The 63,868-nt window shown below is 46.3% G+C and overlaps 3 protein-coding genes across 4 annotated transcripts; 1 reads left to right on the top strand and 2 right to left on the bottom strand.

Moving 5' to 3' along the window:
• The first annotated feature begins 3,179 nt into the window (after nt 1-3,179).
• CD80 (CD80 molecule) lies at nt 3,180-25,516 on the top strand. 2 transcript variants are annotated; one of them, XM_017830755.1, is made up of 7 exons: nt 3,180-3,292; nt 3,436-3,515; nt 16,232-16,564; nt 18,208-18,489; nt 20,484-20,609; nt 23,450-23,573; nt 25,421-25,516. In XM_017830755.1, the coding sequence occupies exons 2-6, from the start codon at nt 3,449-3,451 to the stop codon at nt 23,554-23,556; spliced, it is 915 nt and encodes a 304-aa protein (XP_017686244.1). In that variant the 5' UTR covers nt 3,180-3,292; nt 3,436-3,448; the 3' UTR covers nt 23,557-23,573; nt 25,421-25,516. The 2 variants fall into 2 exon arrangements, with proteins under 2 accessions (XP_017686244.1, XP_017686245.1); XM_017830756.1 differs by lacking the exon at nt 25,421-25,516 and having other exon boundaries at nt 23,384-23,496.
• Nucleotides 25,517-29,617: 4,101 nt separating this feature from the next.
• On the bottom strand, nt 29,618-36,935 carry TIMMDC1 (translocase of inner mitochondrial membrane domain containing 1). The gene is made up of 7 exons (XM_017830757.1): nt 36,828-36,935; nt 36,563-36,728; nt 35,473-35,561; nt 33,640-33,707; nt 32,698-32,776; nt 31,193-31,303; nt 29,618-30,885 (listed from the first exon to the last, which is right to left on the bottom strand). The coding sequence occupies exons 1-7, from the start codon at nt 36,920-36,922 to the stop codon at nt 30,810-30,812; spliced, it is 684 nt and encodes a 227-aa protein (XP_017686246.1). The 5' UTR covers nt 36,923-36,935; the 3' UTR covers nt 29,618-30,809.
• A 381-nt stretch (nt 36,936-37,316) lies between these two features.
• On the bottom strand, nt 37,317-50,868 carry POGLUT1 (protein O-glucosyltransferase 1). The gene is made up of 11 exons (XM_017830754.1): nt 50,791-50,868; nt 50,527-50,617; nt 47,977-48,120; nt 47,381-47,516; nt 46,123-46,244; nt 44,509-44,568; nt 43,407-43,506; nt 42,559-42,617; nt 40,307-40,474; nt 39,746-39,802; nt 37,317-39,113 (listed from the first exon to the last, which is right to left on the bottom strand). Exons 1-11 carry the CDS (start codon nt 50,831-50,833, stop codon nt 38,957-38,959), a joined length of 1,137 nt encoding a protein of 378 aa, XP_017686243.1. The 5' UTR covers nt 50,834-50,868; the 3' UTR covers nt 37,317-38,956.
• Nucleotides 50,869-63,868: the final 13,000 nt, after the last annotated feature.

The raw sequence follows: 63,868 nt of genomic DNA, 5'->3' as shown, positions 1-63,868 counted from the left end.
AATTGGAAGTGCTGAGTTAGTGGTTGGACTCAATGACCTTAAAGGAATTTTCCAACATAACTGTGATTCTAAAAAAAAAAAAAAAAAAAATCCCTGAAAATGTTACTCTGTTTTGCAATGGGATAATTTCTTTGACAAAGATGTTTGCACAGCCATTTTTTGGTGATGTGCATCTCTGGGAACATATCTTGGGCACTTCCCATTCAACCTGGGCATCCTTGTATTAAAAGCATGTGGATGTGCTTTTAGTTCAGATTAGCACAGATTGGAATATCTGTCCACCTTGAAAACAGTAAAAGGTATCCCAGTTCTGTAGGAAGGTATATGGTTATGAATCCTCAACAGAGAGTAGGTGCTGTGTTTTGGTTTTCAGTATTTATCCAGTTCTGACCTTTCTGATGTTTTTCTGAGATGTCAATTCGGAAAGAGGGGGAGGTTGTGGTTTTTTGTGTGCTCCTACCCAACAATAAATGTTCAAAATAATGATGTCTGGCTGCGCTGAAAGCACATTTCTGCAGCGGCGGCTTTGCCACACAAAAAGTTGGTGGTGTCAGTGGGTCTACAGGAGAAATGTAGCAGCCATGTATTTGAACAGATTTCCCTTTGAGTGCAAAGGATTTCTACCACAAGTGCTGATTAGTGAACTTAATTTTCCCTACACAGCACATATGCTGCAAGATTTCACTTGTCTTTTCTGCTTTTTCCCTAACAGTTTCTGTGAAAGCGAAGGAAAAATGTAATGTGTGTGATGCTCTCACATCTTCCTTTTTCCACAGGAAATGTTTTTAGCAGAATTTAAAGGCCCTTTCTTATTATATCCAAGCTTCCCTTTTCAAGCTGCAATACTTCTTCTACCTGTTTAAACCTGTTTCTGGAGCACAGATAGATGAAATGCTGAAGGCTTATTCAAGTGCATGAGAAAGCTTATTTCTATGGGGATTTTGCTTTAAAATGGAGGGCTTATATTACCTGCTGCAGTGCTCATAGAAAGCAGTGTCTTCTGAACTGTGAGTTCAATATGAACGAGTCCTGCAACTCCGTTAGCGTCCTAAAGATGCGTAATACCTCTTCCCTGGAACCCACGGATTCCAAGAATCAAGGGTATGTGCTTAGGGAAACTTTAAGTGATGGAAAAATTATGACTTCTGCCTCCGATCAAAGCAGAACAAAGCACTTGATTGCTACCCTCTCTCTGTCATTGCAGTCTCCTTGCAATCAGGGAGCTCTCCGAAGGAGAACACACCAAGAACTGCAATACCCAGAAAAAGAGAAGGAGCTTTAACTGAGAATAACATCCATGAGTTCAGCTGCCCATCTAAAATTTAGGCAGCCTTAATGAAGTGACTAGCTGGTCCAGGCTCCTCTGTGTGTAAGAAGGGGTTGTGATGCCTCCTTACTGCAGACTGGCAGTTGATGACCTCAATTACTTTCCCCAGGACTGCTCATCTGAAAGCAGGGTTGAGTCCTGAGGAAGAAGTGCAGACTCAGATGTAACAGGCTGGAGTTTCCTTCTGGGTGTAATATGCTAATGGCAGAAATATATATTTTATGAAAAGCTTGAATTTAAAATGAAGGTGAGGTGATAAACCATACAGCTGTAACAGGGCTGCCAGTAACTCTGTAATGATAAGGATGCATGATTAGAGTAGCAGTAGAAAGTTCATGGACCCATCTGACTTGCAAAGAGGCAGTCCCTGCCTGAGAGCAAGGGTTGTGACTTCGGAAAACAAGGTAGGAACGCCTATGTTAATGATAGTTTTTTCTTCTCTGAGTACCGTGAAAATGCTTGTATGTAAACACATGGTGCCACTGTCATCTGCATTTGCAAACCATCGCAGGCGGTGCTGTTAGAAAATGCATGAATAGAGTACAAATGTACAGGATGGAAATCAGAGCCCGAATCACAAAACACATGTACTGGAAACTGTGGAGAGACGATAGAGAGACACAGAGTCCCAGACTGACTCAACAGCAAACTCCTCTCTGCCATTTAACATAGAATGATTTTTTTCTCTACAGAATTGTTATAACCCGTTTTTATTCTGGTATTTGATTTCTCTATGGAACACCATCCTTTTAATTATGTTCAAATAAAATTCTGATTTGTATTACAACCCAGTCCATCTAATCTATCTATTTCAAGGAATCTATACCGAAGAAAAACAGGAGAATCGTAGTGGCAAATCACTCCCGATAAAAAGGATACGTTTGATTTAAATCAAAGTAATTTAAACCAACAAACCAGAAATCTGCATTTAAATAAATTATTTTAATCTTGATTTGTATTTGCACTTTATTATTTTTTTCCTTGAAGAATACCAGGTTTTCATTGGTGTGCAGCCTTCTCACTGTGATTATTATGGCTAAATATTACCCCTTACACTATATGGGTGTTTCTTTTATTTTGCAGGAGGGTGTGCAGTATATGTACAGATCTGCATCACTCAGCATGCATTTACTCCCTCGGGCTCTTGTTTACTCTCAATCAGTTTATTTTTCTGCTCAGGATTTGCTTCAGACTGGCTTTGTCTGGCCACTTGGGTTCGTGAGGTCTGTCCTTCCAGGCTTTAAAGCAGGGATAGTCCATGTCTTTCCCCTTCCCCATCCAGAGCTGGGGCCTTGGGTGAGCACTGAGTGCCTTCTGGAGGAGGGGGGAGCATTTGGGAAGGCAAATACTCCCTCCACCTCTCCCTCCAGGGCCGGCGGATGCTCTCCAGAGCCTGTTTGGTCCTGGTGGCACATCCGACAGCTGCTCCCTGCCTGGGTGCTTGGCCATAGCAGCCATCATGTGCAGCTTAAGCAGTCCTTCCTACATTTTCTTTATGGAACTGTACTTGATGGATTACATCCAGCTGGGCCTGAAATGGTGGTGGAAATTCTTTTAAATTTCAGGCCTAATTTTACAGGATTACTCCCGAAGTTATCACCGGGGTTTATCTTAGCTGCGTTTCTAAACTCCAAAGCCCCACCAAGTGCCGGCGCTGCCCGACACTTGCAGGTCAACAAGCAGGGCCCTTCAGCCTGAAATTGTCCCGGGTGGAGGCACACCCGAAGCACCCCGGGGCGGCGGGGGCGGCGGGCACTGCAGCCTTACGCATGCCCTGCGAGGAAGCCGTGGGCGGACGAGGTGACTTAGGAGGATGGGCACCCGCCCGCCGCACAGACTTCCCCCTGCACCCCGGCGGGGAGAGAGCCTTTCGGCAGCCCGTGGCAGCAGCCAGGCACCCATGGCCCGGCGCTGATCCCCTTCCCTGCCCCGGGGGGGGTGGCCGCTCACCCGAGGAACTGAGAGGTACCCTGGGGCACCGGCGAGGGAAGCGGGGCAGGCTGGGCTGGCGCTCGTGGTTTTTCGGGGAGGCAGCAGGCGGGAAAGGAGAGGGATGCAGTGGCGGGTGCTGTGGTTCCTAACCGTGTCCCCCTCTCCCCGTGTCCCAGGAGCTCCAGGAGGATGGTGTGCCTGGCGTTGAGGACGTGGCTGGGGCTCGGGCTCTTGGCGCTGCTCTGCCTTGGTTTGGGTAAGCAGGAGCGGCCGGTGCGGGGGCACGGGAGGGGATCGGGTCCCAGCAGGCAGCAGCACCCGTGTGCCAGTCAGCAGGGCACGGCAGCCCCCAGGACACTGTGTCCGGTGTCTTCTGCCAGGGCTGAGCCTGGGCCAGGGTTTGGGTGACCGGCGCTACTCACCACGGCAGTGAGCGCTGAGCATCCCTGAGCTCTCGGCTCCCCAGGCCAGTTGCACCAGCCTGACAGCTCCCAGAGGGGCGAGTTGGTCTCCAATCCCAGCCAGGGTGAGAGAAACGAGGGTGTTTTTGGGGCAGCTGATGTCTGTGGGGAGCACACGGTGCGGCCACTTGGGCTTCGGTTTCCGTGGTGGGGTGGTTTCTGCAGTTTTTTGGATGGTTAACAGTGGGTGTGTGGTGGCAAAGATAAGGAAAGGCAGCAGGTCAGAGCTCTCTGAACCTCTCGGTCAGCTCAGCGCAGTGCAGAGCGAGTTCTTTCTCCAACAACACAAATTCCCGTTGAAGTCCTGCCTGGGCTGTCCCCCCATCCTTTTTCGAGGACCTGCCGCAAAGCTGACTGGAGCCCACAGATCCCTCCTGACCTCAAGAGGCTTGGGATGAGTCTTCTCAGCTGTGTGAAATGTTAACCTTGAAACCACACAAAAACTCACTTCGGAGCTGGGGTTCATTGTGGATGCAAAACAGATTGTGCTTATTGGCAATTTTAGTGTTTCACTGCAGCTAACGATACTCTAGAGCAAACCTGGGCAGAACCGAGGCTTCGATTAAAAATCAAGTGAGGCAAAATTAGGAGTTTTTCGTGCTGATATTGTGAAACTGGGGGATACTTGGTGCCCGGTTTCATTTTAAGTTTCAATCTCTCTTAAAACAGAGAATTTAACAGGGAGTGAATCGCAGAGCTCACTTGAAAAGAAAGCAACTACCTCAAATGCCGCTCTGAGATCTTGGCTCTCCTGTCTTACCCTCACTCTTTCCCCTACCTCTGTCCTTGCAAAGCATGTGTCAAGCACAGACTATTCTGCCCATATTGCAATGATCTATCATGAGCAGAACTGCTTCTCTCCCTGTATTTTAAGAGCTTGTAGTAAGTTATTAATGTAATTACAAGCACGTGGTAATTCGCCTGTCACGTATCTTCTCTAAAAAGGATGCTTGTTCCTCAGCCAAAGATGGGCAGTGCTTGAATATACAGTCTGATGCCTGCAAATGTCCACTACTAGAAACAGGAGTTCGATAACAGAATAACAGATAATAGGTGCTCCTCTAGTTGTACTTTTTTTTAATATGGTTTACTAAGTGCTTTTTTTTAATATGGCTTACTAAGTGAATGATAGTTTATCCTGCTTTCCATCTCTCCCTCTTTGTATTCATCCTCTGCTTGTAACTTTCAAATCCCCTGACCAATTTCACCCAAACTTGACAGGAAGGCAGAGGTGGCAGAAATGCAGAGGTCCTTGGCTGCTACTTGGAAGCCACTGGCTAGCCATGAGCAGCACCCAAATAGCCAAAGCCTAGGGTAACCCTCCCCATGTCCAGACAACAGAAAGAGCAGGAGGCAGCTGCAAGGGAGCTGTAAGGAGCATCGTGGCACCAAGAGCTTGGGAGCAGGCTGGGAGGCATGGGAAGATGTGCCTGGGCTGGGAAACACAAGGCACAAACCCACAGGCCAGCAGGATTTGGTCATCCCGTTGATGAGAAAACTAACTTCTCCAAATCTGATTGATTACAAAATTCTGGGGTTAAATTCTGCAGGAGACGGAGAGGAAAACCAAGCTATTCTAAAAACATTATCTCAGGTTTTGGAGCACAGTTGTTAGATGCATCTCATACAAGGAGGTTGTGGAAGTCCTGGTGCTCCAGGGGCAGATGCTCGGCAGACTGATAAGAACAGAACAACTGATGCACCTCCTTTCTCTCTCTGTACGCACACATACACACCCTGAAACTTTTCTCTCTGAAAATCAGTGTTCCTACATTAGCGACACTTGAAAATACTTGGTGCAGTACCCACAAATGAATGGGTTTCAAAGGTTTTACTGATGCTTGTAGGTGATGCCTTCTCTAGGTCAACCACGGGGAGTTCTGACTTGGTTGTGGCAAAATAGTGAAGCCCTGGGCATCTGCCATCATCCTGCAAGTGACTTCCCACACGATGTTAAGCGAGTCACCAAGGCCAACATTTACAGAACTGCCACCATGTGGGACTGCTTGTGACCACATCAAGGCATGGTCAGGGCTGGTTCCCAAAGCCTGTGTCCTTGGCTTGGCCCAGCTGCCCTGATGCTGGCACAGCTCCATGATGTAACACTCGGAAAGGTCAGGGAGCACGCTAGGATGGAAACAACTGCTCTCTGTAAACCCTGTGTGAGCAAAGTAGTAATACAGGGAATGCCAGGCTGAATTTTCACATCATAGGAGTAGAAGGCATTAATGGGGGGCTTTATTAAAAAGGATGATTTGAAGTTTGTATTTCATAGATGAATTTCATGTATGTCCGAGCTATGCAGACCCATTTGTTTCCCCTTGAATTGAATTTTGCTACTCTGGCATTCACCTGAGATGCCCCACTGAAATACCAGTGTAATTTAAAGCTGCTTCTGAGATACCATCTGCTGCTGGAGACACAGATGTCTTGCTGTCTCAGCACAGTGGAAAAGTGGCAGAACAGCCTTGATTGCAGCACAGACTTTTTGATTTATGATCTGAATGCACTGCTGGTATCCCCATGGGCTTGTTTTTCTCCTGCCATTGCACCTTCACACCTACCTACAAATTGTAGGATGTTCTCAGTCACAGCTGTTAGATAGGACAACGTGGCTGGAAGTCACTCAGTATGACCTTTCCCTGCCCTGTGTGCAGACATGGTGTAGGCACTGACTGCAGGGACCCAGCAAGCCCGGCTTTGTGTCCATGAAGTATTTTTAAGCTTCCCTGGAGCTTTTTCTTCCAGCTAGGGACCACTTAACTGTTGGTTTCTTCCCAGAGGTGAAATTTTTTGAGAAGTTTTGAGGAAAATTCCCTACAGCTTTGGAGAGTTGGGAAGTGGGGGGGAATATCCACTTCCCTCTGCATTGTGAGCACTGGCTCACAAGTAACTCACTCTGGGAATCCCCTCCCACATGTTACTGCCAATAAAGAGCTTGGAGTGGAGCTGGGTTTCAGAAAGGGACAAATAGGGTTGAGAAAGATTCCCTGTTTCATGGCCACCCCCAAATACTGAAGTGTCTAACAGTGAGCTTTGGGTGTTTGGTGTCTAATTTCCATTCCAGCTCCAGTAGCTGTTGTGCTGGGGCAGATTTCGTGGTGGAGGTGGCAGAAATTTTTCTTTACATACCAAGTTTGCCCACTTGATCACATGGTGCAAATTGAGTTTCTACCTTATTCCTCTTAGTGTCTTCAGCTGTTGTTTAAATTTCTTTTTTCGGATGAGTTTCTGTCTCGCCCTGTTCCAGATATGCAGAAAAAAGTCTTTACTTCAAAAACAAGGGCAGTGAAACTAAGGAACTCCTCTTCCTGTCTGTCAGTCTATCCAGAGTGAAACCTGCTGTAAGAGCTTACCTGGAGAAACAGAAACCCAGCTAAAGGCTCCTGCTTTTGCTTATAGACTCTGTTTTACTTCTTCTGTTGTGTGTTTTTTAAATGAAAGAATTCTTTAGGGAAAAAAAAAAGAACAGAAAATTAAACTTAGACAAGCCACATTCTTACACAGCCAAAATGCAGTTACATGCCTAAATACCAAGCTTGTAAAGCTACAGGTCAAACGTTCCTTTCTCCCACATCATTTCCTTTTTCCGGTTAGATCGGAATGAACCCCGATAGCTCCAGTGACCTCATGTTGCACTGAGGGCAACCACTTTTTTGCATTTTTTGGATCACTGAGACATGTGTGTCCTTTTTGCACTGTTAATGTTGGACATTCCTGCATTTAAACATGCAAAGTTTGGGGTGGAAGTTTTCGCTAACCGTGGTAGGTTACCAGCAGGAGTTGCCACCCTGTGCACCCTCACACCTTTCCCGCTCATCGCTGCCTCAACTCTGAGTTTCAAATGCAGTTTAATGGGTGTTACTAATCTGACATAAATGAAGGATGTCGCTGATGGAATTATCCCCCTGCCTTGCTTGTGGTGAGTTAGTTTTCTGTTTGGGCCAGCCCTCTGTCTTTGGTGCCAGTTTGGTTTTACACCGGTGCTCTGTAACCCGGAGGGGAGTGGATACAGACAGGATGCACAGCTGAGGGGACAAAGAAGGTCATTGCCATCAAAAAGCACAGTCCTGCTCCTCTCTGGCTACATTGATCCTCCTCTCCTTTGTACTAGTTCTAGCACATATCTGATCCTTGGGTGATCTACTTCACCTTCCAGCTCAGCAGAAAGTCTCTTTTCCCCCCTTTTTTTATACCAGTGTGGTGTATTGAACCAGGCTCTGGAGAGCCCTGCAAGAGTGAGCACATGGGATTGGAAGGGGAGAGGGAGACATATCTCCTGTACTTGTGTTGGGAAGACATGAGATCAGTGCCAGTTTGTTGTCTGGCTGCATCCCAAGGTTGTGCCAGGCTGGGGGAGAATTTCCACATTCACAGAAATTCTCATAGGATTTCTTCCCACTTCCCACTCGTAGAATCATACTGTGGTTTGGGTTGGAAGGGACCTTAAAACTCATCTTGTTCCAACCTCCCTGCCATGGGCATGGACACCTTCTGCTGAACCAGGTTGCTCAGAGTCCTATCCAGCCAGGCCTCGAATACTTCAAGGGATGAGGTATCCACAGCTTCTCTGGGCAACCTATTCCAGTGCCTCACCACCCTTATAGTAAAGAATTTCATCCTAATATCTGTCCTTACCTTCCCTCCAGCTTGTCCTATCACTACCTGCCCCTCTCCAGCCTTCTTGCAGGCCCCCTTTAGGTACTGGAAGGCTGCTCTAAGGTCTTCCCAGAGCCTTCTCTCCTCCAGGCTGAAGGCTTCTCTTTCCTTTTAAACATGTGCTTCCTTGTATAAATACCATGCACATGTAGATGTGTTATTTTTTATAAGTTGTCAAAATAGGTGTGCTGGATGCAGCAAAGTCTGTTCACTTGGCAAAAGGAGGTCGGTTTTGTTGTTAAATGGGTTGACTTTATGTTTAATTGTAGCTGTTCTGCCTCCTTGGAGGGACATCACCATTGGGAGTCTCGGGAGTTCATTCGAGAATACGTGAATCTCTCCCAACACGGAAATACCACGGGCTTTGCTTCTGCTTTTTCACTGTTATGCTTTTAAAATATCATTGGTCCCAGGGGACTCCCTGACTGAAAAGAAAGTGCTGACTGATGGCTAATGGTGGCACCTACACCTACACCTATCCCGAGGTGTTCACCTTTTGGTGAGCCCAGATTGCTACCCTGTCATATAAAAACTTGGTAGAAAAGAGCATTGAAGCAAGTCTCTCTGCACAGCGCTGCTGTTACCATAGCAGGTACCCTTGTGCAATTTTAAATGCCCAACAGGCAAGGATTTCATCCCTGTTCTGGGGGAAGTGCCAAGAGAACCCCTTCCATGCACCGCGATGCTCCCCGGACGGTGCCTCCAGCAGCACATGCCCAGCTCTCTCATTTCACTCTTACAGACACCTCTGGACTGCTCTTGGTCATCCTCCAGTTAATTCCTGTTCCCTGTCCTCCAGTTAATTCCCATTCCCCGTGCTGTGCTCTTATCTAGGGCTGTGTAATCTCTCCTCCAGGCAGTCCTCCAGCTGCGGGGTTACTGTCAAGGCTGTCGTCTGCAGAGCATCCTGTGAGTCAGTGCCTGAGCAGAGACCGGTTTTTCTAACAGGATAATGGCTGGCAGGCCTGCAGCATCATCAGCTGCACTGCTGAATGTCACTATGGCTGTGGGCAAATACTTTAGCTACAACAACAACAAAAAAATAAAATAAAAAAAAAATTGTAATTTTTCTAATTCAGTGTGGGCTTATGTGAGAGGTATCATATTTGATTTTCTTGGTTACTGAGCAATTTCACCTTCTATTAGTTTCAAGAGGGGGCTGGCTACTTGGGGAGCATGCAAGACAGTGAGATGTAGCAAGCACTGAAGAAAACTACGGCCTCAAGCAGTGGGGAGGACCTCAACTTCAGAAACTGCTACGAGGACAGCAGCATGCGTGGCAGTGGCACTGGAGGAATTAGGAAAATTATCTGAGAACATCTTCAGCTGGGAGATAAATATAGAGGAAGTACAAAGTGATCCAGTCAGCAAGAGACAGAGTCTGCAGGGGAAAAAATTAACAAATTTATTTTTGTCTTTGAGTGTGACAAACCTCCCCCAAAGGCCCGTCTTACACAACTGCCTCATCTAGTTTCTGCCCCCAAACGGGGAAATCATAATATAAGAGTGCTGAGCCAGTTGCAGGAATATGATCTCTAAAGGAACTAAAATATGCAAATCTTCTGAGGACATCCAGATTTAGTGTCTCTTCCCGGCCTTTCTAATTCTAGCAGTGTCACATTCCACGTGCTGGGAATGGAGAAAGGGGGAAGGTTAAAAGTCCTTCTGTCCCTGCGGTGTCCCTTCTGATATGCAGCGTGGGAGATAAGCAAGCCCTCCGTCCCCTCCTCCCTGAGCAGCGCCAATGTGGAGTGCTCTGCGGCAAAGGGGAAGATCTTCAGACACGATAAAGTCCCCATCCCGTCCCCAAGTAGTTCTGTGTCTCACATCCAGCTCCTTGCTTGGATCTGATCTCCTGGCTAGTGCCAGAATTAGAAAACTGCCGAGTGACTTGCGATCTTACTCATGTTTATAAACAAAGCAGGCTGGACATACCCGGGCAGCGGGCTTGTCCCAGCAGTGACTCAGAAAGAAGTAGATCTTTATCTCAACCAGATACCGAAACTTGAGCCGGAGCAAGAGGGAGAGGGAGGGGTGCCGGCTGGCTGGAGCTGCCCCAGCGCTGCAGCGAGCCCCTTTACCGAAGTATTTCAGATTCCCTTTGGTTTTCTCAGATGCGAGTTGCAGACTGTGAAACATTTCTTTTTTCTTGGTGATCGATGGAGTTTCCTTCCCTTTCAAGTCAGCTTTTCGACCAAGCCATGACTTAGTGACAGCGCTTCCTTTCGTTTCCTGCCTGGCTGGGTTGCCTTGCTGGCTTTCATGGCAAAAAGGCAGTCAGGGTGGAGTGAAATCAGCTTTCTGGTGAGCCAGGGATTAAGACTGGAGAAAGCAGAGAGTTGGTCTGCAACCTGCAAAGGAAACTGCAGTCAGATAGAGGGCTTCAGCGGGAGCACAGCATGCCCAAGGAATTGGGCCCATACTGGATGCTGGCATGTGTTTGAGAGCACCCTGTGAACCACTCTAAAATGAGTGTTACCTACGGTACTAATCACTGCTTATCAATTATGCTCAGGGAGACAAGTAATGTTGATAGTTTCATTACTTGCTGGAAAAAAGTGTGATCAGTGTGCACCCCAAAAGACAGGCTGACCTTCTGTCTATAAGACACGGGAAGATGTCCTCTGGTTTTCACAGCAGCTTCATGGCTTTAAGGATTTCTTCACTAAACACGTGCAAACAGCATTAAAACAAAGAGCAAAGGCTGCTGAGGACACCAAAACACCAGGGGGATATTATAATAATTGCCAAATCACCAGTATAGAGCTGGGCAAGGCGAGGTTGCTGTTTTGTTCAGGAGGAATGTGGCAAGGTGAAGATGGGAAGTGCAAGAGGAAGGGGCCACTCCTCCTTTCTCTCTGCCTGCCGGGGCCTCCCTTTGCATGCCTGAACTTGCCAGAGTGGAGTCTGTGTGGAAGGAGCACAGAGGTTATCTGGGCAGCTGTGATCACTGTATTCACAAGAGTCCATCATAGCACTGACTTAAATACAAAGCATTTCTTCACGTATTGCAGTGTAGCACAGGACTCCATGGAAAAGCTTTGAGAGAATCTCATTCCTCCTTGGTAGAATCACCTGGGATGAAAAAAAAAAGAGACCAAGGGGGAGTGTCTAGTCTTTTAAAGGCTCAGCTTTTAAAAATGTCTTATTTTTTCCCCAGATTATCTGTCTTGCTTGGAAATCCCTGTAAAATACTGCGTTGCCCTCAAGGGATAAATCATGCAAGTTTGGGGCGAATGTGCAATTCACAGAAAATGAGGTGCCTGATCTGCACAGTTACCTGAGGACTGCTAAGTGTGGTTCTTGTGCGGTCCCAGGGGATGGCCACCAGGAGAAAAGCGAAGCTCCACAGGATGGGTTTTGCTCAGCCAGCCCAGCCCCAGTTACCAGAAGTGCCCTTACCTCACCACCACATGCTGTGCACCTCCTCCCAGAGCTTCCCCAAGTCCCTGTTTCAACCCACACACAGATGGAGTGGGAGGAAGGTGTCAGTGCCCAGGCAGAGTGGGAGTGCATGGTCTTAGGCAAAGTCAGTGATGCCATTAATTTATGAGTAGAGATAGCAGCTGCTGTTGCAAAGACAAATAGGGAACTTGAAGGGGGAAAAAAAAAAAAAGAAAGCAAGGCTGGTTTTACCCTCTCGGTTTTGGAGCTCCGCTGACAATTTGCCTTAGAATTTTTTGCAGGACTGATTGCCAAAAAGATGTGCAGATCCACTGTCTTACCTGCTGGCAAGGGACTCCAGGCCCACTTTTCCTTTCATGTGTGCTGCTTTGTGCACTGTGTGCAAAGCGAGGCAACACAAGGTGAGAGCAAATAAAGGCGAAGCAGCTGAGAAGGGCAGAGAAATGGGGAACGCAGGGGAGAGAAAATGGCTTTGGAGCTTCTGTTCACCAGGACCTATCTGAAGGTTTCCAACAGTTTGGCACTGCTTCTCTAGAGCTTTGCTAGGTCTTTAGCTGCCCTTTACTGTCAAATGTCTCTGCAGGACTTCTGTCCCAGAGGCGACCCTCTCTCCTGTACTGTGCGGCTGCATGTGCCACAAACATCCCAAGCTCTCTGTGGCTGGGGAAATTCTGAGTCAAGGCCTGGGGCAAAGAATGAAGGAAACAGGGACACGAGAGACTGTAGAGCTCTCCTGCTTGCTGACTCTCGGAGCAAACAAGAACCCATGATTTTCCTCTTCACTCACCTCTCTGTTCTGATGAGCCCTGCTGTGTGGGGCATCTGCAGCACAGGCACAGTTTGAATGAAACATGTTTTTCTGCACAGGGAACAGAAAGTCATCCCTTTCATCAGCTCAGTGTTGGCACACGCCACGGGCTTGCAGTGACAGAGAGACGTGTGTGCACAGTAAGGGAGTGGGTGGGCTTCAGAGGGGTGGGAAGAGAAGGGATCTTTTTTTTCCTAGAAAATTCATTAAAAATTATTTCCACGGTGAATACCTTCCCCACAGACTGGTTGCAGAGAGCCTTCAGCACAGAAATGGGGGAGAACTGAATTTTCATTTTTGCTTTGCAGTTCACCTTTAAAACGAAAGGGGACTTTTGTGAGGCTGAATGACTCTCCGTAGACTTTGGTTCCTTCAGGCTTGCAACATTCAGGTTGCAGTTTCAAGGGCTGCAGAGCCTTTTAAGGGTAGACGTGACATCAGCAGGAGTTTCCAGCCCCTGCACATGTACTGCTGAAAAGGTTTTTGTTCTCCTTTTGGTTGCAAAGGAGACTCTTAGGGGCAAGGTACGAAGAACCTCATGCAACCCATGATGCGATGTCACCCTGACATTTACTGTACGCCCACTCTTCCCCTGTTGCCACAAAAGAAAATAGAAAATGGTCTTTATCAGGCTCCACAATCCCAAAGTTTGACTGGCTGTTTGACTGGCTGCTCTTTTGAGTCTCTCCAACAGTAATAGGAGCTGAGCTGATGTGGTCGAGGGAAGAAGCACACACACAAATGCACACAGACAAAGAGGAGAAGGAACTTCAAGAGTCACAGCCTGAAGCTGGTTGCTTTTAAGGTGAACAGGAGGAAATGCTTTTTCACACACCATGTAATCAAACTATGCAATTCCTCACCACAAGATGTTTTGAAAGCCAAAAATATATATACATTCCTGAAGGGGCAAGAACTCTTCCTGAAGGAGTAGCAGTTGAACTGCTGATGTCAAGAAATCCCTAAATTTCAGGCTGCCAGAGGTTGGCAAGACATGGCAGTTCTTATCCCAGGTGGTGTGGAAGAACTAGTTTTTCTACCTTTTTGCTGCCAATTTGTGGCTGACAGAGGGCAGAGTGGGCTTGGTTGCTCAGAATCTGCAACACATTATAAGGGGAAGTGCAGGTAGTGTGTGCGTGTGGGGAAATTGAATCTTTCCTTTTGCAAGATCAACGGAGCGGCTGAGTGGAGGGAAACCAGTCAAATAAGAAGTTGCTAATTTAATTGCATTCTATTTAATTTAATTAAATATTAATTAATATTAAAACATGCCATAGTGTTGCCAGGACCTCCACAGCATTTTTTCAGTGTGTTTCCTACAGATTTAATGTAAGCTGTGCGAAGCGGGACAGGGGTAGTTGTGCTGCAGGGGAGAGGCTTATTTCATAGAATCTTAGAGACTATGAAGTGTGAGCCAGCACCAGCTAGACTTTGTTGGGAGGGTGGCAGTTATTAGGCTCAGCTTTGTCAAGCTTTCAGTTCATGCATCAGGCAGAGACTTTGCACGTGGGCTCTCACCTCCGCCAGTGGTGATGCTGCACTGTCCCCATCAGTGACACTCCGCCTGTCAGGACTTTCCTGCTTCCCCTCTCCAGCATGTTTACTGAGATGTGTTCTGCAGGGAAGGAAGAAGGAATCTGAATCTTTTCTGTCCTGAAGCCAGTTTTCCCTTGTTTTCTTGCTCTCATCAGTGGATGAGAGCAGGAATGGATTGATATCCCACCACTGGAGATGAGCGCTAAGGTAGCGAGGCTGAGGCAACCAGGGAAAGTGTGAAGTGACTCGACCTTCTGGACTAACACAGCAGGGTACACATCATCCCCAGGGTTGCACCAACTCAGGCGAAAGCTCAGCCATCTGCCTTGTTGCAGCACAGGACCTTGCATTAATGCTGGGTCACCTTTCAGCAGCAGCAGGAGCTCTTTGGTAGGCTGCTCCCTCCAGGTCCTGGCCCCTGTGAGCACTTACCCACTGGAAAGAGGAGGGAATGGGAAAGCAAGGCTGCTCATGGGAATGGAGTGCGTGATAGTAACAGTGCTAAGTAGGGGGATTACTGCTAATGTGGTCAAAGTGCACAGAATGTTCTGAGTTGGAAGGGACCCACAAGTGTCTGAAGCGAATGGCCCATACAGGGATCAGATCCACAACCTTGGTGTCGTTAGCACCATGCTCTAACCAACTGAGCTAATCTCAGGGTCAGTTGTACCTTATTTCACCCTTGCAAGGGTCTCAGCTTGTTGTTGTAGGCACATGCCTGTAGTCTAGGTGTGGCAGTGGCACGGTCACTGTGCAGGACTTGGGGAACATCTGTGCTGGTCTCCGAGTCATCCCAAGGGAGGCCCATGGGCCTTCAAAAATATAAACTTGTTTTAGTTAGACTAGGCAAAATTGTTTGTTTGCTAATACTAGAAGGCTGATGACATTGTGGCTGTAACCTTTGTTTATCATTGTGGGGTTACTTCCAGTTTCTGGGATCTTGAAAATTTGGGCTTTTCGTCTCTTACCAAAAAAAAAAAAAATCCCAAACCAAAAAACTTCCAATAAAGCCCTAATCCCCCAAAGCTAATAGTCCATTGTGGCCCTGTTGGGCATGCAGGGAACCCACCAGAGAGTGACAGAGATTTTCTGGACACCGAGCTCTGCAAAGGGAGAGCAGAGGAGACAGAAGTTTGTGCATGTACGTTTCTATCCCTTTACAGGAATAATGGCAATTCTTGACAGTGAGGTGTGGTTTTTTTAAGGGGGTCAGCAAAATTCCTGTTCAGGCAGGTAACACTCCTCCTGCCTTTGCCTTCAGCAGTCCATGCAGCAATTCTTGTGTGCCCACCAGCTCAGGATCCTAAGCAGGCGTGCTGGTTTAAAGGTAAACCGGCAGGGCAAATGAACCCAACTCAAAAGAGAGATTATAAGTCAGAATAACAATTTAATAAAATAATACAATAAATACGATTATACAGACGAACAATTGGTTTTAACCCACAAAACTCAAATGTGTAACCCAGCACTCTGGAGCATGAACAGAATGGTGTTCTTTGGGCCCCCTGAGTCCAAAGTAAAGGGAGAGGGAAAAACCTGTTGGTGAGAGTGCTGTTGCAGTCTGGTCAAGAGTGGTGGTTGCAGTCTGGTTGAGAGTGGTGGTCTGCAGTCTTCCTCTGGATCCCACCAGTGGTTAAAAAAGTCCCAAGACTCCAAGATTATATATATCCTCCAGTTCAAGCAGGAATGCCCAGTACCTCCCTCAGGGTGGGGTGTGAGGACAGGAACACCCTCCTATCTCGAGGGCCTCTTAACACCCAGTTTATAGCCTGAGGAGTCAGGCTGCTCTGGGCAGAGGGTGTAAATGGTCTATTGTTACCAGTTTCTGGGAAATGGCATGGAAGGCTATAGAATACACAGTTTGGGTTACACCCATACAGTGATGAACTGGTCCCAGCTGTTCTAACTAGGACAGCAGGACTGGAGCATGATGGAAAAGGCAGTGCCAAGGGAGGCCTTCCCTCAGGGCAGAGCTGAAGCTGTAAATCGAGCTGTAAACTCAGTGGGTGCAGACAGAGCCAAAAGAGGTGAGCTCTGGGCAGCAGGTCCCGCCACGAGGCCATACCACTGTCTCACTGACTTTTGTTTGCCCCTCACCTGCAGGCCAAGCACTGGAGAAGAGAGTAGTCAGAAGCAAACTGGGGGAAAAGGTCAGCCTGCCTTGCTGCCGTGAAATCCCGCGCTCAGAAAGCCTGCAGAATTACCGGGCCTACTGGCAGAAGAAGTTTCCAGAAGTGACGGTGGTGGTGCTGGCCTACTCTGATGGGAAGATGATCGAGGTTGACGAGCAGTACAGGAACCGCACAGAGATGGACCCCTGGGACCTCATCCTGTGGATCTCCCCCATGGAAATCCTGGACAATGGCACTTACCAGTGTGTGGTTCAGCACAACTCCGTTGTTGTGTGTGACGAGAGCCTCACCCTCTTTGTTACAGGTAGGTGGGTTGTCTCCTGACATCCCCCAGTGCCAACTGTTGGGGGTAAAGGACACCCCTCCAAGCTTTATCGTAGTGGAGCAGACAGGCTTCCATCAGGCAGCCTAAAAGAGTGATGGAAGATGTGTTAAGTATTTCCATTCTAGCAGTCTCCCTGCTTACTTTCCAAAGCTACCCCAGGTACAGAGAGTTTGGCTTTAACACCACCAGCCCAACCTCCTCCCCCTGATGCCTCCCTGTTGTGAAAGGACCCCTCCCAGGACCCCTCCCCAGGTACCACTGCTGGTGAGTCCCCTAGGCAGCCCCTGATGTCTTTTGGGCAAAGTCAGACCAAGCCCTTGGTGCATGGCAAGCATCCAAGCTGAAAGAGGAAGGAGGTGGCCACAGCAGCATTCCAGGCTTGCATCCAAACCCCTGGGAAGCCCAGGCTCTCTGGGGGCTGGCCAGTTCACTGGCTGCACCGCAGCTCCGCAGCCTAAGGTTGAACTCAGTTGGAGATCTGAGTATTTTTACCTTAAATAAACCAAGTTCCTTTGCTCAAAATGAACTTGAACCACAAAAAGTTCCACTGACATTATTTTCCATTTCCACCCCTGTTTTTGTGGTGGTTGGTCTCAGCTGAAGATAGAGATATTGGTGGCATATATAAATATATATATACATATATATATATATTTATATGTATATAAATATATACATACCTTTGAATACCTTTAACAGCAGAGAGTTGCAGGAATCTCCCAGACAAGTCAGTGAAGGAGCATTCCCCATCTGGAAGGGAGATCAACAAAACTGAAAAACAAACCAGCTCCTGAGGTTTGGCCACTGCCTGCTTGTTTGAGGGCATGGTGGGCATACGTGCAAGGAGACAAAATTAGTGTTCTTTCTGGGAACTGATATGAAAAAAGGGAAGTGCACTGCCAGCACCTTCTCTAACCATGAGGGCTGAGGACTTAACTGCATGAAAAATATGAAACTACGGATCTCTTTTCCTGGCCACAAATACTGCAGTTTCTTTCCTTCCAGAAATTCCCTTGCTGTCTTAGCAGGCCAGCTGTAACAATTGTGGTAGACTTCTGCTCCTTTTGGTAAAGTGGGATCGGTTATTCTGGGGACCAGGAAAGGGAAATTTTCCCTCATCCCTGCTGGAAGCAGGCTGGGATGTCTGAAGGGACTTTCTGGACTGGATGGCAGTGTCATATTGCTCAACAGACAGCGGGCTTGGAGGGAAATCTGTGTCTCTCCTTGCTCGCCACTGGTCAGCCACACAGTGTTGAGCAAGTTTCTTTCACTAGTTAAAAGTTACTTGGTATCCCAGAGCTTTATGGGCAGCAGAAGCCATGGAGGACACACCAAGGACCAGAATCTGCCCTGTGCAGATCCCAGCAGTCACGTGGTCACACGATGAGTCAGGCAGGGAGCAAACACACACTGAAACCGTAGCTGCTCCAAAAAGGACCATTGTGCAGTGAGTTGAGCAACCTGCTGCAGCTCTCTGACTGGCAATATGGCACAAGAGGCCAATTAAATTATGGCAGGGGGAGAATGCCCTGTGGGGGAGCCTTTGCTCTGACTGTGGGTGATGGGGACTGCAACCCTCGCTGTGATCTGACGGAATGGTAACCGAGTCTCTTTTGCTTCAGCCGACTTCAGCCAGCCCAGCGTAACAGCAGAGGTGACCGCTAGCTCCTGCGAATCAGCCGAGATGGTGGTAGTGTGCTCTTCTCACGGAGGTTTCCCCAAACCCAGAATCTCTGGAGCCCTCAACAACGTGTCTGTGGAGTGGAATGCCAGCTGGGTGTCCGAGTCCAGCCTCAGCCCATACAACGTCACCGGCACGCTGGTGCTCAACGTGACCAGCGACGCCAACGTCACTTGCTCCGTTGAATACGACGGCTTGGCCAAGTCCACCAGTTTCCTTCTGGGTATGTGCTATTAATGTTTTTTTTTGTTACAAAACCGTTTTGTGTAACTGTTCACACAAGGATGGCACAACGACCCCACCTGTGAGCTGTGCGCCAAAATGTTTCAAAGGCTGTAAGACAGCAGGGGTGGGAAGGGAGAGTTGCAACAGTGACTGACGAGCGGTGATGGCTTTGTCTTCCTGCTGCTCTTCTGTCACAGCTGGGCTGAGAAGGCAATTGAATCCTGTTGTGATCTGGTGATATCAGGCTCAGTTGCTCCCACAGGTCGGGGTTGCCACCATCCAGTGCCTCTCTGCACCAGCACAGTCCTGCTGCCACTTGCATGACACAGACCTGGTATTTGAATGGTATTTGTGCTTTAAAAGCCACGGGATGCACTTGAAAAGAATTTCCTCATTTAACAAGCATGTTTGTCCCTGCTTCAGTGAAAGAAACTGTTCAGCTGGGGTCTAGACAAAATTCTGCTTTTAAATGTAATATAGGGTTAACTCATACGAAAAGAATTCCATCACTGAGCCTGGCTTAGAAGTGATAGCATAATAGATAACTCTGTGCTTTGAAAAGCTTGAGGCACAAGTCGAAACAGCATGAGGGAAGGCAGCATACTACGGTCCAGATGTTTTGCAGTAGAAGGGGATTTGCCAGAAAATTCTTAAAGCCAAAAGGATTTTTTTTTTAACGTTGCTACCGAAAAAAAGTGTTCTGAAATGTCTGTGGGTCTGATGTTTTTACTGTAGAGATAAGGGCACCTTCAGGGGAAGATAGAGAAGTGCTATTTTTCCTAGGGAATTGTACTTTATTCATCAAGGCAGCTTATTCATCTACCTTACTAAAATCAAAGGGGCTTGTGGGGAGAGGTGCCATTCAGCTTCAGAACAAATGCCAGGAACCAGTGCTTTATGAATATTGGTTATTGCTGCATGTAGTGCATAATGTCCCTAGAGATGCTAATGGAAGAAGGTTATGAATATCATGCTACATAGAAAAGGAGAGCAACAAAAAAAAAAAGCAATAATAGTAATACACTGTTGTCACACAGATTCTCAGAGGAGGGTGCAATCAACAGCGACACAGTCACAGCAGTCACAAACCCCCTGCTTTTTGATTTTTAAGATATAGAACCGCTCCCATTATGGGATGATGTAATTGATCCTTTAGACAAGTCTTTCATGAACAGACTTCCAGGCAGAATACAGCCTCTGGTAAACACAGGAGGCAAACCCTACAGTGGGGGGGAAAGATTGTACAGCAGATCAGGCCAGTGTCTTAGACGTGGAATGATGCTCAACTCTGCCAGATGCAGATGATGAAAAACTGAAGATCTGTTCACACAGCTCTGGGGACCTACAGACATGCAGCAAGTCTGTCCCTCCTGTTGAATTAGGGTTGTCCTGTAGTGTACAGGAATGGCCTGGTATCTGCTCTTATATCCCAGCAGTGGAATGTCATCTCCTGTGGTGAAAAGCCAAAGGCTCTGGATCCACTGAAGCTGAACTCTGCCACAACACTGTTTTCCTGCCACACAGAAAAAACAAGTCTGTTCTAGCCCGTTTAATGCATCATTCTCCTTCACCTCTGAATCCAAAGGGAAGAGAATTAGGCATAAATCTGATGAAAACAGTATGGAAAACTGCAGGGTAGCTTTGAAAATGGAAATTTTCTAGCTGCGGACTCAGACTCTTCCACCAAGCCCAAATACTTCCTTTAAAACAGCTTATGTGTTTTCAAATATTGCCTGTCTCAGTTCTGTTCTGGACAAAACCCCAGCATTTCACACTCTGTGGATATCTTAAAAATTTCAGCACAGAGCAAATGCGGCAAAGTGGAAGAAATTAAGGCACCAGCTTTTCTCGTTTGTTTATTGAACAGGTCCATTTTCAGGCTGAATCCCTGAGTTAGAACTTAGCCAGAGCCACCAAAATTCACGTACCTGCTCTCACGTGAAAATGACAATAAGTCGTTGTGTCCTTTATGTTTTATTTCTCCTGCCTCAGAAAAAACAAATGACTGTGTTGTTCCTCCTGTGCCTCCACCTTATAATGTCATTACTGCTTCAAGCATTGTTGTTATCACCTTCATTTTGGCAATCATCCTGGCAGCAAGATACCTCCCAAGGCGTGGTAAGTGTACCTCCTTTTTCAAGAAACTGTCTCTTACTGCTTATGTTTCTATTAAGATACACATTTATAGAAACTATACTGCCACATTAGGTATTTCTCTACCTTCTTCTCATTTCCTTTTTTTTTTTTTTTTATTTCAGCATCCACTGTCACAAAATCTAAGTCTAGCTCATGACTTTGCTACATTTTGTGTGCAGGCAGCACAAGGGTTCAGGTTTGGGAGTGAAAGGGTGATGGGGAGTTTTGCCAGCAGATCAGAATATTTCCAAAACCAGGGGTATACAGAAATGAAGATATTCACAGAGGTTCAGTTTCGTGTATTAGGATGTGACCTAAGATGCCTTCAGATGCCAAGAATTTTGGTGATCGTGATAGATATGGCTGAGCACTGAGAGTTTTAAAATTGGATCTCTCTCCACACCCTACTTAGACAATCCCTCAGATAGTCTCTGAACCGAAGTAACAAAAATACATAGTGTTAGGGCCACAGAAAACACTTCAGCATAGCAGTGCCCCACTTTTAGGAGAACACCAATCAGGAGAATTGGATTTGTATTCTTTGTGTGGCCCAAAATGGCACAGGTGAGGTGCCTGGTCCCACCCTACGAAGTCTTCAGTAACTCCAGACGTGTCTCCAGGAGCTTTCCAAGGGGATCTCAAACACCTCAGGGTTAGCTGGCAACTAAGTAGATTTTTTTTTCCCCCTCAAAAAATCTCATCTGTTAGCTGTTGCTCCTAATCATGTCTAAGCTGACCTCACCAGAAAGCCCCTGAAGATGTGGGTAGACATCTAATGGGTTTATAAAGGCAGCTAGGATTGAAAGTCAACAGCAGGAGATGTCTTATCCACACCCTGTTAGCAGCTTTGCAGAGCAGTCACGGAGAATGACAGCAGGCCTTGCAACATATTATAAATACCACCACACCGAGTTCTGTCAGGGCACTGGGGAAGCCGTGTGTGGGGACAAGAATCCCACACTGAGAGGGCTCTGTGCTCAGGCCACTCAAACCGGGAGCCCCCAGTTCTGAGCACCCCAGCCCATCGTGGTCACCGCGGTACCCCCCTTTGGAAAAGGCTGTTTGCTGGACAGCGAGGACTCAGTTTGCTTACAGACACTTGTAAGTTTGTCATGCTTGTGTGTTCTGATACCTCTACTCAGACAAGTTCACTCCCAAGTCAGAGGTGTGGAGGTTGCATTACTATTTTTCTTTTCCCCTCCTCGTCGACCACATCCCCTCAAAAACCAGCATGACCACTGAGTCAGGCTGGGCTGATGATTTCCTTTTAGTGCTTTATCACAAAGAAAGGAAGCTTCTGGAAGGCAGTGACTCTTGGTTACACCTGTGCACCTCCTCATTTTCCACTCCTGTGCCCCTGTGACACCAGTGCTGGCTGTCCCCTGCTGTTCCCTGGGGCTGTGTCAACGGGAAAGCAATGAGCAGGCTGAAACCTAGAAAATCACATTTGATCACAGCCTGTGCTGTTAGCTGCATGTATAATGCTCTTCTAATTATAGGAGAAAATGAACTGGAATTGGAAGATTTGGCTCTAAACAAATATTGGCTGGAAATTAAAAGGTTCCTCACCATTAAATTAGCACGATTCCGGAGCATTCTGAGATAGTCTTTTATATAGGGACCAAATTGCTTTTAAAGCAGATGTAAAAAGCATACCCATGTGGTAGGATGCAATCACCTGCAACAGCATGGCACAGGGCTGCACAAACTGGAATTTCCCTTTCAGTCCCATTTGCATAATATGCACAGGGAGTGGATTTGCCAAGTCAGGTGGTGCTATTCGGTACAGCCACTTTCCAGCCCAAGTGTACACTGTAAGTAACTGAAGCCAGAGTTTCCATCCAACTTCCCAGTTTGTATAGTTGTCCCATTTCAGTGCTGCTGGGCGTTGCCACCTGTCTGGGAAGGGAAATACCTGTCCTAAGAGTGTATCCTGCTGGTGCTGCTGCAGGTCACCTTTCAAGGGCTCTTGCGGGAGCTCAAGAGTAGGTCTGAGAGTACCTCTGTTGCTCTGGCCCATGGAAAGCTGAGTCAGGAGTTGCCTTGATGCTGAGTGGTTTCTGAGCTCAAAAGGCCATGCTTCAAAGAGCTGAAGTGTGGGAGGGAAGAATAGAAAGACAGAGCGAAACGGAAGTAAGAGTTCTCAGATGCGTGATTGTTGTGGTGACCAAAACAAGGTGCAGATGCTTTGTTGAGGTTCACAGCCTGTCTTTAGAGTAATTAAGGAATGCAAACACAGAGCACCAAGATTAGAGGTCACTTAAAGAATGGCTTATGATTCATGTTGCATGATTTGTGCAAGTACAGTTTGCTGTGGTAGTAGAGATTCAACCTGAACAGTTAAAACAAAAGTCATTCATGAGATGCTGAGATACGTAGTGGACTTGTTTATTCTGAGGTCCTTTTAAAGCACTGAAAGAGTTTGTTGGTTTTAACACCGGCATTCTTTCATTTGATAGGAAAACTGCATTTAGTGATGTGTAACTTTTATTTCCCTTCTAACTTATCTTAGCATGTAGCAACCTGTCTTTGTGCCAGGCTGAGGTTCCATGCCTCTGCTAATGAGAACTGTTTTATCCATATGACACTATATTGATAATATTTATATATAACAGAGCTTTCTATCAGATCAGCCTATGGCTATGGGCCAAGCATATTAGGATGTACTGCAGGGGTGAGTCCTGCCAAATTAAAATAGAAGTAATTAGACCTAAAGGATCTCTTTAATTTCTTCTCTCCTTTCTTCCCACTCTCAGTTACACTTTGTTGAAGAAGACATTTGGAGTCATCACTTTTATGTCTTCTCTGATTCCAAATTTCAGTTTGTCCTCACTGTTGTAAGCCCCAGGATCGGGTGGAAGAGGGTATGAAGGAAGGTACGAAGCCACCTGTGAGCCTCAAAGTGACATCTGAAACATCATCTGTATGACCAGATTGCATTTGCAGGTAGTTTTCTTCACCACTCTTCTCTTGGCAAAATAGCTTCTCAAATACCACTGGATTCTCATGCCATGTTAGCTCACAACACCACGTGTGCCTTTTAATATGAGCGTGGGCTGTCTTTTAGGGTAAGTAACAACAGTAGGGCCCTATTCCCAACCTGGACACGTTGTGTTTTCCAGTCAAGTAACCAGAGGAATGATGCTCACATTCCTTGTGGGGCATTGCTTTTTCGGGTTATTTCAAATTTCTAGTGAAAATCTAGTGAAAAACGTTAGAGGACTGAATTTGTTGGGCTGCTAAGCTGCTTTTTCCATAGAATGGGCCCTGTGTGGATGGTGTGTAAGTTTCTTTGGCATTCATTTCATTAATGAACATAAAATTTCTGGGACTAAATAGGGATGAAGAGAGACAGAGAGATGAAAGAAAAAGAACATTTGACAGCTTCGACTGTCAGTGTCTGCTCTGAACCTGTGCAAGGAAGCTGATTAATATCTGAGAGGTGGGCTTGCAGCACAGTCCTCCAGCTATCAGGATCTGCAGGGACATCCCCTGCTGCTGCCCTGCTCGTTTTATGGACTTCCCAACTAAGAACTGGGCAGTCTTTTAGTCCCTGTCCTTTTGGACTCATTTGTAAGTAGCTCATCACTACTACAGGTCCCACATGTGGCTTCGCCCCCTAGAAGTTACTTCTGGCTGATTCCCTGTGAGCCTGATCTGATACATAAACGTGGGAAACATCACTGGTAATAGAAATGAAGGGTTGAGTAAATGGTGGTGAGGGAGGGGTGAACAAGAGAACAACTCCAGCTTTCCCAGTAATACCAGCTATGCCAGTCCACTTCTGAGATATCTCCATTCCCTTCAGCAGCTGGAGGAATGGAAAAGCTTCCTCCCTAAGACTTGCCTAGGAAACACTCATATTTTAAAAGGAGTTACCTTCAATAACGAGGTGTTGCAAAAGATGGGCTGGGGAAGGCTCTGGCTTGCCAAAGTTTTATGATTACAAAGCATTATATTGTCTTTGGCTTGAAAGAAAGATTAGCAGGTAACTGTTCTTATTCGCATCGTTATCCAGGTGATGGCATTTCCTGCTCTCACCCTAGCCCACGGAATTGCCAGGGTAATGCCTCAGAGCAGCAGCTGTGGAGTCCTGCAAGTCACGAATTTGTCACGCTGTGTGCTGCAGTGATCTAAAAGCTTAATAGTTCTGAGGTGGAAAGGAGGGGAAACTCTCATTCAGGCCACTCGTCTCATTTCCAAACCTGAACAGCCACTCATGTTTTCCTCCGGGGAAGGCCCTACCTGGGACAGATACTAGAGCCTTGGTTAGCCTGAATTTTGGGGAGTTTTGTGATGGCAGTGGCAGGAGTTCACCTGCTGAACAAACCCGTTCTTCCACATTCCTCTATTTTGTTACAAAAGTTTGTCAGGCTTTTCCGTAGGTGGTGTTTCCCAGCTCCAGTGCCTGGGACAGCTGCTGCCTGTGGACAGGGATGGAAGCTTGTGCTTCCTTGGTGGCCGACTGCCATCTCGGAACTGCAGGGTGTACTGAGCCACGTCCCGCTGCTGTTTAAACTGGGCAGCGCATTCATCAGCCATCCTCGCTCCGCAGAGGGGTAGCATCCCTGCACACTCCAAAGGTTTTGCAGGAAGCGCCGAGCCGGACCGTCGCTCGCAGTCCTGCCGCTCCGAGCAGCTCCGATTTTATGGAATAGGAGCCCTCTTGTGGAGGGCTGTCGCAGGTGTATACCCGTTTGTCGGCTCTGCAACATTTCCGCTCGACGTTTAAGATTAAGAAGGAGCGGGGAAAAAAAAAAAATCAGTAAATATTTTTTCTTTGAATCCCTCAGGTTTCTTACCCCGTGCATTCCGCACTGCAGACTCCGCCGTTCGTTGTACAGCAATGCTTGTGGCATTGACCCTTTGGCTCTCTGCAAGGGGATGGCAGCAGCAGGAAAAACTCTGCTGCCACGACTGAAAACACGACTGACAACAAAATCTCATGTGAATGAAGTCAAACAGAAGCTTTGGGGTGCTCTCGTTACAACGGGGTCACTGGAACCCCGGCCTGGGAGGACCCTCTGTGCTCCTGCAATGGGGCAGAAGAAGAACGTCGTCGGCATCGACACACCAGTTCAAGGCTTTGGGAACCTCTGGCTTTGACGCTGCTTCTGTGGGAACCAGGGGCCTGCCTACCCCTTTAGCAACGCAGAGCTGCCCCTTGGGACCCCCCAGACCCCTACACACAAGCTCAAGTCAGGCTGTGCCTCCATGTTGTGACTCAGAGAAGCTAAAACTTCTTTTATATTCAGCCTCACACGAGTTCTTCATGCTGGAGGACTTTGGATTTGAACCTGACCATTACGGATGTATGTCACTTCCCCCCTAAAGAGGCAATAACGCTCACGTTTTTCATGAAAAAAACTTCACCTTGGAAGTGAGTCTCTGCCTCATGCTTATTTGCAGTGCTATGAGACTTTTTAGGGAACGATACACACTGACAGCACAGCTAACAGCCAGCTAATATTGCTTACCCACAGCAGTGGCACAAGTTCTCACAGCCTTTCTCTCCTGACAGGATGACCTTGCCAACCCAGCCAACACAGCCACTCCATTAAATTGCTGTGTGAGGGCACACGTGTGCATACAAATGTACGAGCTTTTATGTGCATTCCTTCCTACCCACACCTGTAAAGCCCCACTGAAATTTGTGTTAAAGTCAGTGGTTATCTCGCATATCTACTGTAATGAAATGTAACTCAGGGCCTTGCTTCATAAACATAGGTCTGCTTGTGTTGGTACCTCTGCCTAGGGACACTTGTTAGGGGAGGCTCTGCAGATTCTTGGGAGTCTCTCACAGTAACCTAAGGACTTACTTTGCACTGAATGTTGCTGCTTTCTGCCAGTGTTCTCTCTACCCAGCCAGGACTTGAAGGATTTTCCCTACAGAATGCTAATACTGGATAGGACTCATCTGATCTGGCTGACATTCTTGCCTACCGTGTAGGAAAAATTGATTTCTCATTTTAAGGGGAAAGGAGGAAAAAAAAAAGCCCCAACAAGCTTCCTAAGCAACTCTGCATACTAACCTAACTGAACCCTGCCCTGAGTTTTACAGGTATGTTTTTCCCTTCTGCTCTGCAAGCTGTACCCATTCCCTTAGTGCTCTACGCATGTTATCAGGGCAGACCAAAGCCTGAAAGCACCTCCGTGGGATGTATTGTTGCCTGAGCTGTTTATCTTCCTAGGACACAGCAAGGACATATTCCATCCATTTCACTTTTTTTTCTAGAGGGTACATATTGTGAGAGAAACTGCTGGAGAAAATAGGAAGATTAAAGTGGTTTATGGAATATTGAGTTATGAGATCAAGTCACTAGTAAAAAATAAGGCACTGCTCCCCTTCTACTCCTGCAGAGTTGTTTTGTCCCATCTTTTTTTTTTTACTGCTTTCCCATTGTACAAAGTGTAATGGGAATTCCAGAACATTCTTACAGAGGAGTTTTTGACAGAGAAAAGGAGATAAGCTGGGTTATAAGGAAACAATACTCTGCACTTGTGTGTTCTGGTTGCAAACAGAACATAAATGACAGAAATCAGAGTGTTTCCAAGAGGCAGCCTGACCCTACTGCAGGACTTGGTGTATGGGCAATGGTGTCTCACACTTTCCAAGTTTCCTCTTCTTTCAGCCTATTCTTGTTCCTTCCAGCACAAACTACCAGCTTCTTGCAGGCTGACCACCTCTTTTGGCATTCACTTCCACCTCTGCTCATTTCCAGCACCATCCTTCCCTCGAATCACAATGCAATTCCACCCTGCCAGCCACACCACAGCTCTGACAGGTTGTACCAGCACGTTTTCCCTCTGACTATCCCATTCTCCACTTCTGCTCCTGACTGATGATTGCGCAGCCTCCTGGAGAAAGGTTTGTCTTTTGCACTGTGCCAAACCTTTCTACATCACCACAGACTCCAGTGACACTTTTGGTAACTCCTAAAGGAAACCAAGTTTCAGTGACAAACGTGTCCACCACCAGGTTATTTTTACAGTCCTGATGGGCAGGTTGTTTGGTTTGTTTTTCCTTAAGCACTAATACCCTGAGTCCTGTTTTCTATTGCCTTATGCTGTATTCAGTGAATTGCACACAAATGGTTTCTGTGAGACCTTCTCAGCTTAATATCTGGGTCATTGTAGCAGGTGAGCTGCTCTGTTTATCATGGGGTTTTTGTACATAACATTTTTTTTAACGAATTAAAAAATTAATTGTAAACTCAGTTTCCTTTCCTCAGTAACAAGAGATGTCTGTCCATGTGCTGAGAAGTGGTAGAGCCTTTCAGTTCTTCACGTGAGCCTCTGTCCCTGTTTCACAGCTGCTAAAAACACACTGTGTAGCATCAAGGCAGGTGATGCAGGGGTTGACAAAGCTGTACCGGGTACAGCTGGCACCAAGCCACAGCTCTGTTTGGTGTGCTGGCAGCAGTGACAAAATGGCACTCAGGTCCCCAGCTCGTGACCTCACGTCTGTCAGTTTGCCAGGGATTAACTGAGCAGTGCAGCTACAGGCTGTCCTTCTCCCTCCAAGCAGGAGGTTCTCTGCAAAAGTAAAATCCAGGGGTAAGAGGTTCTCACCGTACCCCTGTCACTTGTGTCACCTACTCTGAAAGTGGAGGGACCATAACTTCAGTGCTGTGCTCTTCCTGGGGGTGGAGGGAGTGGGGCTGAGAATCCCTTACATCCCTTACATGTGTATTTAAAAAATAAGCTCTGAACCAACTCCTCACTCCCCATTCAGACAGTGACTTTGAGGGTAAGAAATGAAGAAGTGCAAGGAACTAAATTCAGGAAACTAAAGGAAACTGAGAAACAAATGGCTGCTAATCCTGAGTGCAGCTGGAAGTCTCTGCCTCCCCATGCTGAGGTGCAGCATAAGGACATGTAGCAGCCCTCCCTTCCTCCCTTGGAGAAAATCCACACAACTGCTACACCTTGGCTCTGCCTGCCCTCCCACAGGAGAACGTCCCTGCATCAATGGTCAGGCACAGGAAAATTAGTATTCTTTAGACATCACATCAAATACCACCAAATAGGAACAGAGACAGCAATGACACAGCTAATGTCACCAGAGCTGCTGCACAGATAAGAGTGAGGGATATTGGGTGGGGATGTAACAGCAAAAAAAAGAAAAAAAAAGAGAAAAGAGAAAAAGATAAGACATCACTGTGTAAGCACAATGGCAAAAAGGTGATTCAGAAAGGCCTGCTATTTCCTTTTTTGAGGGGGCAAAGGACAACAACACTACTGTCACCAGTGTATGCAGAGGCTAAAACAGGAAGAGGGAGAGACATATCCACACCTCTGCTTATTCAGATCCTTCACTTACACATAGAAAAGACCAGAGCTCGTTGATGACAACCCTGAAACAGAGGTATTTCTTCAATGGAAAAATGAACAACACTGGGATGTTTAAAAAATTAAATGCTCATTTCAGAAGTCAGAAAACACAACACCTTCTTGAAAGCAAACAGTGCCAAAAATCTGCTTTGGGTGGGTGGAATAAGCTCTCCGGGATCGACTGTTCATATTTCAATCAACACTAATTATCTGTAAAAGCATTCAACCAGAACAGACTTGACTACTCTTTTCCTGTGGGAAGTAGACCCAAACCCCCTGCCTGGATGTAATTCCCTTCAGTAGCAGAAAAATCTCCAACAAAAAAAGGGAACCAGAATCCTGGCGTTCTGCTTTGAGGGAACAGTGATGGCCCTCCTGAGTAGAGACCATTTTACATTAACTACAGCCCTACCCACAGATAACAACTAACAGCTGATCTCTGGATCAAAATAACAGACAGACCTGGCACTCTCCTGGCTATTGCCTTTATTACTGGATAGAGGGAACATCTGATACTGCCACCAGACTCTATTGCTCACTGGTGGGATCTCAGCTAGAGCTCTTCTCATGGGATATCACTCAAGGATGCTTCTCTATACTTCTCTGTACTAACATGAAGTACATACTGTACTGACATAAAGAGCTTATGGACACAATCACCACTGCTATATGGCTTTATTGAGTGTCTTGAACCACATTTCCCCAAGAGGTCATCCCCCAATTTCCAACTTTCAAATGAAATTAGAGGCCTTTTTATTGTTAAAACTGTCCACAGTGCCAAGTTTTCCACCATCACCACCAGAAATAAGTCATCTTTCCTGTGGCCCGCTCAGACTTATATTGAGGAACCCAAAACTTGCCTTTTTCAGGGGATTTCCATATCATTCCCAGCTCCTCCACCCTTCCTCAACATTGACTGAAAAATACCCCAAGTACTGTAGGAACCAAGGCCTGAAGAAACCACAGTCAGTAAGTTCTTCAGGTGCTGCCTGAAGACAGCTTGCACCAGAGCACGGTTAACTTTTGGAATCGGGGTACCTTTAGCACATAAACTATTCACAGGCCCCTTTACCTTGAATATTTCTACATTGCTGGTGGTTTGGACACTTTGAGCAGTGAAATGGGTCCTTAGACGAGGCTCTGGAGCTGCCCTCACTCCCTGCCAAACCCAGATGACACTTCCCAGTGTGCAAAGTCGCATTTCCACCTTCTCAGGTGGAACAGGCTTGGCCCTTCTGAGCTCCCGTGCAGTGATGTGCATCCATGAGCAATGTTCTCAGCAAAAGGCTTTTCCACCTTGAGTGTGTTCACAGAAGAGTTCCACCATCCCTTGACTGAAGACTTTCATGAGCAGAATCAAAATGCTTTGTATCTGTAAGACCCCAGCCCCGAAGCCACGAGCTTAACTGGGAGTATTGCTTTTAAAAAATATACAGGAGTCCAAAGAGCTTGCCTAACCAAATTTTTCAGAGTCTTCACTTCTTAATACCTTGAGACAGCCTAAAGAGAGAATGCAGCACACATTTTCTCAGGAGATCCTTTTAATAAGGGAGGAAATAAAGATCTTGGCAAAAGTTTAAAAGGGCTTAAACACTTGCCAAGTTCCCTTATTTTCTCCCCTAAACTATCAGTAAAAGCACCTCTCAAGGAAAAGTGTGTGGCTTCTTCTCTTTACACTATCTCGAGGTATTAACTCTGCAAAAGTTCATTGGGCGAAACTTTTGGAGTCTTGTATATTTTTTAAAAGTAATAATCCCAGTTAAGGTTGTGGCTTTGGGACTGGGGTCTTACAATAGCTTCTTACAACAGAGATCTGGGGAAGACTCAGTAGCTCCTAAAGTCTCTTGCTCAGTCCATCTTCAGCCCTCCCTGGGCGTTGTTTTCCGTTTGGCCCAAGACTTCAGTCACATTGAGCCTGGATTGCCTAAGGAGAGAAGAGAGAGTGCAAAGCAATTTTATGCCTGTATCCTCCTGACAAAGGCATGACTGCAGAATTCCAGCTCCTGAAAAGTTTATTCTAGAACTGACACTGTCGGTGAGTAAGTCACACAACCAGTGTCATGGTCTTTTTTCCTCCAAAGCCTCCAGCTATCCCTCTTTCCTCTCTTTAACAGGGATGGAAAGAAGTTCTCAGACTGGTATGTGAAACACGCTGACAACCAAGAGCAGGAGAACCGAGGAGCGTTGTGGAGCCTTTAAATGTTTGAACCACCCTTGGAGCTGCTCCTTACCACTCTGCCAGCTTCTGCTCATACAGCTCCCTGCGCTCGCGAGTCCTCTTCTCCTGCAAGGTCTCGCCAGCCAAGCCATGCAATGCTATTACCAGGCCTCCTGCAGGGATCCTACAGGAGGAAGCAGAGAAGTCACAAGTCACCCAGGAGACACACAACAGCAACAACTCACTGGCATCGACAAAAGGAGCACAGGGGAGCCAGACATCACATCAGGGGAGCATTGCATTCCCCAAGACTCACGCTGCACCACAGACTAAGCTACTCCTACTCCAGTGTGACCCACCAAGCACAGCCTCTCTTCAGCTGTGACTCACCAGAGCCCCTGTGATAACATATTTTGAATTTACTCATTGACAGGGCAAAGGGGTGGAAGAATTTAAGGTGCCCAAACAACTCCTGTAGAGCACTGCACCCATAATTCAGACAGTGACACCCTTCCATCCAGCTCTGGAGGTACCTGTGTTTTCATTGGTAAAGCTCCCTAGGCTGCTTCCAGGCATGGCCACAGCTGACACCATCCTGACAGAGACAAGTAGCACATATAAAGCTCATTCTCTTGTTCAGGCGGGTCCCCAGATTCCTTTCTGAGCATATTTACAAATCGGCACTTCGAGAAGAAATCCCAGCTCTGCTTGAACAGTCAGACTTCTCCTCAGTTAAAGATCATTGTCCTGATGGACAGAGCCCCTGAGAGAGAACCACAGATTTCCTCCATGCCCCAGGGAGCTTTAGGAGACTCATGACTGCAAGATGTACATGAAGAAGTGCTGCCTTACAGCCTTGGGTTGTGCAGCCCGGCCACGCAGCTTCTCCCTCAGTGTTTCCCAATGGCTGCTGCTCCATATTTTGGCTTTGATGGAGCACATTTTGTAAAAAAGTTATTTTTACACAGACTCTTTACCTCGCAGTCCCTGGGTAAAGTCCTCTTCAAAAGGTGTCATCATGACATCTGACTCCCCTTGTCTGGATTCAGAGCTGCTACAGGAGCAGTTGCTGATGAAGCTGAGAAGGGAGCCCAGAAGCTACATCTTGCACTCCTGCCTTTACCCACAGACTACAGAGTTCCTTAAAACAGATATCCAGTGGTTCTACACGCAAGCATTGGGCTCATCAGTGACCATGCCAAGGAAGGGGGACATGAGACATGTCTGTAACCCATCCACACAACTACTGTTAACTATTTAACAACAGTTAGTGTCTCCTCTAATAAACAAATAACAGCAAGTGAGATGCTCTACTGAGAGCACTGAGTTCTTACTACTGAGAAAGCAGCAAAACACAAATCAAGAAACAAAGAAGAAAAAAGCCCAACAGTTTAAAGGTTGGAAGAAAAGTGACCATCATGAGGTCCCAAGGGAGACACAGAAAATCCCTCAAGGCAAGAGAGGAAGGGAAGCTTCAGTAGCCCTACCTATGATTCAAGGCTTGGTATGTGGAGCCACAAACACTCTTAAAGAGCAGGTTTAAGTCTCCATCACCCAGCAGCAGCAGCCACAACTCACCCAAACGCTGTTCCGAACACGAGGCCGCCTGCCAGTCCCTGCAGGCCCAAGTGCATTCTGAAAAGGGCTCCTGTGAAGCCTAAAAAAAGAACAAACCCACTGAAACCAGAAGCCTCCCCTCCCCAGCCATCACGTAGGGAGCTGCTTTGCTGCATTTCTCTTCTCCATGAGCTGACATCTACTTTTAACAGAGCAGAAACCAAGTGCCATGGCCACTGGGAGGGACCCTCACCACACAGTCACCCTGAGCTCCGCACTGAAACATTTACAAAGCTCCTCCTGCTTCAGAAAGTCTGCCCAAGAAATGCTAAGAAGTATCTATGAAAGTAAAACTAAGCTCTCTCTAGGCTGGAGCATGATCCCTCCCCCCTTTTTTCTGTTCAACAGCAGCTAATAATAGTAGCTGCCATGTAAGGCAGAAAAGATTAGTAGAACACATATCCAACTGTAAAGGCAATAAAACCTGTAAAACTGAACAAGCAGATCACTTACCCAGAGCCCTGTTGGCAAAAGCAGGCATGCAAAACTTAGCATGAAAAGGGCAGCTCATAAACAGGGCACTGAACTGCTATCAAGAGTGGAAATAAAAAACGCTTTCCCTAATAAATAGGTGGTGATGAGAGCACAGTATGCACCAAGTGTTACCTTTACCTCACACGAGCATTTTTCACCCAAAATACTCCAGCAAGTATTCTGAAGATGAACTAATAACCACAAATTAGTCTCAGCAGTGCATCAGTATCTCTGTTAAAAATGAAGTCACACAGCAGGTAAACAATGGAGCAGAGTAACAATGGGAAGGCAGTGGAACAAGAAGCAAAACCCAGGAGCACAGAAGGCAGAGATCCACTCAAACCCAAGAAATGTGGATACCTGCTTACTCCTTTCTGCTAAGACCCTTGCTCACAAGGAGGAAAGCACACAAGGTTACAGCTCTCTTACCTCCTGCTGCAGCAAAATTACTGACGGTGGTTTTATCACGGTACACAGACAGCCCGGTGCTCACCATGCTGCAAAGGAAAGGCACAGAAGAAGTCAGCAGCTGCACACGGAAAAAGAGAGGCAGCAAAATGCAGCCTGAAATAAAGCTGGATTTCATTAAGCCAACCCTCAGGTTGCCTCCAACCTCCTGGCTGCCTGTCCATTCAGAGCACACTTGCGCCAGCCACCAGCGCCCGTGACTTCTGTGACTTTACTGAAGCAGCTGCACAGACACAGGCCAGGGAATACCAGAGTTCCCAGCCTGGATCTGGGATATTATTTCTTTTTTTTTTTTTTTATCAAAGATTTTTTTCCATTGTACAGAACCATAGAATGGTTTGGGTTGGAAGGGACCCTAGAGATCATTTAGTTCCATTCCCCCTGCCATGGGCAGGGACACCTTCCAATAGACCAGGTGCCCTGAACACCTCCAGGGATGGGACATCCACAGCCTCACTGTTCCAGTGCCTCACTGGAAAACATAATACAGTCAAGGATAAAAGAAACCAAGCAATGACAAAGCCCTGTCAGTCAGCCAGTCCTGGTGTAGGACCTTTACCCGCAGGAGCTGACCCGTGTGTCAGTAAGACCTCGCCTGATTTTCTTGGGTTTTAACTGTGAAACTTAAAATTTGCACGACTGCAGGACAAAACCTTCAACTGGGGCTCTACAGAAACAATTAACGTCGAGCAGCTCCTTTCAGAGCCTTTTCCAAAGGGGTGGTGGTGAAAAGGGGGCTGATCTGACTGCAGGGGAGACACCTGGTGGAGGACGTGGAGGTTACGTGTCAAATCCAAAGAAATCCAGGAAAATCCACAGAAACCAAAAGCTCCTGGAGAGAAGGCAAACTGTAGGCTAACTAAACCTAAAACCAGATACCAAACAAAAAGAAAAGATCGAGGAAGAAATTCAGAAAGGAATAAAAAATTAGGGAGACAAAAATATCAAATAACGACAGTCAACACTGCTGGTGTCTCAAAAGCAGAAGGGGACAGAACATACTTGCATATAGAGACAAAGCAGGCTTAGGACCACACACAAATTTACCATTTTGAACGTCAGGGAAAGAGATATTCCTAGTTTAAAAGGGCTCTACTTGGAAGAGCATTCTTAATTTGATGCTCTGTTGTCAGAAACGCACTGAAACATCCAAGGGAGAAACTCGGGGAAGTGGAACACTCTCTCTGCATGGGTTTTGTGTGTGCAGGGAAAATTTGAAGGCCTGAAAAGGTACATAGAACTGGAAGGTCTGATGTTCAGCGACTGCTTAAGAGCATGACAACCATCTGCAAGAGTTTGAGGACAAAAACAAAGAATTGTGAGTAGCGTTAGTGCACGCAAACTAGGAGTGATGACAGAGATTGTGAGTAACATTGGTGTATACAAACTAGAAGTAACCAGGAATAGCAACAAGGAGAAAAATTAATGTGGGATAGAAAGCTCTTCCAGAAACTGCCAACACACTATCACACTCTCCCAGAGAAAAACACAGAAAAAGAGGTGAAACAAAAGCAGAAAGAAGCTGTCAAGGAAGGGAAGAACAGTATTCCAGCCAGCAACAGCACGGATTAGATGCAAGAACAGGGCTTTTAGGGTTTGGGTTGGTTCATGAGACTATCTGAATTCTGGGATCATTCTAAAAGGTTAAACCCTCTTCATGTTCACGCCTGATCAATCAGACTCACGTTAGCACAACACTTGGAGCCTCAACCAGTCACCAGAGCTGTGAGTGCTGCCTCCTGATGCAGGAGCACAAAGCCAGCTCTCCTCCCACTGCCACCGGGAAACACTTACTTGAATATTGTCGCGAAAGTTGCGACTCTCCAGCTCCAGCGCCAGCCGTAGCGGATGAAACTGCGGAGGCCAGCACGATGTGCAGATTGCTAAGGTCAGAGAGAGGACAGGTTACACAAAAAACTAGAAACTAGTTCATTATTATGAGCTCAGAGAGTATTAATAATTAATAACCATCGATAAACAATAGTAAGTAAATAACAACCACCTGCATTAAATGTTAACAGACCCTCCAAGCTCTGCAGTTTAATGCTGGCGCTTAAAAGTTTGAAAATGAGAGGGTTTTTTAAAGATGTGATAAACAGAAGCTTCACGAAAATTAAAAATGTTGCAGTTAATACCGCAAAAGTAAATAAATTCTCAGTTGTGGTGTAAGACCTTAGCTCAGGTGCAGAGGGAAGCCAGGCACTGTTACTTTACAGGCTGCTATGTCAGGGGCAAACGCTAATTGAGAGTGATGAAAAATCAGATTTTACACCAGGCAGATTTTTAAAGGGGTTTTCTCCCTCTTGATCCAGGTAACCAACACTTTTAAAATCCAGATACATCACACCTATAAAATGTCACACATGTTCTTTGTTGTGCTGTTGTAAAAGAATTTTACATGGTCTTAAAATGACTCCCATTATTAAGACAAAAGGGCTGTGAAGTCTCTTGCCAGCACACTAAAATTAAGCAAAAAGGTCCTTCAAGACATACTAATCAGTCATTTAACAGAACAGGAAACTTTGTTATCAACTCTTTCTGTAACTTAAGGACACTTTCTTCTAAGTTAACTGTGCAGAATTTGGGTATCGGGGAAGACCTAACTTACAGCAGCTGATCAGGCAGGCTGCACACACTCAGACACAGCAAACACCTCGCTGTTTTTGCCGCAAAGTACCAAAATCGGACACACACACACACACACACACACACGCGTCCTACAAACACGAGGCCACACGGCCTCCAGCGGGCTGTGGTGTCACCGCGAGCCGCGGGCTCCAAGGGCAACCTCCACACCCGGGGCCCTCCAGGGCCGCGGCTCCCCGCGGTCCCGGAGCGGCGGGCGATGCCCAGCGCTCCCCCCGCGGCTCCCCCGGGGCCGTACCACGGCATCGGCGCGGTTCTGGAACAGCTCCCCGTGGCTGCGCTCGATGAAGGCCTTGCGGGCGCTGACGAAGGCGGGCAGCCCGCCGTACAGCCAGCCCACCAGGCCCGCCGTGAACGCCGCCTTGAAGAGGTTCACCGTCTCCTCCGGGAACTGCTGCAGCTCGCTGCAAGGGAAGGGCCGGGATGGGGCGGGAGGCACGGCGGGAGCGCCGCGGCCCCGGCCCGGCCCGGCCCAGCCCATCCCGCCCCATCCCGGCGCTCACTCCCGCTGCCAGAGCTCGCGGAGCCGCTCCCAGCCGGTCTGCGGCGGCGGGACGGGGCGGCCGAAGCCGGGCTGAGCGCCCGGACCCTCCGCCATGGCCGCACCGCCGGCACCGCGCGGCAGCGGCAGCGCCCCCTGCGCCCCGGCGGGGAACGGCACGGGCCGAGGCGGCTCGGCTGGGCTCGGCCCGGCTGGGCTCGGCCCGGCTGGGCTCGGCTCCTCCCGTTTGGGAACAGCACAGAGCCACGCCGCCCCTCTGGAAGAACCCGCGGGGGGAGGCTCCCGGCTTCCCCGCAGGTACAGCCGAGGGTCAGAGCTAGTTTGGCAAAAGTCCCCGGCTCGGACCTGCGGGTGGCCAAGGGGAAGTTTCCAGCCACCGCAAGCCGAGGCTGGAGGCAGAGGTGCCCTAAATGTGACAGAGGAAGGACGGAGACACGCTTCACTGTCTCTGGGGGTACAGATAGGGGCTCTCCAGAGCATCCAACAAAACTTCGTTTTCATTCGTTTTATTCCAAAACGCGCTTCATTACAAATGGTTTAAAAATATCATACAGAGCTGTTTCAGTTTCCCCGAGTGCTGTCTCTCTGTTGACTAAAAATAGAAAACCAGAAAAACCCTTTCCACTCTCACAGTTCTTTTCCTCAGAAACCAGGCTATTTTAATGGCCCAATCTGTTTTCTTAGCGGGCTGGGTTAATCCAGGCATTGGTCCTGTAACCAAGATGCTGCTGCAGCAACAGGCACTTGGCCAATAGGTCCAGGAAGTTATGTCCCTGTACCAGGGCTTGGCAGTGTTGTGAGCGTACATGTGCACAGGTCCACTCACTGTTATCGTTCCATGTATTTTCCTTCCTCCCTGATCCTGACTGCAGAGGAGACTGAGCTGTTGCTATCCCTCTTCTCCATTATACTGTGCTGCTCCCTCAGCCTTGAGGCCGCTTTACAATCAAGGGTGCTCCCCGGGGAGGCTGTGTCCCTCCTGCCACCCCACAGAGCCCGTGTTCTCCTGTCTGAGTGCCAGAGAAGATGCTGCTCCCTGCCAGGCCTCTCCCCTCAGGGCACACAGAGCATTTCACTCCCTCTGGGCTGAGCAGCCTGTTGTGGGCACAAACACAGGGAGCACAAGCAACCTGTGACTGAACTCAAACTGAGCAGTGTGAGGAGTAGCTGCCACTGTGTGACTGAATACATTCCCTCAACCAGGCTGAAGGAGATGAGAAAAGCAGTGGAACAGCTGTGGGGAAGAAAAATGAGTATGGAAGTGAGCACATGTGTTACCAACCTCAAAAAACAAACAAACAAACAAACAAAGTTAAAAAAAAAAGCCCAATATAAGCCTAGAAAAATTACAGAAGGGGATCAGAGCAGACTCTGAACTTCTGGAAGAAAGAAGCACTGAATCTACCTCTGCCAGTACTTTCTCTGGGTTCCTAAGGGTCCCAGGATGTCTGGCCAGCCAGCGGGTGAGAGCTAATTAACAGAGGTTCAGTTCTGCAGGGCCCTCCAGGCACCCAGCTCAGCTGTCAGAGCACCAACCATCCCTATCTCAGCTGCCAACCACGTCACTGTCTGCTAATCATCCTGAGTGCTGGGGCCACATCACCATCACCTGCTGCTCCCCTATAAGGTACATAGTTTAACTCTGCAAGGATCATTTGTCCTTTCAGTGGCATGGCAAAGCCTTACCATCAACCTCTAAAACCCAACATACACGTAAGGTCTAAACTATCCAAAAAGGTTACCTGCAAATCCCAGTACCTGCTTCTGTCAGAGGACTTGGTAAAAAGTGCAGTAAAAGAGCAGCGAGGCTTCTCATCGACTGAATGAGATTTAGGCTCATTCTAAGACAGGTAGTAACTAAGTCCTAAATGCTAACAACCCCTCCTACCCCTCCTCCAGCCATGACTGACCACCCCATCCAAAAGCCATAACCCAACATTCTACTTAACATGCTTATGGTGACAGTATAACCAGGTCCCACTGCCTGGGAGCAATGTCAGAGTCATCCTACCGCTCTTCTCTGTAGTTCTAGTGTAAAAGAGAAGTCCGAGAGGGCAAGAAAGAAGTTAAAACTGATCTTCAGATTTCCACAGCAATCAGTTTGAGCTGAAGAGAAAAACAGAGAAGTCTCTATAGTTCTGTTTTCAGCCATTCAGGAGTGATCTGGCTGTAGTTCTTCCTCCTTTTCACTTTGTAAGTCAAGGCCTGGGAATATTCAGACAGCAGATGCTCCCAGTAGCAAGAGACGTCCTCCATCTGCAAGTGCTCTGTGATGAACTGGCGTCCCCTAGAGACACACAAGGCACAGTCAGGACTGTTTTCCAGTTCCTACAAGAGTCATTGGTTTTGGTTTGGATGTATATCAACTTTCACTCTTCTGTGTTTCAAATGAGAAACAACATGAACTGCTCTGTACCGTCTATTTTAATTCCATGATTTTCATTCTCGCTCACAGCTCTGACGGTTGCAGTGCTTTTGTTATCCTCAAGATGGTATTTGTTGTCTGGGATAATAAATATCAGATTTCACTTATCAGATGCAGCCTGAGCAGCGCTGATTCATGCTGCTTCAGAAGCCAGTCCCTGCCAGCCTGGGTAGATAATGCTTACAGTGCAGACACAGCTCCAAGGAGTCAGCTCACCTCATACTGAGGCAAAAGCTCCCAACTTCTGACAGCTTTTCATGAGATTCCTGACACGGGTCACATCTGAACCAAAGACCCTAAGCATGGAATTTTGTTCTTTGGTTCCACCTGCTTGTTACAAGTGCTCCAGCCCTCCTGCTGTTATTGCAGAGGATCAGTTATGCTGCACCCTACTAACACTAACGTTGTCTTTGATAGGCAACCCCTTCAAAAGCTGTGTAAGAAAACGCTTTGGAAGAAGACTGCCTGATAGCCAGGAAGGACATACAACTTACCTCTCTGAAATTTCTTGTGCTACGGCATCATTTTCCTTTACAAACTGCAACAGCTCTCTAAAACGAAGACAAAGAAAAAGCTATGAAACAACTGGCTCTGTGGAGAACATTGTCCTGTAGCTTAACTGTTGGAGAGGATGAGGTTAAGACTCTACAACTGAGTGAGGGTTGTAGAGGTTCTCTTCTCTTCTCACCTCAGAGAAGAGACTTGCCCTGCTTGACTGTTCGACATCAGTTCTGGACAGCATGCTGAAATTTGGGAGCTAACTTATTTTTGGCCCACTGATAAGTTCCTCTTCCCCCTCACCTCTGCTGCAGGGCCCACCTGCGTGGCTGCTGATTTCAGTGAGAGTGACAGACTTACACACTCCCGTGAAACTGCACCCCCCAAGTAACATGAGCAAAGGATTCTCTGGGGGCAGTGATGAAGAGATAAGAGCGTGACCTCCAAGAGCAGGCTGCCTGACGCCTCGGGGTGGAGGCACTTCTTAGCGTACCACAAACAGAACCACCGTTCCAAACGCCTTCCTGTGGCAGGAAATGCCCTCTGATCTGTCACACCTGACGTCAGAGAGGTCTGGTCGCACCGGGATGTAGTGGACCCAAGGCTTCAGCTGGGGATAGAAGAACTCCAACCACTCTTCCCCAACGTGAAAGACGAGTGAACCACACAAGAAAAGGTGTTTCAAGCGGAAACTGGCCGCCACTCCCCGGAAGTTGAACAGGTACCTTTAAAAAGACAAGCAAAGAGAGGGACCTGATTACACCTGGAATTTTGTGAGGAAATGCACAAAGACAGCGGTCTGTGAGTAGCAGTGAACCTTCCCTCACAGGCAGCAGCTGGGGCGCCTCCCTCACACTGGTTGCTGAAGCAAAGGGAAGGCATTTATTTGAAGCTCCTCACAGGAAAGGTGAGCTGAAATGAAGGATGTGCTGTGTGAGTTTCTGCTGTCTGTCAAAACTGAGGGAGAAAATCAAGGAGTGAGGCTTCACCTCTGATAAAGGCAGCTGCCTGCAACAAACCGAAGGAGGCCTCATGGAGAGCTGCCAACAAGGCACAGAAGGTCACAAGGTGGATGCTGATCCCATGGCTCTACGCTCCAGAGACTCTGTTACCACAAGGAAATTTTTCCCAATTCTCTCTTGCCTTGCAGTGAGCTTTTCTGTTCATTGTTCTGCTTTGCCACATCTATCTCAGGTTATTTTTTCCTCTGGGATTCTGCTTTAATCTGAGTGTAATTGTTCCATATTAACTTGGGAATGCAACCCTAGGAGGTTAAATAGGCTAGCACACAACAGATGGACTTTGCAGATAATAAAGAATCCACAATTTTGTTTTCAGTATTTTCTGCCAAGTTAGTAAAGTGGGCTTGACTGTGGCAGAGGGGTATTTCTCTCAGCAAACTGTATCTCAGAGGGATGTTTGTTTGCTTACTTGTTTTCTTTTTCAAACCCACATTTCTCCAATTATATAGAAAGCTGTTTTTCCTACGGGTAAAACTGCTCAGTGCATATAACTAATCTTTGAAGTCAAACATTTTGGGCTGGGGGAAGAGAGCTCTTCCTTTAATGAAGCTATTTTGGGTGAGATGGAGATTATATATTATATATATTTTGGGCAAGATGGGAATTACAGCTAAACTCAGTTCGGCAGTAAATGACAAGCAGTAAATCTGAAATTACTCTGCATCCTTTGTATTACCTAGGAGCTCCAGGCAGGGACAAGGAGCTTGTAGTACTAGGAACTCGACAAATACATGTAGATATATAACAAGAGCAGTGGTCTGGAAGGGTGGAAATGCCTCTGTCCAATTCCAGACACAGCTCCTGTGACGGGAACCTGTGACCTCGGCCAAGCCCCTGAGTGCTGCTCTCAGCCAGCCTGCTATGGCACCTACACTGAAGGAAGCAGACAGAAGTTCATGCTGACCCTACCAGACTCTGGTCTACAACAAAAGAGTGTGAGAATGTCTCAGCCTGAGGAGCATCAGAGTTGGGCAGTGCATGTGTAACAGAAGGGAGAAATCTGGGCAACGGTATAGTGAAATACAAAATGAGACAAGTCAATCACATTTGCACAAAAACACAGATCCAGCCAAGTGACTGAGCTCTTGTATCAGCAGATTCTAGCTGGCAGAATCACAACTAGCAAAAGAAAAAGCAAAACATCAGACACACAAGTGCATACACACTAAGGGTTTATATTTTACATAGAAACCTGCAAGGACATTACACCAAAAACCCCTCACTAAAGTAGTTAAAGAATAAAAACCTTTGTAAATCAAAACCATATTCTCACAAACACCATACAAAGTATGAATCAATACTGTATCTGCTCAATCAGATTTTAGGTTCTCTCTCTTATTATATACATGCAGTGGCAGCACTAGCCCCAGTATGCATATGAAGACATAATTCCATAGTTCCTTACGTCTTTGAAGACAGTAATGCTGTCACTGTAGCACTGAGAAATAATTTTGAATACATCACTTGGTACAGGCATATTAAGAAAAATTGATAGAAAGCCTTTTCAACTAGGAAAAAAAAATATCTATATGTTTGTTATTGACCTTAGACCTTTACTTTCTCAAAACACTTTATTTCTCCTGACCTGATGGAAGAAAGTTGACACTGAAAGAGGCCATGCTAAGCTCACGAATTTTCAACTGTCTTGTATCTGTTCACAAGCTTTTGTATCTGCATGGAGCTGGTTGCTGGAATTAGACCCTGAAATAAAATGAGACCCTACACCATGCAAGGAAAGAAATAACCCAACAGCCCTTAAAGAGCTGGACTAATCAAAAAACTCTTACTTGTATTTGCAGTGATCAACCAGCGGAATTTCCTTTGCAGGAGGCCTTCCTAAGGTGTCCTTGAAATAAAGAGAATTAAAACAAAATCAGTAAGCTTCCAATGGTGATTTCATTTGTTTTCCTTCTCAGTTAGAAACAAAGGTGACGTGTCAAAACCCTCCATTCCCACTTCTGAGAAAACCTTCTCTGGTGGGCTTTTAGAAGGATTATAAAGAATTCCCAGCCCTTCAAACAAGAAAAAAAAAAGTTCAGTAAATTACACATTGCCTGTATGCGAATGCCAGCACAAACACATTAAATGATAATGTTTTGTTGGCAGCTACAGAGTGGAAAACAGCTTGGGACAATGGACTGTGTGAAGCCAAGTGTAACCGGATTAGCCAAGACTGTCTGGAGAGAGCTGGACTGTAGGCTAAGTATGAAACTAAAAAGTTATCAGCAACAGTTATCAGAAAGTTATCCACAACAGAATCAAGAAATGGAGAAGACAGAAAAAGGTTTAAAAAGACTGACGACACCACAGAGGCAGCTCAGAGATAGAAGGGGATGAGTTGGCCAATTTTGTTGTTGTGGGAGAGGAGGGGATTGGCAGAGATTCATTTTCTTATGTGTGCTGGTTTCCTTGAACAAAAAGCGTAGAAGGAAGAAAAGTGTTTGGCCTGCCAGGCTCTGGAGACTCCTTCCTTTCATCTGTCAGAGAGGTGCAGCCATCAAGGGAACTACAAGCCTCCCCCGCTCTAGAGGATCACCCACAGCTCTCCAACAAGATGTTTCTGAATCATCAAAGCCATCTTGCAATACGACCCCTCCTGGTCTTCACACTCAGAAGACAGACAACACCCACACACCTTTTCAGATTTCCAAGCCTGGTTTTTAGTGTATTCAGCGTCAACAAGTTCAGGGTTTTCTCGGGACAGCAGGATGAGGGGATCTCTCTCAGGACTCGTTCTGAAAAAGAAATGCCATCAGTAATTGCCAATCCACATGACTCAACACAGCTAACAAACTACAGGGCTCAAGGCCCTGCTTCTTTATGAGGCTGACCTTCCCATGAGCCCCCCAAATATCATTAAGTGCCTACTGTACAGTGTATTTCTGTCCAAGGGTATAACAGCAGAAGAGAATGAGTTACGGGTATATATTTCTTTATTTCACTTACTAAATATTTAATAGTATTATTTAAACAATTCCCAGGACAAAGCAGCAGAGATGCTGCTTCCTTCAGGCTTTAATCTGATGGGTGCCAAATGCTTTAACTTAGCCAGAGAGAGCTAAGGGATGCTCAGCATCTTCAGCACTGACCCCTCTGACACGACTTCAAAACACTGCTGACAAACAAGGTTATGACATCCCTGAGACACTCTCCTCATCATCTCCTGAGCCTACCTGGCAAGGTATCAAATCCTTCCCTATTGGGGATGGCGAAGAAACAAAGTATGGGGTTTAACACTTTCAAACTGTCACTGGAGGGAGGGCAAAAGTAATCTACTCTTATCCCCCACCAGTCAGGTAACTTAAGGCCAGAAAACTTTTCATTCGCTGTCCAGCACTTGCAGAGCAAACAAAGTATTCACACTGGCAGGAAGCATGAACATCAATATCAAGCCTTTAAATTTGTATCAAGCACCTGCAGTTCTCTTCAGAGAACAAAACAAGCGGGTTCCTGGGGTGATAGTTTTACTCATTAAGAAATAATGTAGCAAATCCATCACAACTTCTGTTCCCGATATTAGGTGATTATAATAAACTAGTTGCAAATGGCAATTCTTACGGAGAATCACTAATGGCGTAATCCTGCTGTACAATATGTCTCACTTTCCTTACTTCTGAAAAACACAGTCTGAGTTACACTTAATTAGGGATTAGGTCTTGGAGACAGAAATTTCTGCATACAGAGAGCTGTCACAGCCTATATTGGTAGAGTCATCTGTTGCAGGAAAATACACTCACCTGGATCCTCGGAAATATCCTTTAGAGATTTTTTTCTTCCATGGCCATTTCTCTGCAGATCTGAAAACATTTTTTATACACGGCAATAAATGATTTAATATAACCATGAAAGAGCACTCTCATCAGCTTTCACAGCACGAGGTCTTTTTCTATTCTTCATTTTTGATGGAAATCACTTTCTTCATTATAGCAGAAAAAAACCTCTCAGCCAGGTCCAATGAAACATGTTTTCCTGTGAATATTGTGTTTAAGGCAACATGATATAGGCTACTTTTCAGAACACCTTTCAGTCAAAACAATGAATTACACACAACCCCCCTCACCAAACCCTGAAGGGTATTAAAATTTACCTAAGATTTTAATCCACTTTTTGTACTGTGTTTTATTACACTTTATTTTACTGTGTTTCACTGAATACAGATAGTGAAAAATGACTAGAGAGCTCCCAATCTGTCATTTCCCATTAAAAACCAAAACTACCGATCAACAAACAAAAAGCCCACCTAGTGTGTCACACTTAAAACACAGGAGTTCATTGTTTTTCCAAATCACTTTCATTCCAAACCTAAGCAAGTCCTTCAAAATAGCTGTTCACATGTTTTATTTCTGTCACTGCAGTCACCTGCCTGCCTCAGGGGAACTGTCTGCCATACTTTTCTGCTGCACCTGGCGGGACATGTAGGTCCTGATCCCCAAACTGATTTATCTGCACAGGTCAAGCTTTGCATCTCCTTATAACACAACTGAAAACACAGAGATGAGCAAATGCTTTGGACCTCCATTATATCACATCACATTAAGCTTCAGACATGATTAGTCCCATAGATCTTCAGACTTTGAAGAGTGACGTATTCATCCTTGCATTCTGATGGCAAGTGATTTATACTGAAGTGTTTTTTCTTATTGTGTTTCTATGTTCACTCACTGTTGCACCCTTAGTTTGTCACTCTCCATGGGAAACAGCCCCTAACTCTGCTAATGGCCAAAGATCCTACCAAAAGGAAGACTCCCAGTCAGAAACGTTTTCTGTCTTACTCTCAGCCCAGTAGTGACTCTTGATTTTTGGGAATGATTCCAGGTTTCTCGACTGCACAATAACACTCGAGTAAAAGCAGATCTAAAGAAGGCTTTCTTTTACCCTTCCAGAAGCTTATACAAGCATCCTGGATCACCCCTGCAGTGAAAAACCCACAACTCCTAGAGAAGTAGTTGAAAAGAAAGGAAAATATTCCTGTATGTCAGGGGAAATTTCTGCAGGCAAAAGATAACTGCTGCTTTATTGACAAACCCTCTCTCACCACACCCGATAGTAATCTGGCCCTGACAGCATGAGGGATGTGCAGAGTTTGTCCTCTGCATTCCTTACTAAAGGGTTGCAAACAGAGCAGCTAATTATAGCTTCCAGTTACATCATCCAAGGTTTCCATGGAGAATTCTCATAGAGCAGTTAGGCTGTAGGTAGTTAATGTGAGGCAGCAGGGCAGATCACAGGCCAACAGACCTGTGGTCTTAGATGTCAACACTGGCTCGATGCTGCCCAGTGCTAGGTGGCTTTTACTGCGAGTTTGTCTTCTGTGAAACATCCCCCCACATGTAACCATTTCCAAAACATACCTTCTAAGGTCCTCTCTCATGAGGTCCCAGCGCCCTAAACCTGTTGGGTAAATTGGCCAAACAGCTGGTCCTCCTTCCCAAAATGTCCAGGCAGGATACATGATATCATTGTATTCAGATGTCTTAAGAAAAAGCAGAATAATGCAAGAATGAGAGCAATATCTACTTGGGTTTACTGACTGAGCCCACCAGTAACAAAGGTTCCTTCTGGGAGCTCCGCTGGCTTTCTCCCTGTTCCACTTCCACAAGCAGCCACGAGAGCTCTGCAGTTACCAGAGTGTTGCTGGGGTTACAGAATCACCTGAGCTCCACTCACCTTTCCAAAGACTTTGTGTAGCTACAAATGTTTTCCTACTGATGGTAAGTCAAGAGGCATCATTATCTCCTCAGAGATCAAGGCTCTTATAGACACTTTTGACATTTAGGTTTCCAACACTTCATTCCAGCCTTCCTAGAGATCACTTAACAGTTCACTGTAACAAATATCCAGGTCATGTAAGAATTTCAGTTCCTCGCTCCTGTTTGGTTGCTTAAATCCCCATATATTATCAGAGGGAAGACCAGCACTTAAGTAAGACTAAACTCTTCCATGAAACCAGACTACAGGCAACTTCCTTGCACTAGTAATAAACTTCCTACACAATTATCCATCTATCTGCCACCTGGAGACACTGTAGAGAGTCTAAGGCTGCCAAGGTAGTTAGGAGGTTAGTGCACATGACAAAGGCCATGGGAGGGTTTGTCCATGCACAGGAAGAAGAGGCTTGGGGGAATATAAACGAAAAGGGTTCCCAGGAGATGGCAATATTACAGAAAAGAAAGTAAGAAACACTTATCTGTGGTACCAAAGCAGAGGACTAAAATAGTCACATTAAATGAGATTGCCTGTATGAGAGCAGACATGATCAAAAATCCTTAATAATGCTTATAAACTATGGCTATGATTTTAACACAAGTATTGTAGCAAATGACAGCAATGCTGGCACAAATCCCATCCAGCTGTGCATCATTCCAGTGCAGCAGAGGTACTCTTTCTGACCTGGAGAGGAGCTAGTGAGGGGAAACACTGATCTATTGAATTGATCTGCCAAGTTTGTTTGCCAGAAAACTAGAAGTGAAAGGAAACAAAGGGCAAAAAAGAGCAAGCAATTTTCACACACACAGAAAACCTGTGGGGAACCATCTTCAAAAACACATTCCCAAGAGAAAGGAGGACATGCATGTCTCAGAAATGCTCAGCTTTTAAAGGTGTGAGCACCTTACTGAAGGAGAAGACTGGGATAATGGGTTTCATCCACTTGGGAGCCTGGGGGTAGTCTCGCACATTGATCACCATTTCCATGTCAGGGAGGCGGTTGATGATCCCCAGGATGAAGTGCTCAACTCCACTGCATCTGTGGAGAAATGACACGTGGCAAAGAACTGTAAGAAGGTGGCAGAATCCTGCAGTCTCTTGCAGGGCCTTTCTCTCTGCACAGGAGCAGAAAAGAAGATGAGCCTAAGCCATTCCACGATGCAGGCTGGGAACTGCCTACAGCAGCCTCTAAGTCCCAGTGCAGTATCGACACCAACGAGGCAACCCATCCTGTTACACTTGGCCTGATCTGCAGCTTTCTCTGGGATCCCACAGCCAACCAACCCTTTGTACACTGAAGTGCAACAGTGACACTTTCCTACTGCTACATTTAAGGTTATTTATATTAATTTAAATTATAGGTTATTTTCTAGGACCCTGCTCTGATGAGGAATTCAGACCTCTGAAATACCATTGTGCTCAATGACTGTCAGCTTGGGAGAGTTGGAAATACTCCTCTGCCCCAGCCAGAGAGATGAGACCTTCTGCACAGCTCTTACCTTGCAGGGAACATGCAGTCCTGCTCACGGTACAGTTTGTTTTTAATGATCTGGTAGTGCGTCCCGAGCTTCCGGCTCACCACATCTGACATTGTCTCCTTAGAAATGCCACCTCGAAAAGGAGCCAGGTCCTGCTTCCAGACACTGAAACAAAACCATCAGCCATTATTACGTGCTACAGGGAGGATGCTGTGCATTAAATTATTGGGGTATGCAGAACAGACTTCTAGCTAGAACAAGCTCCATGTAGCTTCCAGGAGCTTTGCTACCTGTGGCATAACAGAATTTAATTTACGTCACTTGGAAGTTCCTTAGATACTCAAGGGCCCAAGCTTCACACTTTGACTACTTATGTGCTGTTTGCCTGAACAGGAAGCCCAGCACAGGTGAACTCTAGTTACTCTCCCACAGAAGGATCTGACATACCCTGGCAAGTTTTGGGTAAAAGCCTTCAGCTCATTTCACCTTTGAGCTGCAAACCTCGTGCTCTGGCCTTCCACAAATGATAAGGCCACACCAAGACCAAAATCCTCAAACAATGTCATGCTACGTAGACATTAAAAAAAGAAGGTAACAGTCTAGTTGCAAGAAACACCATCACCCAGTAACACAGGGTGCAGTGAAAGCTGGCCCAGGAGGACAGCCCTATGCAGCACATATTTTGCACATCACCAGTGAGCTCCAGCAACACAGGATGGAAACAAAACCTAATGAATGTAAGAAAACACAGAAGGAGGATGCAATTTATATAAATTGGGTCTAAAGGTCCTCAGGTCTAACTGCTTGGAGCGTGTAATGAACGCTGTCAGATTGTAACAGCCATGGATACATCCTCCCTGCTTTTCTGTAGACAATGCATCAATGTTTCAGTTTAAGACAACACTGTCAGGGTGATCCCATTGTGAAGGTGGTCAAACATTCGTACAGGTTGCCCAAAGAGGCTGTGGAGGTTCTTTGAGATATTGATACTGAGATATTCAAAACCTGACTGGGCACAGTCTTGGCAACCTTGCCTGAGCAGTGGGGTTGGACTTGATGATCTCAAGGGGTCCCCTCTGACCTCCAGAATTCAGTTACTCCATAACTGGGTAAAGAACAGCAAAACCACATCAGGAACTGCCATTGTGCAGATGGTCTGACCACAGCATGAGCAGTGTGGCAGGGATGCAAATGGAATGAGCTTGAGAACAGGAAGAGAGTTGCAGTGTCACGGCACATCCGTGTCAATGTAACCTAAAAGTGACAACCAAAAGGTAGCAATGAACAAGTTTGGACTTTCCTTGGCCACTGAGAGACAGAAGACTGGACGTAAGTAAAATATGCTACATGGGTAAAAGTACTGGTTTTCAGCATTCTGCTGCATATTTACACACCTCTCCAAATCAGCTATTAAATTAGCTATCAAAGTGAGTTTAGTTTCTTAAGTGTCCCAGAGCTGTATTATCTTCCTGGATTCCTCTGTAATACCTATCACTAGCAGTGCTCCTGAACAAGCCCTAAATGAATTACTGCTTTAGTGAAAACTATGTTTCAAGACCCACAGTAATCCTAACTTCATGTTACTATTGACTATCATGCTCAGAAGCAGATTTGGAGGTTGAAACCACTTGGGAAGGTGTTTTGCCCAAAGGTGGGCAGGGGAGGGTGGAGTGTATGTTTAAAGATTAGGAGATGTCTTTAGGCTGTGAATGAATTGGAACCTAGGGAAAAGACTGGAGGGCTAGAGAGACTGGAAGACTAGAAGAGACTTTCCTTCATCAATATTTCAAGAGCAATGAAGATCAAAAACTCCAAACACAGTGTACAAACAGTTGCTCAGTATTACTCATCTGACTTTAAAAGCCAAGATAGCACTCAATCTCACCCCCAAAATCAGTGAGCACATCTGATACCTTTAAATAGGAGGCTTGAAGTTGGGTATCTGGGCTTCTGAAACCCTAATCCTAAAGGCAGAAGAATACGGTGGCTCTTTCTTAAATTCCCTTTCCTCCTTTAAACAAAAATGCTGCTTAAAGTTATCAAAACCCCTCAGTCCTACAATCTCTGCCCATATGACAGTGATGACCAAACAGGGTTTGCATGTTCTTGAACGAGCTCCTCTTGGATCACACTTTGGTCATGTGAGAGTCACGTAGATAAGTATCCTCCAATAATCACAAGCAGTGACCTAAACTCCATAGAAAGAGCTAAAAAGTACAGCACACCATCGCAGCACATCAATCTGTGCGCTGTAACAACCTCTGCTAATCGAGCTACTTAGAATATTTTGCACACACTTGATTTCTTCAACTTTTGAAAAGCCCCGTGAGAAAGATTTGTTAGCAACATGTGGGAGAAGGCAGAAGTGGATTGTTAAGACAAATATGTACGGTTTATTGCGTGGTCGTATATGAAATGCCAACACAGTGTATGCTGAGTTGTAGAGGATAACGAGGACCGGCTTGCAGGTGGTTCCATAAGCTGCAGAAGACACCTCTCAAAGCTCAGATACTCCCTCGCTAGTCTGCTACGTCCAGAGCCCTGCGCATCAAAAGCAAACCGGTCTCTCACCTTTGGTGGCAGCTGCAATTCTCCTTTACACACGGCTCATAGGCTTCCACAGCTCTCTTAATTTGGCCAGTTATCGCTCTCCACTTGGCATCTAAAACACGCAGGGAAGAAAAGCCAAAGGATTCGATCCAGAATAAGGGAGATTGCGGGGGGGGGGGATTGGGGAGGAGGCGCAGTGGGTCGGGCATCCCTTTCGGCCCGGGGTCCAGCCCGGAGGTGCCGCCCGCCCGTCGCCCATGCCCGGTGCCCACTCACGCCGCTCACCTGCCGCCCAGGCGGGTCCCGGCCGGCACAGGGCGGCCGCCATCGCCCACAGCGCCAGCGCCGCCCGCCCCGCTCCCATGGCCGCCGCCGCCGCCGCCGCCCTGCGCAGGCGGGGCCGCCCGGCCCAACATGGCGGCGGCGCCCTCCGCCCCGCGCCGCCATGGGAGATGTAGTTCCCGCTCAGGGGAACTGAGGGGGCGGGCGGGGACGAGCCCCGCGTCGCGACACAGACGCGATAGATGGGGACTACGCTGCACAGACGGCCGCAAATACGCTGCACAAATAGGCTCAGTGTGCACCTGTGATAGGCCTTCCCCCTCCTCAAACAACCTCCTGCCTCCGCCCTCAGGAACCCCACCGGCCTCACGCAGATCCAGGCGGCCCCCGCTCCCTCTGGGGGTTTTGGGGGAGAACTTCCCTGAGCGCCTGAATTCATCAAGCAGCCTGTAAGAGGCTCTTTCTCCCGGCCAATCTCTGGCTGTTGCCAAAGCCTGATTCAATTCGATCATTTAGGATAAAGTCACGAGTCTCCTCATTACAGTTCGGGTTGATTTGTATAAATTTCCCTGCAGCTTCAGGGCTGTGGACTGCAAAGGAATCATATAATCATTGAATGGTTTGGGTTGGAAGGGACCTTAAAGATCATCCAGTTCCAACCTCCCTGCCATGGGCAGGGACACCTTCCACTAGACCAGGATGCTCCAAGCCCTGTCCAACCTGGCCTTGAACACTGCCAGGGATGGGGCATCCACAACTGCTTTGGGTAACCTGTACCAGGACCTCACCAGCATCACAGTAAAGATTTTTTTCTTAACATCTGATCTGAACCTACCTATTTTTAGTTTGAATCCATTCCCCCTTATCCTGTCAGTACACGTTCCTGTAAAAAGTCCCTCTCCATATTTCTTGTAGACTCCCTTCAGGTACTGGAAGGCCACGATTAGGTCAGCCCTAAGAGATCTCCTTTCCAGGCTGAACAAAGCCAATTCTCTCAGCCGTTCCTCATAGGAGAGGTGCTCCATCCCTCTAATCATCTTGGTGGTCCTCCTTTGGACTCATTCAAACAGGTCGATTTCCTTCAAGGGCTGGATGGTCTTTAAAGATCCCTTCCAACTCAAACTATTCTATGACTCTGTGAAAGAAGAGGAACAGCAGGATTGAGAATTGGTGACTGAATGGCATCAATGTAAAGAGTAGAACCTTCTCTGTGCAAAATGTTTCTAAGAATACAGTCTTTAAAGCTGCCCTCCACTTAGTGTTTGGGTCATCTCAGTCAGATTAGTCCAGTCTTCAGGGGACAGGCTCATTAGTGTGGTGCTGCATGCAAGACTCATGCTTATAAGCAAACAAATGTAGGTCAGAGGGGCTGAGGATAAGCAAATATTATCCAAACATGAGTCCAGACCAGTCATTCAATGTTTCTTCCCTAGGTTGAGTGCAGGAAGGCCTGACACATCTTCATAGGGTCTGTATTTTCAAATGTCAACACTAAACATTCATCCTTCCTAGCCCAGGTCCAGCTTAGTGGCTTTGGATTCCAGGAAGAGGTGCTGTGGCTGCTCAGAGTGAACTCTGATTAGCCCAACAAGCAAGCCACCAACTCCACTTGTCATAAAGGCCTCATTTGTGTGAAACCAACTTGGTCCTGCAGGTATTTGTAGGTTTGAGTGGAGAAATGACTACCAGAAAACAGACCAAAGAGGAAACGCATGTGCTGAGGAGGAGCATGAGGGTTTCCCAAGGACTGCTAAATTCCAGAGACCAGTGGTTCCGCTGAATCTGCAAGAGCTGATAAAATCCAGGCGCCGAGTGTCTGCTCAATCTGTGCAAAGCCACAAGTGAATGCTGGGATCAACCACAGCCTGTGTGACTGAGGGGCAGTGGCTCCTACATGCAGGCACAATCTGCAGGAATATGTGTGTATCCACTGAAATAAGTGACTTTGAGGGACTTTCTAAACACCTGTTTGGAAGATGCTGGTGCCAGCACAACCCTCTACCGGTGTTGTCCTCCAGCTGTTTCTCCAACTGGGTAACTGAGTAATTGCATGAGTGAACTATGAGGGAATAAGTGAATGTTTGTGTATTGTCTGCTATTAAAAGTAACAGCTTCCTAGAGTGAAAACCTTGAGTGTCTTCTGCCTGTCTCATCCTAAACTCTTGTTGCACAGCCAAAGAATTTTTAAGCAATCAGGGAAATTAATCTCTTATTTCCATTTTCTCCGAGAGTCCCTCTGTCTTCCTTTGATTTCTGCATAGGGTCTGCTGTCTTCCTTTCCTCTACAGTCTCTCTCACAGCTGCAGTAGTCATAGATCCAAAACTGGAGGCCGGTCTGAAGACTACCCCAAAGGTGTGACCCTTAGTAAGGTAAAAGCCAAAAAATGCCAGTACTCTTAGATATCTGTATTTGCCTCCAATGGCCTCAGTTTTAGCCATCTCTACATGGTTAATCCACTATTTCTAGCAAAGTTTTCTGTCTTCCCCCTCGGGTTCCAGACCAGATTTTCCTGCTTCTTTCCTGGCTGACTGAATAGAGACATCAGTACACTCTTCCAACACCACTTCTGTTTGTTTCTCACAGCTCTCTGCTAGTCTCCTACACAGCCGGTAGAGCTGTAGTAGTTCACTCGGTAGCAAAGGTTATTTCGGGTACTTTCTCTGAAGCAAATAGTAGGAGTGGTAGTCAGCATAAATGTTTAATAGGCCCTGAGAGCTAAGACTTTTAGATGAAGCTCCTTTTGAAGCTACATTTACAGCCTCTGCTCTCCCAGGCTTTGTATAATGAAAGCACCCCGGGCCACTGTGGTGTGGTTTTGGCATGCGCTGAAGTTCCCCCCAAGCACCTTGGATGGTTGTAAGCCTCAGAACCCCTTGACTCTCACTTCAAACACAGCCTTTGCCTCACCTTCTCTACCTTCTTAATTTCCTGTAAATCCAGAGCTTCATGCAGGAGCATCTGGCTCTGATCTTTGATACCCTCCCTCAAACACGGCCCCTCCCTCATTTTTTTTCTCTGCCAAATCAAGCCTAAACACCCACAAATTTACTTTCATCATGTTCCATGTGCCCGGAGTGGAAAATCACTTGGCTATAAATCTGGTGTCCTTGCTTTACATATTCAACATAGGTTAGAAGAAGGGTGCTTGGGAAAGAGTTTGGTTCTCCAAGCTGGTTGTAAGACCGAATTAAAGAAAACATGCTTCCTACATCTTGAGTTTTCTCTCAGAGTTGTGGTCTGGCTTTTCTAATTGCTACTATCTGCTTGTGCAGCGGTGCCAGTGGGGGCCGTGCTCCTTTAATTCATCCTTTTGTGCTAAAAGGAAGCCCTAGGTTTTCTGAACTCCTCAAATAACGGTGAATATTTCGTATGAAGGATGGCCATCTCAGTGGAGAGAGGAAGGACGATGCACAGGCTCCTGAGGTTCAAAACCTGTGGTTGACTTTACCAGGGCTTCTGGGGCTGGGTCCAGTCTTTCCCATAAGAAGCCACATAGCTTCTGGAGAGTCAAGACTGCTTCCTGATGGTGAGATCCTCATGGAGCTTCTTCTCCCTTTGGCTCTGAGCTGTATCCCGTAATGTGCGCCCTGTGGAGGTGTTGGACTGCGGCTTTCAGGATTCAGGAAAGATGGCATCATCTGCAGTACGTGGCTTGGGGATGTTTGGTATTGAATATTCAATTATTTCATGCAAAGGAGGGGAATTATGAAACTGTTACAGCAACTGGAGCACCGCAGGGAAGTACAGTGCCAGAATATGACACCCAGTAAGGGCTGGGGTCATGAATGGAGGCTCAGACTAAGACCCTGCAGGGTCTGCAGAACTGCCAGGTTGGACCGGGCAACACAAGTGCAGGAGATCCCAGAACTGGGTCTTGATGAAACTCCGTTTGAGTCTGCCAGTGAAGTCAGTAACCCAGCCCTCAACCCAGCCTGAGGATTTGTGAAGGCAATGGAAACAACGGAGGTTCCAAGAAACAGCAGGACAGGCATCTGTAGCTCAAATCCAAGGTCAAAGTTTAAGTAGTTGTGCATGCTGCGTGAGCAAAACAAACCAACTACATCTGGTGCTTCAGAGAAGATGCAAGAACTGCAGCAGTTTCATCCCTTGAGGGATTTGTATGTTCCAGAGGATTCCTGTGCTCATGACAGCGATGACAGTATTATAAAGAATTTTTCATACTGGCAACAGAGTGTAGCAGCCCCAAAGGGGAAGAAGGATATCCATTTACTGTGAACTGTATGTGTAAGTACATGTATAAACATGGGACCAGGAACATATTTAATTTTTATTTGTGCCCCTTAAAAGGGGAACAGGCAAATCCACCTTTCTTGGAGGAGTTAAGAAAATGCAGGACTCTCGCACAGAAGGACAAACTGTGGGACTAAAATTCATCAACACCCCTGCTACCAATAAGAAATCTGTAACGGTGGAGCATGGGGGGATCTTCAGAAAGTAAAAAGCCCTTTGTCTCATCAAGAGGATATATCCAATTTTTGTACCCATTTGCCTTTGCATTTGAGTCACAGGGCACCACCACAAGCTGAAATTGAGCACATTCCTATAGAAAAAGCCTTGGCGTTAGGCCACGGCTGTAACGACTTTTAAAAATCTGTTTGAGAGGCCATGTTAACTAAAACTGATCATAAATCACTCTTTGCCATTGCCAGTGGGGATCTGGCAAACACCTTCCTGCAAACAGAACGTCTCTTTCTCTAGCTACAGTTGTATAACTTGCAAATTGAATGCGAACCTGAGAAAGATTTAGTAGTTGCAGGCATACTCTCTAGAGCCTTTGACAAAAATTCTGTGGAACAGAGTCCCAGGCTAGATTATGGATATGTCAATTGGGGAAAACAAAACAGAAAAACCCAGCCTTGTCGGTTCTCAAATGAAATGCAGAATTTTATTGCTGGTGGTTTGCTGAGGACGAGACACTGCAGGATGTAATTAAGGTTCTAGTAGAAAATGATTTGCACAGCTTATTCTGTCCCTGTTTCAGTTTAAAACGATTTAGATACCACTTCTCCGAGGCACGAAGAAAACTGATCCTTGAAGTGTTGCAGGAAAATAAAGACACAGAAAGCCATTTAGAGCCTGAAGGCAGCGCAAGACATCTCTGCCTCCCTCAACAGTCAGAAATACAAGTGATGTGAAATGGAGGAGTGTGTGCTGGTAGAAAACACTCACCCTCTGGAAGAAAGTTAAGGCAGTAGGCTGGCATCAGCTTGGTGTGGGAATCCCGAGCAACCATTTTCATACTGCAGGGTAGTCTTGGAGGGAAGGCACTTCGGCTTTGTAAGGGAGCAGGTCACCTGTATCTGCTAACAGTGGATTTCATTTACGTAACAATATGTCTGTCAATGGGCTGCAGTTCAGTACAAGCTTATGCATATGGCAGCTAATCCCAGGTGCCTAAATTTGCAATGCTGGTGGAAAATGATGCCGACGTACTGCCAGGAAGGGGGCAGTGTCAATCTGTTGCACTCCTGGCACTACTTAGTTGCAGTGGATTGTCACGTCTGTGCCGGCAGAAACTGATATCACAGTAAGGGTGGGTTGGTCGAGATAAAAAACCACCAGAAAAAGCGGAACAAAAATGTGGTATGGTTTTGTAGCCTGGGATTGGCAGTGTTTCACAAGCGATATAGACGCATAGTAACAGCGAGAAACAAAAGTTACAGATGGGGCTTGCTCCGTGGAGACTTTGGGATCACGTGAAGGGGTTGTTGTAAGCAGTGTGTGCTGTGCAGAAATAGATTCAGGTTTCCCAAATTCCAGAGGGTGATGGGAGCGTGTAAATTGCTGCCTTTCACGGTGGTGGTGTCGTCTCAGAGCGGCTATAGTGCAGAAAGGCAATAAGAAATAGAAATAGAATAAGAAATAGAAATAGGGGGCTGTTTCCTAAGCATGGTACGGGTTTTCCAGAGGACGGCGTCCATTAGTTGGGTGTAGTTGAACTTGTCACCCGAGGGAAGCTTTGGGGATCTCAGAAGCTCTCAAAGGAGGTGCCATTGTGCAAAGGCTCACACTGAACAGCACCGATCAGCTAGAGCTCAGATAGTGACCAATGCAGAGCTCTTTGTGGTTCCTGGTTAGGAGTAATTCCTGAACAACACGGAACGCGGGAGTTCTTACTCGCTTTTCCAATTGGCAACAAATGGCGTGTTCATGTACAAAGTGCTGAGTGGTGAGAGGGCTCAAGTTCCTCCTAAAGTCCCAGAACTTGTCACTACCAGTGTCACTGCTGCAGCTACTCTGTTTCCTGAAGACCATCCTCACTGGAGAATTCCTAGATGTTTGTGACTCCGTAGACATTAAGTCACTGAAGTTGTTAAATCAGTGAAGCATGGAACTGTAATTGTGAACATCTTTGTTACAACTACTTTTTTTGCAGAGCTACACAAAATCCGTGCTTTTCTGTATCTTAGCATTGCTTGAATGTAATAGAATTTCCTCCTGCTAATAAACTGAGGTATTAAGTTTCTAATTTAGGGATGGGATAAAATGAGTTGTGCTGTGATTTCTAATCATGGGAGAACTCTTCTAATGTGCACATGTTCGGTGTTTGTCGTATAAAAATGGTTTCTTAACAATGCCCATTGCAGCTAATTTGTAACTACACAGTGTAAACATTGATTTCTAAAGTTTTTTTAATAGATCCCCAAGCTACTTAATTATCACTTACTGACCCTTGTTTTCTAATGGTGATTAGTTTAGTTTCCTCAAACTTTATAAGAGCTGGGTCTCAAGTGGCAGTAATATGGACAAGTTCTTATTCCATATTTAATAGGATTGGAAGGTCTCCAAAACATTACTAGCTCATGTCTTCCCAGGAGCAGGCTCTTACCTTCACAGTGAAACCCCTCTTAGCTGGACATCTTGAATGTTCTTCCTGGTTCAGCTAAAGCTCGTATTAAAATCGGAGAGAAGCAAATTCAAATCAGAACTTCTCCAGGGTTTAAAACCCACTAAGTCTCTTGCCTGTAGTAGGTTTCTTTCACATCTTTTGGTCTATGAACCTGAATTCTTCAGTACCTGTGTCTACATGAATTGAGGGGAGAGAACAACCTGAATTCTGACAACGATTTTCCCTAAGGAAGGTCTGCAGGGTAACTTAACCCCCATCACGGTTTCATTGACCTGAACAATCAGCAGAGCTGAACTTCTCTTGGACACTGAGTCTTCCACTCTGCATCCCCCTACACTATTTAAATGACGTTGGCTGTAAGGTCAGAGCATCACTTCTCACTCTGATGTTCTCATAGAGCGAAGAGTTAAAGAGCAGTTCAGGGTTACTTTGGTTACTTTGAATGAGCTGTCACCAACTGGGAAGCAGATGATTGTAGAAAAAGTTGATCAGCCTCTATCTGCATTTGGGAAAAGTAAAAGGTGAGACATGTGAAGGGAGATTGGAAAGGGATAAGGAAATTATAGAAGGATGACCACAGACACCAGAAACTTCTAGAGCTTTCAAGGCTGTTGCAGAACTGTAAGGTACATTCCTTATTACTTCTGTTTTGCTGTAAACTGTATCAGGCACTAAGCTGCAACTCAAACAAATGAACTCAGAGTTCCCCAGTCACTGCCTTCCTACAAAAATAATAGCTGTACTTTACCTGTCAGTCAGGTAAACTGTACTGCTACTACAGCTTATATTTTTATGTTATTTACAGGTGAACAATTACTGGCTATTGAAGATCCGAGGAGCAAGAGATGCATGCATTCAAAAGAGATTTGAAACAATTGGCACAGAGTTCAACAGACAGCTTGTACTCCTCTACAGCACTCTGGGACATCTTGTAACAGGACTGGAAAGAACATCCTTGGACTAGGAATCCACGCCCTTGGACCTTGTGCTGCAAGCAGCTGTGTTTAGTATAGAGTATCCACAAGGTTAAAAGCATTTGACTTAGCCCTCAAAGCAAGGTAAATCCTATCCTGATAGGCATATGTTGAGATTAGGAGAGAAGTAGGAAGCATAAGGAAAAGTGCTAATTAAAATAAGGGGCATAAAAGAGAAAAGGTAGAGACTGACTTTTACTCTATAGGGGTAGAAAATTCGAGAAAGGCTTTTAGTGATCAGAAAGAATAGACTTCCTGGAATAGACTTCCAAAAGCAGTAGTTGGTTTTCTTGTCACCTCCCATCGTCAGTGAACCAGATCTGCCTTAAAAGGGATACTGGTTCAGTCTGAAACAAGCAGTGAAACTTTTCTTCTTATCAAATACAATATCACTGAAAAGTCAGAAAATAGGACTGAAAGATGCATTGGGATGCCTTCTACTCCATCCTTCTATCAGGTAGCATGGCTGTATCTGTCATTCTTGGCCAACATTTGCCCTTTTTCTTAAAGACATACAGTGATGGAGCCTTCTCAGACTTGTAGCAACTTTTGGCTCATTTTGTGCTTGCTTCCCTTGCAAGTTCAAGTCCTGCTCTCCAATGCTGACCTTGTAACTCCCGTGTAGCCAGTCCTACCCCTGTCTACCACATTTGAATAGCTGATTTTTCCTAAGTAACTGTAGAATTTTGCATGTCTTTTTTGAATAATATCTTTTTTTTTCCCCTCAGACTTTCTCAGATAATCAAAGATGTTTTGAATACCAAGTCTGTTTTCAAGCGTATTTTCAGCCCCTCCCAAAAAGGTGCCATCTGAAAGTTTAATAAGCTCAGCCTCTGTTTTCCTTTGCTCTTTTCATTAACAAAAATATTGAATAATACAAGTTCTGGGAGAGTTTTCTACAAAAATCTCACTTGATGTTCCTTTCCCGTTTGATGAAGAAGTAGCAGTCACTTCACTGGACGTGAAATTTCCCTCTCCTCCCACTGACAGTCAAGAACAATAATTTTCACAGATTGTGAAACATTCCAAGTTTAAAATATTTTACAAGGAAAAGTCTCCAAAGGCTGGGGAAGCATATAATATGCCTAACAGCAGAATTTATTCATAGATTGTAGAAGATCCATGCTCTAGCCGTAAAATCCATAAACATTTAAAGGGAGATGATCTGCTCAAGGAAATTCTTTAAGTATTTATGGTACCCTGCCAGACATCCACCAGGCCAAGACACCTCCTGGCCTTAAAGCTGGAGTGTTACAGAAATAGTCTCAGCAGATTGCTGGAAAAAAAAATTTCTTTTCCGACAAAAACCAAACCTGTGGATCTAAGCATTTTGGAACAGGTACGACCTCTACAGAAAGCCTGGAAATTCCTTAAAGGTTTTATTTCTTTGAGAACAGCTCTCGTGGTTTGCCACTTTTGACTTTTGAGTCACACAGTGATCTCATAACTGGTGGTACATCAATCTGCACATAGTTAAGTCCTTCTCAGTCATACTTCCAAGGGTGTTTAGACATTCAAATGACCAATAGGAGTGCTTGAATTTTTCAGGGAAATCATGTCTTGAACCTTCAAGATTTAAGCCAACCTCTAACTTCTTGGTATCAGGGAGAGTGCTCTGCGGAAGGCAGATTATTCCAAATGGTTCTGCTGCTGTTCAAAGAGACCTCAACAGCTTGGAGAAATGGGTCAAAGGGAGTCTCAAGAAGCTCTACAAAGGGAAGTGCCAGGCTCTGTCCCTGGGCAGGCACAACCCTGACTCACCAGAACAGACCAGGGACTGAGAGGCCGGAAAGCAGCTTTGCAGAGAAGGACCCGTGGGTCCTGGTGGACACCAAGTTGAACGCAAGCCAGGAGTGTGTCCTTGTGGCAATGAAAGCCAACGTCCTGGAAGGTCCTTCCCCTCTGCTCAGCACTGATGAGGCACATCTGGAGTGGTGCCCAGTTCTGGGCTCCTCGGTACAAAACATACATGGGCTACTGGAACAATTCCAGCAAAAAAGTAGTTACAGGCTTGGAGCACTTCTTACATGGGGAAAGGCTGAAAGGGCTGGGACTGCCCACCCTGGAGAATGGAAGGCTTGAGGGGATCTTATCAATGTGTGTAAAAGCCTGATGGGTGGGCAACAAAGAAGACAGAGCCAGACTCTTCTCCATGGTACAGAGTGAAAGGACAAGAGGCAACAGGCACAAGCTGAAACACAAAAATTTTTGTCTGAACATGAGAGGAAAACAATTACCTTTTTTTTATTGTGATGAGGGGTTGAATACTGGAACAGGTTGTCCAGAGAGGTTACAGAGAAGTCTCTATCTGTGAAGATGTTAAAAGATCTGACTGGATACAGCCCTAAGCAACCTGCTCTAGTTGATGCTGCTTTGACCAGGGTTGAACCAAGCAATTTTCAGAGGTCCCTTGCCACCCCAATGATTTTGCGATTCTTGGGGACACTGTTACACGTTCCTCCAGAGCACTCATGTGTGGCATCATAAGCAAAGCACTGAATTGAGCCCCAGCTTGCACAGAAGTCCAAAGAAGGGAATTTGCATTTTGATGTAGGGGAATGAGAGAAAGGTGTCTGTTCCTTGAGTCTCTCACACTTAGCAGAGACACTTCTATGTGTGCCAACTGATGCCAAATTAGCATTTTACGCATAACTCACTTTGGAAAAAGGAGGCAGTGAAAAAAGCCCTGTGTGATATAAGTACAGACCTTTCCATACATACAGGTCTGGATACATAATCAAGAAAGCTCTCACTCCGTTATACACTTCATCCTTTATTATCCTAGTTAGTGTTTTCCTATCATTATGGTTTTAATTACAGGCATAGATGGGTATGTAAATCATCCCTCGTCTGACCTAATGAGGAAGCAAATGCATTTTCTTTCCCATAGTGGGAAAGGACACAGATGAAGCCACTGCCCCAAGCCACAGCCCTGACACAAGGTACCATTAATTCAAACGACCTGTTTGAAAAACAGGGCATGGGGAGCTGTGGAGCTGTCACCTGGAAGGTCCATGGGAAGAGCTGGGAACACTGCCTAGTGAGGAACACGAGACAGAGTTTGCTCCAAAAGGCAGACTCCTATTTCCATACAGGGAAACCACCTGTGCATTCCCACAGCGTGTAGTGAAACGGGACTGGAACAGAAGCTGCGTATCAAGAAACACTTTGCTAGTGCAACTGATTTCTTCTCCCCATAGAAACAACCCAGCAGAGCCTCAAAAGCTAGGCAATGAGCAAAGAGCATGATGGATTTTTCTGTAAGGTGCATGAACATTGTGTATTTTGCTCAGCTTCTCAGGTCAGCCTTTCCCTGTTCTGTCCATATCTTTTTTCCAAAGTTGTACAGTCTTTGCATGCACTGCAGTGACACTTCCGTGGATACAGTCTGTCAGATAGGCCCCAGTATGTGGTTAAAGGCTGCTTTCCCAAGGCACCTATAGGCTCCTTAAAAAGAAATATTTCTTTAGTTCACAACTAGATCAGAGGGCATTGCCTATTGCTCAAATATAGGATTCCTCTCCTACCGTGGGGTGCAGAACCTGGTGCTCTGCATTCAGGTTGTTTTGTGACAGAACTGCTTGGGTTGTCCTGTAACAAAAGAAGGGGCATTTTAACGTGCACATACAGTCTGATCAGTATTTCCATACTGCTTCTCTGTATCTCAGAGCAGTAATGGTCCAGTCTTTCCACACTAACATCCAGTAATTCTGGACCGAGTTTGAGGGCTGGCCTGTTACTGGGATGTAACTGGTGCTGTGTGAGGGAGAGCAGCAAAACTGGCCATTGTATCACAGCATCTGGACGCCGTATAAGGTTCCTGTTGTCAACACCTGGCCTGTGTAAGCAGGTGGTTTGGACTGGGATTGCAAAGAGCTGCCACGATGTTGGTGTCTGCAAGTTCTGGCTGCACGGGCATCAGGCTCTGAGTGCCACCTTCTGTGGAGCTCAACTGGCTTTCTGTGAGGGCTTTTCCAGCAGAATCCAAGACGTGGTGACAACAGCTGCCTGCCACCGTGGCACACAGACAGCTCTCTCCCTGGTACACCCGGCTGCTGAGCTCTCTGAATCCCAGCCCTGCCATCCCCACAGGACCTCTGCAGTAAAATAAAATGGCCTGCAGGTCTGGGGTGAGGCTGCTGGAGCTGCTGTTATCCCAGATCTGAGACTCCAGGAAGAAGGAAGAATTTCTGCTTCCCAGCACAGTGTTTCTAATTAGTTTAGTCTCAGGCAAATAATTTTTGGATGAACCGACATCCTTCAGCAGGACAATAATATGTTAAATGTGCTCCTTTTGGGGCCCTGTGCTTTGTGCATTAGTCCCTCCTGCTTTGAAAGAAGAGATGTCTATATTTACAGGTTTATCTAGACAGCATGGTATCCACATGGAATAGCCTACACTGAAACTTTAAAATGTGCCAAACTCCCTGCCTTTTTTCCCCCTTAAGCCATAGGGTGTTTCTGATTTGTTCTTTACTGCGCCCTCTTTGAGAGGGGGAAATATTGTGCTGCTGAAGTGGCAGCCTTGGGCAAGATGTGGTATGTTATTTCTCTTACTAGCTCTGGGGTTCAGTGCTAGCATCAGTGTACTTTGCCTTACTCTCCTCCCCTGCCCCTTTCTCCCTCCCAAAAAGCAAGGAGAAAACGCTGCCCCTGTCATTAACCCATATCCATTCAGGACAGTGGGGTTCCTGCCTCAGTCTCCAGCAGAAGTGGGACCAAGCCCCTGCTGCTGGAGCATCTTCAGCTGAAGCCCTGCTGAGGTGCCCCTCCTGCTGCTGAAGTGTAAATCCCCAGTAGCTCTTTTAACCACCCTTCTCATGCTACTTGAAAAATAACATTCTCTTGTCATTAACGCTGATCTATAGCCGCATTAATGTGTGAAATCACTGGGTGTGAAAATAGTGTACTAACCACTACTTAATGTAATATTACCACAGTAATGTCTCTAAAAATATCTTGTCCACTTGATTGCTTTCATTGTGAACTAGAGATAATGTACCACTTACAGCTGATGATTAAAATTCATAAAGCTTTGGTTCTTAATTACAGCAACTTGCAATCAAAGTGAAATGTCAGATCCTGAATGTTGTTTATCTGTATACAAATTCTCAAAACCAAGAAAATATAAGGATCGTCTACACAACAAAGCTGAGCTGCTTTGCTTTAAGGTTAAGTGAAATAAATACGCATGTGAGTATTACACTGAGACCGGCTGGAATCAGTGAGCGTGAG

The sequence above is a fragment of the Lepidothrix coronata genome, unplaced genomic scaffold (assembly GCF_001604755.1).
Source record: "Lepidothrix coronata isolate B3197 unplaced genomic scaffold, Lepidothrix_coronata-1.0 Scaffold183, whole genome shotgun sequence".
In the NCBI taxonomy this organism is placed as follows: Eukaryota; Metazoa; Chordata; class Aves; order Passeriformes; family Pipridae; genus Lepidothrix; species Lepidothrix coronata.
The sequence above is the reverse complement of the archived record's forward strand: the minus strand, read 5'-3'. Positions and strand labels throughout refer to the sequence as shown.

Excerpts from the sequence above, each read along its gene's own strand:
- TIMMDC1 (XM_017830757.1), bottom strand. The coding sequence starts at position 36,922 with ATGGCGGAGGGTCCGGGCGCTCAGCCCGGCTTCGGCCGCCCCGTCCCG. Across the intron at positions 36,729-36,827 it reads CGCGAGCTCTGGCAGCGGGA|CGAGCTGCAGCAGTTCCCGG; the intron begins GTGAGCGCCGGG and ends CTTCCCTTGCAG. Across the intron at positions 32,777-33,639 it reads TAATTTTGCTGCAGCAGGAG|GCTTCACAGGAGCCCTTTTC; the intron begins GTAAGAGAGCTG and ends TTCTTTTTTTAG.
- POGLUT1 (XM_017830754.1), bottom strand. The coding sequence starts at position 50,833 with ATGGCGGCCGCCCTGTGCCGGCCGGGACCCGCCTGGGCGGCAG. Across the intron at positions 43,507-44,508 it reads GGATATTTCCGAGGATCCAG|AACGAGTCCTGAGAGAGATC; the intron begins GTGAGTGTATTT and ends TTTCTTTTTCAG. Across the intron at positions 39,114-39,745 it reads GCACAAGAAATTTCAGAGAG|GGGACGCCAGTTCATCACAG; the intron begins GTAAGTTGTATG and ends GTGTGTCTCTAG.
- CD80 (XM_017830755.1), top strand. The coding sequence starts at position 3,449 with ATGGTGTGCCTGGCGTTGAGGACGTGGCTGGGGCTCGGGCTCTTGGCG. Across the intron at positions 3,516-16,231 it reads GCTGCTCTGCCTTGGTTTGG|GCCAAGCACTGGAGAAGAGA; the intron begins GTAAGCAGGAGC and ends CCTCACCTGCAG. Across the intron at positions 20,610-23,449 it reads AAGATACCTCCCAAGGCGTG|TTTGTCCTCACTGTTGTAAG; the intron begins GTAAGTGTACCT and ends TCCAAATTTCAG.